At 39.0% G+C, this 72,089-nt stretch overlaps 4 protein-coding genes across 4 annotated transcripts; 2 read left to right on the forward strand and 2 right to left on the reverse strand.

The window, feature by feature from the left end:
• Positions 1–4,096: 4,096 nt before the first annotated feature.
• Positions 4,097–36,432, reverse strand: CAPS2 (calcyphosine 2). Its single transcript, XM_027679737.1, is given in 21 exon segments — positions 4,097–5,365; positions 6,669–6,765; positions 7,788–7,907; positions 8,419–8,573; positions 10,549–10,625; positions 14,075–14,190; positions 16,968–17,061; positions 17,169–17,230; positions 17,232–17,265; positions 18,795–18,869; positions 19,952–20,071; positions 22,390–22,457; positions 26,037–26,159; positions 28,341–28,496; positions 31,126–31,158; positions 32,083–32,193; positions 32,317–32,362; positions 32,854–32,900; positions 35,231–35,337; positions 36,069–36,147; positions 36,330–36,432. Coding segments are annotated over 19 exon segments (1,788 nt in total). The 5' UTR covers positions 35,309–35,337; positions 36,069–36,147; positions 36,330–36,432; the 3' UTR covers positions 4,097–5,189.
• Positions 36,433–37,839: 1,407 nt separating this feature from the next.
• CCDC107 (coiled-coil domain containing 107) lies at positions 37,840–45,380 on the reverse strand. Its single transcript, XM_027679739.1, has 6 exons — positions 45,080–45,380; positions 42,826–43,031; positions 41,585–41,651; positions 40,502–40,592; positions 39,282–39,391; positions 37,840–38,679 (listed from the first exon to the last, which is right to left on the reverse strand). Exons 1-6 carry the CDS (start codon positions 45,348–45,350, stop codon positions 38,390–38,392), a joined length of 1,035 nt encoding a protein of 344 aa, XP_027535540.1. The 5' UTR covers positions 45,351–45,380; the 3' UTR covers positions 37,840–38,389.
• Positions 45,381–51,521: 6,141 nt separating this feature from the next.
• LOC113965833 (glioma pathogenesis-related protein 1-like) lies at positions 51,522–56,220 on the forward strand. Its single transcript, XM_027679740.1, has 6 exons — positions 51,522–51,709; positions 52,909–53,170; positions 53,613–53,725; positions 54,459–54,541; positions 55,829–55,855; positions 55,943–56,220. The coding sequence occupies exons 1-6, from the start codon at positions 51,522–51,524 to the stop codon at positions 56,194–56,196; spliced, it is 927 nt and encodes a 308-aa protein (XP_027535541.1). The 3' UTR covers positions 56,197–56,220.
• Positions 56,221–58,216: 1,996 nt separating this feature from the next.
• LOC113965834 (glioma pathogenesis-related protein 1-like) lies at positions 58,217–69,959 on the forward strand. Its single transcript, XM_027679741.1, has 6 exons — positions 58,217–58,636; positions 63,274–63,519; positions 65,517–65,626; positions 67,687–67,769; positions 68,936–68,962; positions 69,046–69,959. The coding sequence occupies exons 1-6, from the start codon at positions 58,457–58,459 to the stop codon at positions 69,195–69,197; spliced, it is 798 nt and encodes a 265-aa protein (XP_027535542.1). The 5' UTR covers positions 58,217–58,456; the 3' UTR covers positions 69,198–69,959.
• Positions 69,960–72,089: the final 2,130 nt, after the last annotated feature.

Genomic DNA, 72,089 nt, shown 5'->3' on the forward strand with positions numbered 1-72,089 from the left:
CTGGACACACAGAATTCTGCCAGTGGCAAAAAACACAGAAGTTTCTGTGCACAACTTCAATTAATTCCATCCAAAATGTAACACATGAGTGAGAAGGAAAAAAAAAACAGCCAGAAAACAAGTAGTCAGATTCTATAAATTCCAGGTAAACAGAACAGATGCTCTAATAAACATTAAGAAATCTGTGATAAACAGATTTAATTTTTTTTCCCTCAAAGGTACTTTATCATCTTTAAGCCTTGAGTTCCTCACAATCAAAAATGAATGCCAAAAGAGTATAGGAGCCACAAAACAAAATATTTCATAAGGTCATCATGCAGGTAATGTCTTACCACATTCCTTTCCTAAGTACCTTCCAGTTTGCTTAATGTTTAGAAATGTTCCCTGTGGAAAAAATAGCCTAGGTAGACCTGGAAGGAAATACTACTTGTCTCTTTCATCACTGGAAACGTCTTAGCCTTACGAGAGTAGTTCTGACTCAGCTTCTCAAAGACAAGATGGTTAAGAAGATGAAGTACTGAACTATCTCAATCTCTAAATTGCTGAGTATGAAGAAGGATAAATTAGAGTAATATCCAGAAAAAAAATGCATGTGATTTCCACCTTTCCTTTTTCTGCCACAGAAACTTACCTGTTTTGTTCAACGTCAGAAATCAATTCTAGGCTTTCTTTTTTTACTATCTAGTGCTAGCATGCTCAAAACCAAAGCAAACCACAAACCTCCAAAAAAGCCAAAACCAAAAAACCATCCCACAAGTAAAAAAAACCCCACCCAAAACAGAAAACAAAACAAAACAAAACAAACAAACAAACAAAAAAAAACCCACCAAAGCAACCCACATCCAAAAGTAACAGCACCTCCCTACAAACACAGGTCGGTAGGTATATTTTTAACCTTTTTGTTGTTCTGGTCACAAAGATCCACACAATTTGATCAGTTGGCAGTAACTCTTATGGAAGACAAACGAGTTTTTGAGTGTGAATCAGTAAGAACACCTCCTCTCAGCAACAAAGCTATCCCAGGTGAGGACGCTGTACTTCCATTAGCAAACAGAGTGAAGCTACTGAAGGTTCTACTCTGTGTGCCTGTGTTCTGCTTTTTTCAAGTGCTCTTACACATTCCAGCTTACAGTGTCAGTGCATATTCATTTTATGAAGTACTTACAGACATTGAGAATAAGGAGTTATATCACTTCACCTAATTTCTACTTGTCTTCTGGGAGCCTGCACATCTAATAGGACAAAATATGTTCACAGCATAATGCACTTCTGATGTTCTCAGCTGCAGCAAGTTGCTAAAACTTTTTAGCAGAAGTGTAAATCATGGTGGCATGAAGGCTATTAGTTCTATTAAGCAGTGAGTTTCAGGGAAGAAGCCAGCCAGCTTCTTTGAGAACTCCACTTTAACTAAGAACACATTCTAATATGGAAAACGTGGGCAATTCTGAGAAAGGTAGCAAATGTAGAAAAAGTTTTGCTTGAAACATAAAGGCAGTAAACTCCAGCAGATATCTCCAGAAAGTTTTAAAGCTACAAAGTATTGATGAAAGAACAGAATTCACATTCATAACATGTTCAAAAGTAAATAAGAGCAAGTCAGAATGCAATTAATCAGGGCATTGAGACCATTTAATGACAAGTCAGACACCACAGACCCTTGTCTGAATACAGTTCATGTGTTATTTTACTGACTGTAAGCATGGTGGGCAAGCCTTAGGTAGAAACTGGTTTGAATTGTTTACTGCCATCTGAAATTTAGACAATGAAAAGCAGTGGGAGGATAAAAGTGACTTTTGTGAAAGCTGTTAAAAATTCACCATAGTAACCATACCTGATGTTTTGAGGCAGCTGATCATAGAATCATTAAGGTTGGAAAATACCTTCAAGATCACTGAGTCCAACCTTTGATCAAGCATCACCATGCCAACTAAACCACAGCACTAAATGCCATGTCCAGTCATTTCTCAAACACTTCCAGGGGTGGTGACTCCACCATCTCCCTGGGCAGCCCATTCCAATGCTTAATCACCCTTTCAGCGAATATTTTTTTCCTGATGTCAAACCTGAACTTCCCCTGGCACAGCCTGAGGCCTTTTCCACTTGTCTTGTTGCTGATTGCCTGGGAGAACAGACCAACCCTCACCTTGCTACAACCTCCTTTCAGGTAGTTGTAGAAAGGGATAAAGTCTCCTCTGAGCCTCTCTTTCTCCAGGCTAAATGACCCCCATTCCCTGAGCTGCTAATCATATGACTTACTCTACAGACCCTTCATGAGCTTCACTGCCCTCTAGACATGCTCCAGTACCTCAACATCTTTCTTGAAGTGAGGAGCCCAAAACTGAACACAGGATTTGAGACATGGCCTCACCAGCGCCGAGTACAGAGGGACAATCATTTCCATAGTCCTGGTGGCCACACTATTTCTGATACAGGCCAGGATGCCGTTGGCCTTCTTGGCCACCTGGGCACACTGCTGGCTCATGTTCAGCTAGGTGTTGACCAGCACCTCCAGGTCCTTTCCAGCCAGTCTACCCCCAGCCTGTAGCTCTGCATGGGGTTGTTGTGACCCAAGTGCAGGAGCCAGCACTTGGCCTTACTGAACCTCATACCACTGGCCTCGCCCCATGGATCCAGCCTGTCCAGATCCCTCTCCAGAGCCTTCCTACCCTCCAGCAGATCAACACTCCTGCACAGTCTGCAAACTTACTTAGGGGGCATTCAGTCCCTTCATACAGACCATTGATAATCAAAAGATATTAAACAGGACAGGCCCCAATACCGAGCCCAGGGGAACACCACTCATGACTGGCCACCAGCTGGATGTAACTCCAGTCACCACCACTCTCTGGGCCCAGCTATCCAGCTGGTTTTTAACCCAGCAAGGAGTGCACCCATCCAAGCCATAGGCTGCCAGCTTCCCCATGAGCATGCTGTGAGAGGCAGTATTGAAAGCTTTACTGAAGTCCAGGTAGACAGCATCTACAGCCTTTACTGCATAAACCAGGCAGGTTCCTGGTCATAAAAGGAAATCAGGTTGGTCAAGCAGGACCTGCATAACCGACCCTGCAGTTAAAAGAAATTATATACTTAGCAGGTTTCACATAATTACAGAGTACCTGCTTGTATTTCCAGGCAATTTCTGACCTTTAGAATTTATCTTAGATTACCCTGTTAGGGATCTGCCTTCAGATCAAAAAAAATTATGCATGACTACCAAAGCTACATCAACAATATTGTTATAACAGCACCTCATTTCTGTGATAAGAACAAAATAAAAAGCAAGTAATTTGCAGCAGATGTGACCTACACAGCTTTGGCTGATAAGCAGGCCCACTTAGGATACGTCCACTTGTCACGAATTTTTCCATTCCATAGGAAAATGTGGAATAATCTTCCTAAAAGTTTCACAATAAAATTAAGCATTGCAAAAAGAAAATACCTCACTTCACCATCACTTTCATTCATTAAATTGAGCTACAGTTTTATTTGTTGGTACAATTCTTCTAAGTGAGCAAGTCTAAATAGAGCAGGTGATTTTTAAAACAATTAATAAAAATCACTTGGTATTTTTCAGTTATTTGAACTGACACATTAACAAGCAGATCGCTGTACAACGAGATGAAGCTGTCCTTCTCAGAATCACCAGTTCCAGAAACACTAATTAAAAAAATCTTTCCATCAAGAGAAAGTCTGGCAGGAATTGTGAACAAGAAAATTGTAATGAGCCACATCAGAATTCCTGCTTAGAATAACCATTGATAAAATCTGCCTTTCCCTGTAAACCAATACACACAGACTTTTGCAGCCCCAAAAGAACCCTCCACAATCTCTCACTTGAAGATTCAGAGCAGAAACTGAAATTCTTGTTACAACTGAGGGTATGAACAATCAAAAAATAAAAATGCACAAGCTATTAGAACAAGGAAGTACTATATCTAGAATATACCCATCATCGACAGAGGACCAAAGTCCCTCATTTCAGCATCCATTCCAGCACTGCCCTTTAATTCCCATGAAATACAAATTCTGTCTCAGACTATAAATTCAAAACCAGGCAGACAAGTTCTAAGGAAACTAATATATTTTAATTGTATAGGCTTAAGAAATGCAGTTCAACGTACAGTTAATTTTAGTGACAGGTCTATTGAAACCAAAGGCTATCTCTCTCTCTCTCTCACTGTGTAATTAACAATACTTTTTCATTTCTTAACACTAATAATTTTACAGAATTAACAAGATGTATTACATTGAAAAAAGCATCTGTCTGAATATTTGAAGTAGCAAGGAATATTTTATGATTTAATTTTCATGGTGACAGAGGTGGTTGTTTTGGGTTCTTTTTAAATACTTTTCTGTTTTATACTTTCAGAGTAGATATGAAATGCTATACGTCCATTCGACAAAATATATAATTGCTAAGTTTTAGTTAAAAAAATTCTAGGGATATAAAGAAAACAGGTATTTAAATATAAATTATTTGTTTAGAAAACCACTTAGCAAAACATAGGAAAGGAAGATATGCATTATAAAATTCACGTGTGCTTTATAAAACCTTTGAGATTCAATGCTCAGCTTTGGATTCCTGACCAAAATGACAAAGTAAGATCAGTCAAGATGGTCCATAGGCCAAGGGGCTAGTTGCTGTGAACGTCTCTGCACTTTCAGTACTGCAAACACCCTCAAAACTGGAAAAGTATGACCTGCTCCCTTTCAAGCTAAGTGCTACCATAAGAAACAAGAAACAAGACAAAGAATGTTATAAGAAACTTTCTGAAGAAAAGTTACCATTGATACTTTATACAGTCAAACCTAAAACATTTCACAATGCATCATAAAACAAAATCTTCTCTTGCATATACACCTTCATGCATTTTAGTATTCTAATTCCCACTTATTTTAAAATATGCCACTTTATTCTAATATCAAAAAGATGACTTTTGGTATAAGAAACAGCCTTTATTATTTCCAATGAAATGAAAAGCATTCGTATTAGCAGAGTGGCTAGCATAGCTGAACAGACACTCCAAGAAATTTGCCATATATTATTCTTAAAGTATCTGAAGTTTTCAGTTCCTGACATCAGTTTAACACACTAATTATAAAGTAATGCACATCAAGATTAAATCCTCCCTTATTTAGTCACTCCTTGTTTAGAAGATGTTTCTTCTTCATTTTTGTCATCTTCCAGCCTAAATACCCCAAGAGTTCCTTAATATATTAACAAAATCATCATCACACACGATTCCAAAACTTAATCCTTCATAGTAATCTTCAAACTCAGAATAGGACACTTCAATAGGGTTGCTGCAGGTCTCTCCTAACGTTTCTAGAAATGACGATTTAATTTCTTCTTCTGCAGCTTTGCCTATGAAAGCATATTTTTCCATTAAATACATTTTAAAGAACAGTGAATATGTAGTATTTAATAGACTTCAGGCAAGAAACTTTCAAATTTTAGGTTTCAAATATTTTTTTCATGAGCAAAGTCAATATTCTGATTTCAGAATTAAGTCATTGGCTCACTTAATACGAGCTGTAGAAATCACCTTACTTTGATAGCATGACAGCATTAAATATCAACAGAAACATGGTCAGTCAATTGCAACGAATTGATGACATCGGGAAGATTTTTTTCTTCAAGGGAATGCAAACACTGAATAATGCATTTGTAAACTAAAATTTTGGTATTTCAGAAGTTATCTTGTAAGAAAGCATGTGTTTAATGTAACACAAGTTCAAAGTTCTAGGAAAAATTTAGGATGAAAATTAGCATTTGAAAAGTGTTCTGCAATTTATATGTGTCCTAGTGACTTTATAAAGATAATACTCAAGATGATTTTGTGTCATTGAGAAAAAAAATGCAAAAAATATGCCACTATAGCATTGGAAAAATTCACATGTTGTATTCCTATACCACCATACGTCTTCATATGTTATCATTAAAATCACTGGCAATACAAAAAAACATCCTCTTTTCTACAGGTAAAACCAAAAGGGTCACGACACTATGTAGACTTTCTTAATGACTAGTTTGGTACATGAAGATATTATTTTAGAAACTGCCATACAAATACTTAAATTCCTATTTTTTCAATGGTAGATTTTAAACATTTTTGAGAATCCTGAAAAAATAATGAATAATGAATGAATAATGAAGGAACCAGTACTTCCTCTGTAAAGGATGACAAACCTGTCCCAGAAATAAATGAAGTTTCTTCTGAATAAATTATTCAAGTGTAGAGTACACTCTGTGTCAGTTGGAATCCTTGTGTATTTTGATGGAAAACAGTCATGTGAAAATAAGACTATCCTCCTAAGTGAAAATTATTAATATCATATTTGTCACTGATAACTTACAGATGAAAGCTGAGAAATAACTGCTTACATGTAGTCCTACACCAGCAGGGAAAAGAATTACTCTGCATATATGCAGTGTGTGCAGCTTGATAAAGAGCAGTATTAAAATTGTATATATGAACTCCATTACTATTTATAGTCATGTTCTGGATAGACATATTGTAAGTCATCAGACAAAAAAAGTTCTCCCTAACAGTTCAAGTCTAAGTTAGTATGAAAACAGTTTGTATTTCCAACCAGTTCCTGTATCTGGTACTTCTGCTAACGACTTCAGTAGTTACAGATTTTTTTTGTTTGTTCATGTGAATTACCTGCCAATACTAGAGGATGTTTCTTTGCACAGTAACATTTTCTGACATCCACCATAGGCACACTCCCAGTTTTGTTGAAATCTAGTTTCATATAAGCCTATAGGGAAAAAAAGAGTTAAAGCATGAGCTTATAAGGAACAAAAAAGTGGAAAGATGAAAAGATCAAATACACTTAACTACCTGGCTTACACTAACAGATCTTGTGCAGTGGATTATTTCAATTTACCTATTTTATATAAGGCAATAAATACCAGAAAACTATTCTAGATTATGCAGTTTCATGATTATTTTATCGCAACAGCTTTCACATCAAATGTAGTCCCCGCATCAACTCAAAAAATTTTTCTCTCCATAATTTTTAGCTCATCCTCAGAATCAAAAGTGAAGCTGCTTCCCTTCTGCCTCCTTCAATTACTAAGATTCCTGCATCATTCTGACAGAGCCTCTTCAGCACTGCTAGCAGCAGCTTCATTTTCATTTCAGTTTACTCAAATACACATGCTCAATATAAAAGGCTAGAAGAGTCAGATCTCTCCATGATTGAAAGTATGAAAGTATATGTCATTTTTCTTGATCTTGATATCCAGTCACTACCACTTGGCTGGTTTGTAATCAGTGTTTGACACTGCAAACAGCTCCACATTACATTATAGACACATAACAAGTGGTACTTCAAATATAACAAGTCTCACAAATGACTCTAATTGTAGGTCTCAAAGGAGACAAGTATTATTGCCTCCTATTTCAGGCAATGTGGGAAAAAAGTCTACACTGATATAATCATCTGCCAAAATAAGGAAACAGACTTCTGGAAGAGATCGTTTTAGGGTGCCAGATGGTTTATACACTGGACTGAACTATAAGAAAAGCACATATACACGTAAAATCAAAATAATAAAGAAATTAATTCTAGAGTTTAAAATGAACTAATGAAACAATGTAACAGCATGCAATCCTCTAATTTACTTTTATTTTGATAAACTGATCTGAAACTTTAAAAAGTCAATTTCCAGATACACAACTCAGAAAAACAACAAAACAACCAGGACATGATAAGTAACTAACTCCAAAGTTAGACTGCAAAATATTTGCATTTAGAATATCTGCAATAAAACTTACTTTTCTTACAAAGGCTTTCCTATATTCATTCATTTCTCCAAATATGGCACGAGTAAATTCTCCATAGTCGACCTTACCACTCTTGCTATCATCAAGAATAAGCCATAAGGATTCGAAGTCCTGCAATTTAAAAATATTTTGCCAAAGTTCTTCAGTATGTCCTAAAATAAAACATTCGCTATAATGGAAAATTACAGTATTGTCACCACAAACCCCCCAAACTTCTAAATCCAAACTCATTTAAAGATTTGTAAAAACAATGCGTATCAGTCACTGATGACCATAATTCACATTATTTGCAGTTCTGATAGCTGTGGGTTATTTTCAAAACCTAACATATAAAACAAAGAAAAAACATATGAAAATAGCATCACACTTGCTTCTTCATGTCATGATGTAAGAAGATTGCATGCTTTTAAATATATTTTTTTTTAATTTTAAGAATTTCACACAGAACTGAATGCACAAATGCCAATATACCACAAGGAGAAAAAAAAACCAAACCAAAAACACCACCGAAAGAAAATGTGCAAAAATCAGCTATTAAACTACAGATTTAAGCAAAGAAAAGAAAGCAATTCCATAAATTAAGAAAGATAATACCAATTATTACAGTTTCAGCTAGACTTACCCCTTCAGGCATTTCCAAATGGAATACTTTTAGAGCTTCTTTAAAGGCTGCCTGAGAGAGAAAACCATTTCTGCTCTTGTCTACTTGTCGGAAATACTTTCCTAAGCCCGTTATAACCCGAACTCCTCTTTTACTTAGTGTCCCTCTGAATATACCTGAGGATTTAGAGAAATAAGGGACACAACATTTACCCGAAGTTGGCCTCTTGCTATGGAGATAATAGAGAAGTAAAGAACACCACACCTACTTATGATAGTGCTGGTTAAAATGACATATCTATGCATCCAGGCTCCCTGATCTTTGATGAAAGAATATCAGTCCAAAATGAAACTATCAGTTACTTAACATTTGAGTGGAAACCATATAAAGTACCAGCACAAAGAGACCACAGAAGGAAAGGAATAATGGCTATTGCCCTCTATATGCTCAGATTATAAAACTGTTTACTTCTGCTAGAACAGATTACATACCATGATTCAACAACAAAGCAACTTTGGAACAATACAAACACTCCATTATGAAACAGAGTTGGTTCTTTATTGTGCAAACATGTTAAAAACATGTGGAAACAAGGACAAATATGAGTAATTATGCAAAATCGTTCCAGAATTATATGCAGAGAACTATTTCTAGGGTAAAAACAACCGCCTTATCAAAATCTTCAGGTAGGAGGTTTACTTTAGGGATGCCTGAGTTTCTCAGCATATTCTGTTAACAGAAGTCACCTGCTATTACCTTCAAATTACTTGTATCTACAATTATAAAGCAAAATAGGGGCATGGTGTATCAGGATGCTTTGCTCTGGAATGTGGACAAGCAACCTGAACAATTCCCTATTTGCAAAGCTATCAGTGATGGGCTGAGAGAGGATACAGCTTTTGGTGTTGAGTTATGTTAAAACCAGTCTGACACATCAACCCCAAAGTAACATCCTGATAATAAGGCAAAGATTTGGCAGATAAGCTGCTAAGCTGACCTGGAGACATATGACTGGCAGTCAATCACTTTATACTATAAAAGTCCAGTCCATTTGCATACAGTAGGTTCTTCTAAAATGACACTTCTTGGAGTGTGTGTGGAGATTCCTCCCTTGGATAAGGACACCTCTCAAGGTTACCCCTCAAGGCTGAGTGAAAGAGATCTGCCCACGGTCATTTGTATGGGTGAGTTACATCAATCTCAACTTAATAATAGTTTCTTTCTATTTTGCTAGCTTTAATATAATTGCTTTGATATAGTGCACTATCCTATCCTAGTAGTTTTAGTTTCTACACTGTGTAGTAAATAATTCTGATTAAGATCTTTTGTCTAATCGTTTCTCATAATAAATAATTCCTTTTATATAAATATACCCGGTTTGCCATCTTTAATCCTGCAGGACAAAGTTGTACAAAGGTTCAATTACACCTCTGTAATTCCTTAGACTTAGAACCATTGACAAAGTCTGGGGCTGAGATTGGATCCAGCCACACTCAGGCTCCTCTCTGAGAAGCACTTTAGAAAGCAAGAGGTTCCTTTCTGCACCTCCTGACTTTAACGGGAGGGCTTCTCTAACAAACTTTGTCTGAAGCTCCCACTCCCACCTGTGACATAATGTGAAAGAAAGAAGTTTTTTCCAGTGAAGTTGATACTCAGTAGGATGTTAAAAGGTGCCTTAAAGTATACACATGTAACCTTCTTCCAGGTCACACCAGGAAACCTTTGACGCAGTCAGATAATTGAGAAATCAATTTGTGTCTATTATGCAAGGGGAAAAAATGGAATAACTAGAATAACCCTAATTTTTATTCCAGAAATCTTTTGTGAAAGGAAATGTCCAAGCACATTCTAGTGACCAAAGAGTGCCTACATAAAACAGGTTTAGCAAATGACAGCAAACATTCAAAATTATTCTCTACCTTTTCCATAATCTTTACCCAGACTGTTTACTCAAAGAGACAGCAGAAAGCATTCTTATGACTAATTTGTGCTAGTATCAGATTCCAGTAATATTCTGATAAATATTTAACTTTTGTTTAATTTCATTTATACAAATAAAATCGTTATAACATCACTATTGTTCATTGCCCTGAGCTGTAAAGACACAGAGATACAGAAATCAAAATAAAATGGATTCTGGTAGACACAAACCTTGAATCTTCTTGAACACTTTGCTGTCGTTGACCACTTGCTTGGAACATTGTTGCTTGAATTCCACAGAAGAAGTTCTAAAGAAATCAAAACTAATGTTGATTGGTGAAATTACACATAATATTACTATATTCAAAACAGCTGTATTAAAAAACAAAAAAAAAACATATTGAACTTTAATTCATATACTACCCTTATAAATACAGTATTCAATTGCTTGAGTTTGAGAGGGCACCCACAACAGTCCTTGCTGAACAGCTGCAGATGTGCAGAAATTCCTTTCTCACAATATTCCATTATCAGTTCCTCTACTAATTCATTAATTATGGATAATTCCTCCCGTGCACAAAATCTGCAGAAATTTATTTCAAGACAATCCTAATCTTCAGCTCATGCTACTGGAAGGGTTTGTTAAAACAACTACATTTAATCACCAACAGGAAAATAACATGAAGTAGTTACAAATCTCTCTTTAGAAGACAAACAGAAAGGGTGTAAACCAAAAGCTGGATCAGCATATTTAGGAATTCTGGTTAAATTTTGTGGATTTTCTTGGCAGGCTCCCTTCTGAGAAGGGTTTCCTAATAAGCCTTCATCAAAAATTATTATAAAGGTTGATAAAAACATACTGTGGAAGAACCTATGGGAAAAAAAAAACCACAAAACCCAGAAACAACAAAGTCCTATAATTATTTTAATCAGAACAGAAAAGAGAATAGAAAAGGACTACTGTCACATCAGAGCTGCTTGCTCACTAGTGCTTTGCCATGGCATACTCCTGCTTTCTGGGGCCAAAGACTTACCTCTCTGCTCTCTATTCAGACTTGCCTATATCAAATCACCTAAACTGGAAAGTCAACAACAACCTACAGAGGACAATGTATTCTCTAAAAAACATGTGTAAATCAAAAGATTCATGCTTTGTGACAGCAGGGCACAGGTGCTCCTGGAAACCTGCAATAGATCTTTTGGACTGTAGCCGAGCAGGATTCTCTCTCAGTACAGTAATGAAGGTTAGAGGACTCAATTCAAGAGTTTTGCACCAGAGAATAGAGCTGTGGTGGGTTGACTTTGGCTGGACGCCAGGTGCCCACCCAGGCACTCTATCACTTCCCTTTCCAACCGGACAGAGGAGAGAATAAGATGGAAAACAACTTGTGGGTATGGATGAGGCAGTTTATTAAAGCAGAAGCTAGGCAAAAGCTTGCGCGCGCAAAAGTGAAGCGAAAGACAGCAGGGTTTATTCTCTGCTTCCCGTGAGCAGCGATGGCCGGCCACTCCCGAGAAGCAGGGCTTCAGTACACGCGACGGTTTCTCAGCAGGCAGCCATTGGAGACAATGAATACCTGCCTTCCTGCTCCTTGCCTTAGCTTTTATATCTGAGCTGATGTCATATGGTATGGTATGACGTCATATCTGATACGACGTCATATCCTTTTGGTCAGTTTGGGCCAGCCGGCCTGCTTGGGTCCCCTCCAAGCATCTTGCTCTCGATTGAGGACAGAATGTTACAGTGCTGATGCTGTGCTCAGCAGTAGCCAAAACACTGGTGTGTTATCAACACCCTTCTAGCTGCCAATGCAAAGCACAGCACTGTGAGGGCTGCTATGGGGAAATGAACTCCAGCTCAGCCAGACCCAATACAAGAGCGTTCAATAACACCTGCATACAGAAGAAAAAGACAGACTTCACTGTCTGAAATTTAGTCACTAACGGAAAGAACACAGAGAGAGCATAAGAAAAGAAACAAGCTATTCCACCACAGGTAGCAAAAAAGCCAAAATTATAGCCCAGTGAGCAGGTCGTCTTTCGGGAACCTTCAGAGATAACATTGGATCAATTCCGAATTTCACAAGATTAGCAACAAATGAAAGAAAAAGCTGTTTACCTGAATGATAGGCTTCTGAGATGTAAATTTCTTACATAAACTACCTTAAATTAAACTATATAGTGTTTTATTTCATGGAGGGAACAATTAGCACTAAGCATCATACAACTATATATTTCTATAACCAATTGAATTTGAATTTACTGTTCTATGCACTGTTAGCTCACTATGGCTCCTTTGAAAAGCTTTCAGTATAAAGGGAAATTAAAATGAATATTACCGTAACTGAGAATAAGCTTCACATGTCTAAGCACTTACAGAAAAAAATAATAGTCAAGTTGTGCTAACAAAAATAATCTTTAGACACTGAACATATTTAATTGAGATTTTGTCATTGCTCTTCCTAATCAAGCAGGGATCAAAGCATCTGCTATATGAAGAGAGGCTGGGAGAGATGGAACTGGTTAGCCTGGAGAAGAGAAGGCTTGAGGGATCTTACCAGTGTGCATAAACACCTGACAGGAGGGAGTACAGAAGACTGAGACAGCCTCTGCTCAGTGGTGCCCGATGACAGGACAAGAGACAATGGGCACAAACTGAAACACAGGAGGTTCCCTCTGAACAATCAGGAAACACTTTTGTACCGTGAGGGTGACTGAATACTGAATATGTTGCCCACAGAGGCTGCAAAGTCTCCATCCTTGGAAGTATTTAAAAACCCAACTGGATGCAGCCTTGAGCAATCTGCTGCAGTGAACCATGCTCTGAACAGTAGGGATGGACTAGAGACCCTCTTGAGGCCCCTTTCTATGATTCTATGGTTTTATGAAAATTTCTACCGTGTAACATCTGCTATCAGCTGACACTCCTCACCAAAATCTGAGTAATCAAACCCTGACTGTATTTCCAACACTGTTAAATAACTTCCGTGATGAGGCAGGCACAGCAGTGTGATAAATTTTATACCAAGATCTTATTTGTACTAAGAAGCAGTATACTCACAATAAAAGCCAGAAACTGCAGAGAAAGATACTTAATTCTCTAGACAGATGACTTCTGTATAGGTATTGGTATGGACAAATCGTCAAAATTAACCATTTACCTAACCATTTGAAAAAATTCTAAAAAAATTCTCATCTTTCAGACTCTGGGACAACATAATTTAGTAAAAACTATTTTGAAAGAGTAAGCATAGAAAACATACAGTCTTCAACATGATGCCTGGAAGAACGAGGAGAGGAATGAAAAAGAAAATGAAAAACGAGAGATAAACCTCCAATTCTTCTCCTGTGTGTGTTCAAACACATATTATCATGACTGATATAAACTTTTAACATACATGTCACAAAAGATTCAATAATAATGTTGATCATTAAAAAAGCATTTTTGTCCAAATATAGTATTTTAGTTCATCGCATAAGAAAATTTTCAGTATATGATTAGTATATAAAAACATGTAACTTCAAACATGGCAAATAGGACAGATTCAGAATGTAATTAATTCTTTTATCCTTATCATTCTAGAAAGTTACTGAACTATGCAAAGTCCACTAACATCTATTACTTATTTAAACAGCCTAAATACAGATTCTGTTTTTAGCAGTGTAAGTAATAAGGTATTAGAAGCTCTTATTAAAAAAAAAATCCTTTTTGCTTAAGGAATGGAAGGTAATTTGAAAAACAGTTACCAGCACTTACTTCAGAAAATCCATAGCTGCTTCATCAACACTTATCACACGAAGGGTGAAGACAGGGTTCTGCTTAATGCTTTCTGGAAGGTTATGATCAACACTTCGGAAAGTTAGATTAGCTCCCTGTTGGTAAAGCATACAATGATTTAAAAATAGGTCATGTCTTAGGCCTCGTGCACTTCAACATCTTCATAAATTACGTAGACACATGACTGGAAGGGATACTAAGCAAGTTTGCAGACAACACAAAACTGGGAGGAGGTGTTGACTCCCTCAAAGGCAGGGAGGCCCTGCAGAGAGACCTCAACAAATCAGAGGACTGGGCAAACACCAACCGTATGAAGTTCAACAAGGGAAAGTGTCAGATTCTGCATCTGGGAAGAGGTAACCCCGGATGTTTGTACAGACCGGGGAATGAGATGCTGGAAAGCAGTGCCATGGAAAGGGACTGGTCGACAGCAATGCCCTGGCAGCCAGGAGGGCCAACTGTGTCCTGAGGGCATCAGGCAAAGCATTGCCAGCCACTCGAGGGAGGGGACTGTCCCGCTCTGCTCTGCACTGGTGCAGCCTCACCTTGAATACTGTGTGCAGTTTTGGGCACCACAATATAAGAAAGATATTAAGGTATTAGAGAGTGTCCAAAGGAGGGCAATGAAGATGGTGAAGGGCCTTGAGGGGAAGCCATATGAGGAGCAACTGAGGTCACTTTGTTCAGCCTGGAGGAGACTGAGGGGAGACCTCACTGCAGTCTACAGCTTCCTCATGAGGGGAAGAGGAGGGGCAGACACTGATCTCTTCTCTGTGGTGACCAGTGACAGGACCTGTGGGAATGGCCTGAAATTGTGTCAAGGGACGTTTAGGTTGAATATTAGAAAGGCATTCTTCACCCAGAGGGTGGTTGGGCACTGGAATAGGCTCCCCGGGGAAGTGGTCACAGCACCAAGCCTGACAGAGTTCAAGAAGCATTTGGATGATACTCTCAGGCACATGGTGTGACACTTGGGGAAGGTCCTGTGCAGGGCCAGGATTTGGACTTGATGATCCTCGTGGGTCCCTTCCAATTCAGCATATTCTGTGATTCTGTGAATTTCGTAAAGTACATAATCCAAGACTTTGAAGCATTTGTTAAAAGCATTTTGAAATGATGACAAAGTGTAGCTGGGGTGAGTTAACCTTCTAAACAGAGCCCTTCAAATACTAAATAAAACCAGCTGAGCTTCAGGTTCCAAGATGACACATTATCCTCTACATGCAGGTTTGTCTAGTAAGAGGGCATACTGTTGCCTAATCTACAGCTGAAAAATTTGAGGCTACAGATTGTTGTTCCCTCAGACACGCTCTGCTTTTCAATTTTTCTTCTCCCTTCAGCCTTATAAGATCCAAAACTCACTGGACCAGAGAAGAGAGTCACAGAAGGTGCAACACTGATTCCATGAGAGCAAAGTTCTCTCAGACTAGAAGAAACTCTTCAGTTATTTTATTGTTTAACAATAAAGTTATACTTTAAAAATTCTAGATTTCTCTAAGAAATATGGAATAAAAATATGTTATTAGTAGCATAGAGTTCTACTATCCAATATAGTCTCCTCTGAGTATTACTAATTCCCCTTCCCTCCAAGTTGGGGACAGAGGACACACCTGACATATTCTTCAAAGTTAAAGATGCTTTTTGGTTTCCAAGAAGAGGGGAGGGGAGAGAAAGAAAAGTAGCAAACTAAATGCAAAGAATGCTGAGAATAATTAAAAAAAATAGCAGTAGTTTTTACTGTAATAACTGTGCAGGCTTGGGTTACAAAATCTTCAGAACTCAAGAATTCAGAAGGAGGAGACAGAGACACTTATTGTGCAAGTGTTTAAACTATTTGGACTTTGTGAGAGGTCTGTATATCTTTAATATCAGCTCAGAAAGCAAGATTGCAGATATGGAGATTCACAGATACAACATCATTCCAAAGAACTATTGAACTTAATAGCAGTAAATTTTCCAGATGACTTTATGATACATCTTTATTCAGAACCCATTTCCATCTGCAGATTAGAAAAATACAAATGACAATAAAAAAAGAAAATCTCTAACAAGTAGCTTCAATCTCCATATCATAAATTTGTCTATTTCATTTTGGAAATTCTTAGACTGTCACTACATGCAAGCAGTTAGGATAAGTCATATGATGAGACAAAGCATACTAAGAACTAATGTCGTCTTCTTTTACTTCCAATACTTTATACAAGCATGGTTTTTGCTCTGAACTTCACATTTGCAGGAGGATGTGAAGAACTCAATGAAAATAGTCTGTACTTGAAAACTGGCTCCAGTATTTATAAACCACGAACATTTAACTCAGTACAGAAGTACAGCAGTACAGAAGATGCAATATGATTTGTAGTCAGTCATCAGATCAGCTGATGAAGTTTACCATTGTTTAAAATGCTTGTTCTAAACAGCTGGTGGTGTACATTTGAAACTGTAGGTTAAAAACAATTAACCTGCAACTTCTTCATGTATAAAAAATAATTAATCATTGCCTCGAGTTAAAAATGACAGCAGACCTTGCAAAGATTATTTATTTTTAACAAATACTTTAATCTACTTTCTCTTCAGGACTCTCCTTCTCAAGCAGATAATTTTGCCCACAAAAGGTCCAAACTCCCTGCAGTCTTGTGCCCTCTAGGGGGAAAATCAGAAACTACACCTTAATCTGAAGCCTAAATTGGAATCAATAAAACACGGGACAGCAAAATAATCCAGACTCCTGGAAGTCTTTAATTCAAAAATGTTATTGAAGGGAAAGACTTTTGGTCTTCCCAGAAGGCTAGATCACAATTTTCAATTCGAGTATCTAAATACTACTTCCAAGTCACCAACAAAATTGCCTTACATTCAGCAAAAGAATACTTACAACATAGAGGTCACCAAGATCATAAGCTTTTCCCTTCCTTTGCCCACGTTGATGTTGATAAACTCCTTTCTGGATGAAAGGCAAGGCATTTGTTCTGTGAAATAATTCAAAACTGGTATTCAAACAATTAAATTTATTTAGGCTTCTTAGATATAGTGAAAGATGTTTCCTAAAACGTTTTTAAAAAGTAATTTATCCTACCTGTTTCTTCCAAACTGTCGAAATTCATACACAGTCAGGGATCTGTCACATGCAAAAAAAAAATCCAATCAACTCTCTACAAGCATCGCGGCCATTTCTAGAAGGGAAATTAAAAAGCACCTTTATGTTTTTCGTCTATATAAATCCAATTCACCCCAAACATAAATAACACTTATTTTGGAATCAGAATGGTTTGGGTTGGATGGGGCCTTAAAGATCATCTAGTTCCAATCCTCCTGCCTTGGGCAGGGACACCTTCCACTACACCAGGTCGCTCAGAGCCCCATCCAACCTGGCCTTGGACACTTTCAGGGATCAGGCATTCATCACTTCTCTGGGCAACCTGTTCCAGTGCCTCACCACTCTCACGGTAAAGAATTTCTTCCTAATATCTAATCTAAACCTGGCTTCTTTTAGTTTAAAGCCATTTCCCCTTGTCCTACCAATACATGCACTTCTAAAAAGGCCCTCTCCAGCTTTCTTGCAGCCTTCCTTTAGGCACTGGATGGCTGCAATAAGGTCTCCCTGGTGCCTTCCTTTCTCCAGACTGAACAATCCCAACTCTCTCAACCTGTTCTGATAGTAGAGGTGCTCCAGCCCTCCCTCTGCTTATCTTCATGACCTTCCTCTGGACTTGGTCCAACAGGTACACGTCCTTCCTGTGGTGGGGACCCCAGAGGTGCATGCAGTGGGGTCTCACGAAAGAGGAGTAGAGGGGCAGAATCATCTCCCTTGACTTGCTGGCCACAATGCTTTTGATGCAACCCAGGATATGGTTGCCTTTCTGAGCTGCAAGCACACATTGATGAGTCCTGTAGCTTCTCATCCACCAGCACCCCCAAGTTCTTCTCCTCAAGGCTGCTCTCAATACCCATTTTATTTCCAATGCTGAGTATTGCAAAATTTTTTTTTTAAGAGGTATTTGACTATTTTCTCTAACCCATCATGGAATTCAACTTGTGGATTCAATCACATATTTTACTGCAATATTCCATTTATACAATGTTAGAAACACCTTTCAAGGCATCATGTTTTAGTATAAAATATAGTTTTCACTCATTAACTAAAGGATTATGTACACCAGGACTACTGCATTCATTGTGCTATATGAAGCTTTGTAGCTGAATCCTCAGCTATGTCTATCGAGCATACAGCTCACAGCTTCAGAAAAAAGGCATCACTTTCAAAGCTGAAAAATATGTTTATGCCACAGCTACTCGAATCAGAACACTTTCAAAGATGTCCTAAAGTTTAATACATAAGTCACAAAACCACATCTACAATTGTGACATTTACAAAAATAAGTTTTAGTCAACTGAGATGCCACAGCTAAAAGCACTGTTTTAAACAGTCCCTGTGCTAACTGTCTTTAACAGAGCTACAGGCATGATGGTAACATAACGACTTACAGATCTCAACACTACAGTGGGACTGTAAAGTCACTATTCATCAGCTATGTCAAAATTTGTATTATACATGTATGCATATATCTGCAACCACACAGCACATACTTTTTTCCTCTGCATAGGCAACAGAAACATTCAGTGCAAGTAATTAGTTCAAGAGAGTAAATATCATCATTTATAAATTCACAGAATTGAAAAGTTTCACAAAATTTGTGATTACCTCGATATAATCCTACTATCAAAGTGTAGCTTGTTAGAGAGCATGTTTTCAGTTAATCCTGATTTGGTCCTTATTCTGCGAAAATAATGCAGCATGTTAACAATACCTATAGGCTCACAGATAAATGTTACATAAAACTCAACCATTTCAAAACAGCAAAAAACATGAAATACGGTATCCTTGGCAACTGGTCGAGGAGACGATCCCTTGTAGTTGAATTAGAAAGCAACTCAGAGTTGTAATATATTCTGTTATTATATAATATGAGAGTACATTCACAGAAGGCATAAATATGAATGGGATATTTTGTTTACATACACTTTTATAAGAATTAAACCTCTGCCACTCACCATATTTCCATGAATCAATGTTGTCTTGCAAAAATACCCACACTGAGGCTTCTTTACCCACCTAAATGTTTTATATTGGCCCTATTACTAGTTCCAGAAATGAAGATTTGTCCATGTGATGGGTGTAAGAGATTGAGAGACTGGTTTTGTTGTCTTTCTTCTTTTTTTAAGATTACAAAGATGGCATTTGATGAGAAAGACTTTGGAGTACGATGTTAAAATGCACAAAGCAGAGATGCTCACCTGAATGTTGAAAAAAATTAACAGAACAAAACTCAGACCTGCAGATTCATTGCATTTTACAGATCACAGTGTTTTTTTATTTTTTCTTAAGTCCTTGCAGCTACTGTTTCAATGCTCACAGTCCAGGAATGTAATTTAAATGGCAATAAGGTTAATTATTGCAGCAGAAATCAAAACATGAAAGAAAAGTAAGATTATATTGTGACAATCTACATTAGCATTTACAGATGCATATTTATGCAATTTATGCACCTCAGGATATGACAGGATTGCAAGCATCCAACTTGCTTGGAAAAGGCTGGCAAAACCTTGTGATGAATAATACCAATATAAGCTTAAAAATGTTCTCCCAGGTTTTATAAATTCTATGAATCAATCATTATACACAAAGAATCCACATAAAAAGGTCCCACTAGGCAATAATAAGCACAAGAAGGCTATAAAAAAGGCCTCACATGAAGCTGGTGGATCCTAGTCAGAAATAAAACATGTGGAAAGGCAAACAAACTTCACAGAGCCAAAAAAACTACCAAACCAGTAGAAAAGGTATTTCAATAAACTTACTTTGTTTCATGCAGTATTCTTTTTCTAAAACGCACTGGTGCTGTCCCAAGTCCCAGAAGTCCTTGAGCTTCCTTGCAAACATCAGAACGCATAGACTGCTCTGGGTCACTTATAACAGCTCTGACCACAAAAAGCAGGGAGAAGCCCTCTGACTATTAGTATGTTTCAGTTTCAGGTCTTACATATTTTTACTCAGGAAAGAAAACACCAAAGAATAACACAGCAATAAAATCTCGGAGTTATCCATTAAGCTTGCGTAAATTTCTGGGCTTCATTTTTTGTTTGTTTTTACGAATTCTTAAGTTTATTACTTAAAATCAAATATATGCAATAATATTCTGGCAGTGCCTTACTATCTAGTAACTTTACATGTATATATGTATTATTTAAAGTATATTTTATATATTTTGATATAAAATAAATCTTAGTATTATGAAGGTTTGTGGTTTTTTTCATGATTTCCACTGTTTCTGTAAATATTCCACCAGTGATGTTCTTCATACATGGCTCCCACCAAGATCAGTGACAGCAGTTTCTAATAGTGGCCAGTGACATCACCAAAGAATCATAGAATGGCCTGGGTTGGAAGGGACCTTAGAGACCATTTAGTTCCAACTCCCCTGCTGTGGGCAAGGACACCTTTCACTAGACGAGGTTGCTCAGAGCCCCATCCAATGTGTCATCCAACAAAAACATTGGCACTTCCTTCCTCAAAGCACTGACTACAGAGCTGATAGGATCTCCAAGTCCCATCAAGCAGAAAAGAAATAGATGAACTGGTTTTTGAACATTTTGATATTTTCTCTATCTGTTCAGCAAGTAAACAAAAGACCTTTTAAAAATAAATGAGATGCCTGTTATGTTATTGAAATGGTTATCAGAAGGAAAAAAATAATTTTGCACAGCTATTATGGTTTTCTAAACCTGCTCTCTGATCTATACAGATCCATCTTTGCACACATCAGTTACACTGATTTAAGTGCAAAGTTGGCTCTACTAAAAAAAATATTCAAAACACCTTTGTGTTTCCTTAAATAGGTTTTTTTCATTCAACAGTTTTGAACTACTCTTCTCCAATTATCTGATACCAATTTGTTTGGCAGTACTGGCACAGTTATACTTGGAACATAAACAGAGAGATTTTTTAAATTAAAACTTCATCCTGATGCAACTGTAGCACTACTGAATATTGGCTTGACATTATCAGTAGAAGGGTTCAGAGTAGAAAAAATACATGGCAAAAATAAGGCAAAACAGCTGAAGTAGGGTAAACACAGAATGAGCATTCTTGATCTAAGATGCACAAAGCTGTACATTTAATGCTACATCAGTCGTACTGAAACACTTCAACACAACTAGTGTATTTTTAAGATCATCTCTGTAACAATCTTTAAAGAGGTATGACATTTATTTAAAAACTGGAGATTTCTACACTGAATAGTTGCCTAATTTTAATCCTGCTACAATGACACTTGTAATTTATCTTTATGTTTCATGACAATCTTGTTTCCCTCAGGCAACCTTCCTTTTATCTCAGCTTTTAAGTAGCATAAAAGTATTAACAGACTTTTAAACAATACAGGTAATTTAACAGCCATCGTAACAGAAACAAAGAAAAAATAAAATGGTGAGCACGACAACATTTCAACCTCAAAGTCTTAAGATCTGATGGGCTAAAATACCAGCACAGATGACTACAGAGACTGTAAAATAGGCATAGAATGCAACATGTTGTAGATGTACCCACAGATACTTCTTAGCAAGAATAAACTAAAATGAAACTATATTAAACTAGCTTGCATCTTCCTATATTGTCATAACTAGACAGCTTGCATAAAGTCCTGAATTATTAAACCATGCTTAAAATAGGGGGATCTTTCCACACAGAAGCAATGTTTTCTTGTAGCTAAAGGGATAGCAATGAATTTAGGAGAGCCTTACTGTACAATTTTGATCAACTTGATTTATCATTGTGTCTTTTTTTCCTACCTGTCCAACACTGGTATAATACTCCTTTATGCCTGAAAGATGTTGTGTCAGTATTATTAAAGGAGTATTAATAAAGCTAAGATTCTAAGAAAAGACAATACCGAAGAAGTGTAATTCGTAACACCAGGCATCCATATATTTTGTTGCGGTACAGGAGGGTTATTTCTGTGAGCTAGCGCTACTGTAAATCCCTTAAAATAGGTTCAAGTATAAAATTAAAAATTATTCTCAGAAAAAAGATTAACATACACATAGCACTTTATAGTGATCTCTTAAGTTACATTAAAAAGACACTTAATTTAAAGAATTTTTGCAAGCAATACTACTACATACGACTGCATAAGACTTGGAACAAGATGACCAAAATACCTCTTAAGCAAGAAAAGCCACACACAGATCTAAATTCTTGTGTAGGGAAAAATGCAATTTTACATCATAAATTCACTTACCTACATAACTGATCCACCATCACTTGTTCTACTACTGCCTGTTTTCTCCTCTCTGCAGCAACATCCTCCTGCGATGAAACACTGACTGAGAGCAAATGAAACATATAACACCAGACACTTCAAATAATAAATTACTCTTTAACCATCAGAGGTCACAATCTTACCAAAGTCACAATTAATATTTTTTCCATCTTTTTTAAATAGAGTTCTATTAGCATAACAAATATGCATTAATATTCTCTGCTACACACTAAATTTGTATATGCATATTAGTTGTCACTAAATATGAGAATTCTACTATTTCAACTGACAGACAGCATCCTTATTTCTGTATTGTTTCTGAGACATTATGTAAGTACAATAGAGCCTGAGGAAAATCACACTATTCCAGGTCTCATGGTTGACACAGATTCCAACTCTGAGAATGAAACTTTACCTCCAGCAATATTTAGTCAAAAAAATTCTTTTAAGACTTTTAGTCTCAGTGCAAGATTTTTCTCTCCTGCATGCCACAATAATTTTCTGCTGAGACACGCCAATCTGAAAAGCCTTTCAGAAAATATCATCCTAAGGGGGAAGGGGATTTAACATGAACTTATTATTTTTATTAAAGTAACACTGAATCATAACCTTATGCCTCTCACTGTAAAGTGTGCAGATATTGATCAACACCCCTTACACAGAAAGAAATCAAAGCACAAGAGGATGCCCCAGAACAGTATAGAGACCACCAGCAACAACCAGACCTCAGCATCTCTGTTTGTTTTATCTTCCTGATTTCTGAACTTTTTCACTGAACTTAAATTTGCCTTTTTTTTCCAAAAGACAATTTTTATATATAAGAAAACAGAGATTATTGTTACTTAGGGGATTTATGCAACCTTTCTGATATTTTTTTTAGGTATTCTGAAACTAAAGAATTAAGAGGTTTTTCCAATTGGTAATTTTTTCTGCACCATTTTTGTGTGTAAACCAAATTCTAGAGAGATCAAGTCTTTCCACGGATGAAGAAGAACTGAAAGGTGGTTCCCAGACACCAGGTAACCATAACAGATAATTCCCAATTCCACAGAAATGTTACGGGTAAAATTCACATCATTCAAAATAAATACTGCTTGGCACTAGTCAAAAAAAGCCAAATCTAAAAAACCCAAATAACTAATGTAACACCAGACCAACTGTTGGTTATCCCATACTGATTTTAGGTCTTAAAAGATTTTTGAATTATAGGCGATAGGGGGCTTTTTAGTTTGTTTTCATATTTCATTTTTGTACCTATCAGAACTATAGGGTGCTTTATTCTGAGTTATTGATTCTGCTCATTAACTGTCACAACAGATGTATTAAAAGGCATGATGTAAAGGAGGACATAGGGATAATACAGAGCAGTGTTTGTTAAAACAGAACATATTCCATGGACCTTGGCTTATAGGCCCAAACCAGTTAGCATGCTGAAAAGAATGTGATTTTTAAAAAAAGGGGAAAAAAAAGAAAGCTTACATCTTGAATTTCAGTGAATACTAGGTCACTAAATGTACTTTTCCATGGAACGTCCCCCATTCAGCTCTTAGACAAAAGCTCTACTATGAATTTGCAAAAATGTAGAAGGCAAAAACTGAACTTGCAGCAGCTCTCACTGTTTAGAAAGTAGTAACTGTTGTTCCCTAAATATGACAATTCAGAAAAAAACATCCTTTTTCAAAGGTTATTGAATTACCTATTTTCAAAGGTAATTGCCATCTATTGGCAATTACACGTGTACTATAAACTTTCATCTCAAACTATAGAAAAATTAAGAGAAATTCTACTTTAACATTTGACTTTTTGGTAATGATTACAGTAAAAGGACATGTTAACATTGTGTATTCTTAAGCACTTTAAAATCAAATGGTAGCAATTGAAGCAACATTTAAACAATGGAAGTGACATGCAGTCACTTCTGCTGATTTTTTCCATTATTCTTACCACTATCAGAAGCATGAACCTGGGAGAACCTAAGAGACGCTCCTAGAAAAAGTGAGTCAACCTATGTAGCCACGAGTGCTAATCAATAACAAAAGGGCTTCTGAAGGTCCCAGTAACACCTTGCTCAGACACCTCCTGACTTCCTTTTAGAGCATGCCAGCTGCAGAGTACCTGCTATTTTATGGTCCTGCACTGCTCCCTTTCTCAGTATTTTCATCTTATTTGATTTGATACTAAGTAGTTACTCTAGTGAACTTCAAGACTTTTTTCCATTACCTTCAGCCTATAGTACAGATTTTCAAATTTATTTTAAAAATAAGAGCTTCTTCAAGTTCTTCATAAAAGTACTTTCTCAAAAGATTTTCTTATCATGAAAATGAATAGTGACCCCAGTAGTGAAACATCTGCATTCACTTTGACAAGACCAGAAATCAAATAAAGGCTTGCAATGATGCAAATTTCAGTGCTGAGCAAAGAAAATAAATTAAAATTATTATTTACTTTAAAACATCATAAAATTTCTCATGGATTAATATTCCATGAGAAAGTCAGAACGTATAACTCTGCTCAACAATACTTTCAAAAACCAGCTATGATAGCTATCACTTTGCATATGCAAATACTGAATCATGCAAGATCAAATCAAGGTTCTTCATCATTGTAAATGATCCTAAATTCAAGAGCTAACCTTAGATGGGCAAGAAATCCTAATGGCTCAGTCCTAAAAAGAGTAGAATGTACATCTATGTAAGGAATTAAAGAAACATATTGGGTACATCTGTATAAGATAAGTTTTAATTCCCTTCTATGCATGCTAGTGAGGCCATACTTGTTCCATTCCTCAGTTTCCTCCTTCCCAAGATCAACAGGGACAAGAGGAACCTGGAATGGATCTGACAGAGGATCAGAGCCAAAGCAATTGAAAGGAGAGTCTAACAGAGCTTAGGTTTGTTTAGTTCACAAAAACAGCAGCTATGAGGCATTCTGAAAACATCCTGTGACAAAAGAGAAGTTACAAAGAAGACATAACCAAACTTTTTTTGACAGTAGCCAACAGTATAACAGGAAGTGAAGGTTACACACTGAGCCTTGGGAGGCTTGATACGGACAATAGGAAAAACTTCTCAAGGAGAGCAGTGTATGATATGAAGATGAAGATGCTGGCTAGAGATGCTGCAGAAGCTCCATCCCCGGAGCTTGTCAAAGTCATTGCTGACTTAATCTAATACTAGCAGCAGAGCTGATGGAATCATGGAATCCATGGATCATGAAACACAGGCTCAGCTAAAAGCTACAGATCAGAGGAAATCATAGAATATCCTGAGCTGGAAGAGACCCACAAGGATCATCAAGGCACTGAATGTAACACTATGTTCAGGTTCAGTCAAATCACTCAGTTATTCTTAGTTGTATAAACATATCTGTACTTATTATTCATAATTTTCATTTTCAGTTATATACATTACTCCATAAAATAAAAGCATTGCAGATAAGATTTAAAAAATGCTCACTGGGTTGCTCAGTTTAGCTCCCATTGAAAGAATATTTAAACTCACATGATTTCAATGGGTGCAATTACATATTAGAACCAAATCACCAAAGGCATAACTTCTGTTAAATATCTGGGAAGTCATTCTCCATATCCAGATTGTTAACAGCATAATACCAGTCAAAAAACTTACAGCTTCCAATTTCCTTATACTGTGCTGCATATTATAGGGCTTGTTTGTGTAGCATTGTTGCAGGAGAGCTTTCTCATCAAGAGCTACAAGATCATCATTATGTCCATCTTCAAGCTGTTTACTCTACACAAAAAATACAATATTTTCATAAGTCAAATTTAACAAATTATAAGAAAAACAAACCAAAAAACCTTTTCCTCAACAATTAATTTAAAAGTCCTTCTCTTTCTTTTTTAAAGTCTCTACTAGTTGTACTTCATGCTAATTAAAAAAGAATTTTTTAAGCATAGCTTTCAACAGAAACTGAACTTATAAATCTTGCTCTCTAATCTTTCCTTATCTCTTTTGAATACTTACCAGCTTTCATTTACACTGAAATAAATTTAAAAAAAGCTCAAAACTTTTTCCTACAAGTTTTATGAAAAAACAGCAACAAGTCAGAGAACGCAGATTGTAGTACCTCTGAGAAGACAATAGCTCATCCTTTTTCTGTTCTGCTCAAGAATAGCCAAGAGAAAGCAGTGGATTTGCTGTTAGACATATAGTTCAAAGTTCACCACTGCAGTGAGGCTGCTTTGTGACCAGTAAAGAAGTTAAATATAGTCTACACAGGGAAAAGCCAAAGCATGCTGCTGAATGGTTCTAAGAGACTTGTAAATCAGTCCCAGGGTATGACAGAAATATCTCCTACATGAAGGATATGAAGAAAATGGACAAAGGAGATTGTTTACAGAAGTCAGGAAGGAGGTAACAAGGGAATGAAATTGAAAGAGTAGGTTTGTTAGCAGTGCTCCTCAATAAGCGGCTTCCTTCCAGAAAAGAAAAGTTATTACAACTTCCACTAATCAATTAAAATAAGTGTATTGAAATCTAAAGAGGTTTTGATTCATTAATCTAACCAGGTAGTGATAATGTCTAACATAAAAAATTGTTCTGATAGACATTATATTAAAATGTGTGATAAGAACTGGCACACATACTTTTAGTGCTTAGCGAGAATCTTTCTGGAACCCAAAATCACCAGAAAAAGCCAGTCCTGCTTTTTCTCTCCCAGTATACACTTGCCATCCATTTCTTCATTTTCAGATTAACTCGGCTGCTCTCATCTGCCACCAAACATAAAACTAAACCACAAAATAACAGATCCTTTTTTCATTCACTTCTTATTAATGGAATATTTATAGGGTTTTGCAGGTTCTCCAATTTTTTCTGAACACTAGAAGCCTGACTCTGAGAGGATAAAGCTCTTTTAAAGCTATCAGCAACATGTGTAAAATGATAACAATATGTGAAACATAATCTTTGTCTTATGTAAGACCTTCCTTTTTCATTCCTCTGAACGTTAAGCAAATAAAATCAGTAAACTCATTGTTATTCACCACAAACCTTTTCTCTGAAAAGCAATGAGCACAATATGTTCCCTCAACATCTGCATACTTAACTTCTCATTAAGATTCTTAAATGGTCATCTACCCTCACAGCAGAGTTTAGCATTTGGCCAGTTCTCACAGCTGTTGCTTATTTGTTTCCTACTTCCTTACACCTACAGTGATGTATCTTTCCCTGTTCAACCACTCTTCTCTGCTATATCTTCCTGAACAAGAGGAAAGTTGGTTTTTCTCACCCCTTTGTTTTCCAGTTTCTCTCCACTGATCTTCCCTTCTTTGTATCTTAGTTTTAATTTAAAAACACAAAACAAATCTGGCAGAATTAATACAGCTTGCAGTCCAACTGTAGCATACCTTATACAACATCAAAGCAAAAAGTATAGATAATATCTTTCATTATTTTAACCCCATATTCCTTTCCATTTTCAGTGTTAATAGTTCCCTTAGGGACAGATTACATCTTTCATTTCTCCTTTTTAAGTGCTATATACAGTCACAATTTAATAGAATAATAATTATAATATTCCTGTATTTAAAAAATAAAAAAGCTTGAATTAATTTTACCAAGATCTTCCCGCTGTCTCTCATCTTCTTAGGTTGTAAATTCTTCCCTAACAGTCATGCTAATCCTCATGCTCAGGCTAGAGGTGGACTATGAAGGCAACGTGTTACTTTTCTTACCAGAGAATACAAACATACTTAAATTCTCAGAGCACCTCAGTTTCTTGCTCTGGAACAACTGAAACAAGCTTCCTATGTTTTATTTCCTCTGTAATAGAAATTACACATTTCTATTTCTTTACAGTAAAAACATGGAAGAAGTTAATTACGCACACACTCAAACCTCTCCAAAAGTGTAACTAAATACTAATGTGCATTTGCTGTTTAAAAATGCAATTACTACTTTGCCAGCTACCTTTATTGAAGCATCTGAACACCGGAGGTGGTCCCTCCTCTTTTCTGCAATTCTATGAGGATATTGCTTATATTCTTCCTTCATATCTGGTTCACACTGACAATGCTTCAGTTTGTATCCATCTGTTGGGGATGGCAGATTTTCTGGTCTTGTCTTCTGCTCCAAAACAGAATGTCAAAGCAAAGAGTAATCAATATAGAAGTCTCTTATTGATCTATTGAATGAGACCAGCATTATTTTAATTCCTATCCAATATAACTTCAGAAACTTCTTGACACGATGCTTCAAATTAGGAAGAAATGCAAACGTGACTGCGTGACTGCATATCCAAGCTTAATTTTCATTGAGTTTTTCAAATTCTACCATTTTAAAATATAAAAAATACATAGTCAAGTAGTTTTACTTAGTTTTTTTCTTTAAAGAAAGAAGCCAAATTCAGTGGTTCCACCATATAACATGATGCTACAGATCACTGAAATTGAAAGTGAGACATTTGATTCTGGATGGTTGAAAATGGGCAAATGGATGTTTTTCAGTCAGAAGTTCTAATATTCTTGTATGGCAGATGAGTATGAGCACTGGGACTTTGTTCCCTAGAACAAGAGCAGCTGAAAAGGCTAAGTACCTTTACAACCATTTAGGGCTCCACACAATGGAGACTGGGATCAGTAGAAACAGCAGCAGTGTCAGAAGGCCAAGACACCATTTTTTTTCCTCTCCCTCAATAATTAACACCTTCAATGTTTAAGTTATATTCCTTCAGTGCCAACAAAACTAAGGTGACCATATCTAGCATCTCTACTGGACACAATTCATCTTGCAACAGCAGTTTAACAGTCCTGCTTTAGAAAGCCATTTCTTAAAACCCAAAAAGATTTATGTTTTTGGAAGGCCAACTTCCGCTTTTCAAGAGAGGATTCACATCATTTAACTGGTTAATTCCTAAATGATAAGACTACATTTAAATTATTCTTCCAAAAGTGACATATTTTGGGAAGATTTACTTGCACAGTTATTGAGGAAGCTGGAATGTATCTTGCTAAAGGAAACCTCCGTCAGGGCCCCAGAAGCAAGCAATGCAGAAATAAAGGCTGCTCAGAGGAATACATTAAAGTATTCTAGAACAGCTTGAAAATCTTCTCAACAAAACAGAAGTGGGGAGAAAGTTAGGCAAAAAAAGAGAGATAGAGAGCAAAAAAGGGTAAGTGAACAGAAGGTACATTCCAGCACATTGAGCACTCAGTACTTAAGACAAAATGAAGGCAGAAAGAAAGCAAAAAGAGATAAAGGAAAGCAGAGAAGAAAGGGAAAAAGACCCCGAGAAACAGACAAAGCCATGCCAACCTTCCATTAGCACTCCTGCAGCTAGACAGAACTGTATGTATGAATTTTGTTTTTAAAAAAATGGTAAAGCAAGCAGTGAAATTGTAAGTATCCAGACCTAAAAGGTTACAGCAATTCAAGTATGCTTGCACTTCACATTTACAATGCAGTACAGAGAAAAACAATCTACACGTAGTTCCATGTTTACAGTTACATCTTAAGACATGCAAAAATACCTATTTGGGCACACATTCTAAAATGTAACATATTTTTCGTCCCTTATTTAAAAAGGACCAAAAAACACTTAGCCATTTGAGTTTTTATTTAAATGCAATTTTTTTTTTCAAGTTGAGAAACTATTTGGCTTTACAGGGAAACACACAAAATTGTGATCTTGGCAGATTCACATTGAACTCCAGCCAATTTGGAGTCCTGCCCTGCAAGTAACTATATTATTTGTTTGAAGGGTGCAGGTTATGTACAAATTAATTCAAAATCGGTTTTCCCTCTAGTTATACCTTTCGGGGGGGTTTTTTAAACACTCATTAGAATATATCTTAGGTTTACATATGTTAAATATTTTTAAAATAATGGATTTTTAATAGGTTTATTTTTTAATTCTTCCAAAAAGAGAGAAAATTGTTATTTCCTGCATCCTGTGCTGGTTTTGGCTAAGTCAGAGTTAATTGTCTTCACAGTGGCTAGTATGGAACTATGTTTTGGATTTATGCTGAACACTGACAATAATGCAGAGATGTTTCTGTTATTGCTGAGCAGTGCTTACATGGAGCCAAGGCCCTTTCTGCTTCTTGTACCGCCACACCAGTGAGGAGGCTGGGGGTGCATGGGAAATTGGGAGGGGACACAGATGGGACAGCTGACCTTAAATGACCAAAGGGATATTCCATACCATATGACATAATTCCTTGTTGTGCTTTGGTTTTGTGCTTTTGTGTTCCATATTCAGCTGTCTTTATCTCAAACCAGGAGTGTTTTTTCACTTTTACTCTTCCAATCTCTCCTCAGTCCCACTGGTGGGGCAGTGAGTGAGTGGTACTTAGTTGCTGGCTGGGATTAAACCATGACACACTCGAACCAAAAACATATTACTCCTTGTGAGACTTTTGCCATGATTATATATGGTGCATGATTATAACAAAAAATAACCATGTAGGTAGCATTCTTTCTGAATTAAAGTTCTATGTATCAAATCTCTTGAATATACAATAGCAGAAAATATATATAAACAGAATAATGTTTGTAGTACTTCAGCATTTTCCCCTTAATTATCACATATGAAACACTCAAAATACTGATGGACTGACTGCAGATTAAAAAGTTTCTCCAATAAGCTAGTTCCTGTCACATAAAAGACATTAAAACATACTACATTTTCAGAGCATATACCATAGTACTGAACTGCTAATGTTTTCTGTCAGTCTGTATTTTTTCAGCTACTTACCTCCATGTTGTTATGACAAAATTGTCTAGACACCTGTTTAAACAAAAACAAATTAATATGTATCATGATCAAACAAAAACCCGTCATATTCATTTTTTCAAATTTAATTTAAGAGTTCAAATGAAAATTTTTCCTTCATTCAGGGAACTGTAATAACTGAACAACCAGATTAACTCTTCAAATTTTTACAGCAGAGATTGATCCTGAACAATGCTTTACTGTACTATAAACCAAAATGTTAGCATCTGGGCTACTGATTTTCCTTATCAAGAATCTAATATTAGTGGTGATTAAGTTTCTTAGTCATCCAAGGGGAAAAAATGCTAACATATGATCAGGAAATTGTAACAAATAAAAGAGCTATGACAAATTGAACATAATTCCGAAGTTTATGTCACAGTTCTGGTTTAGACAACAGCCTTAAGAAAAATCCTATGAAATGTCTGCAAGTAACTCCAAAAGTTTTCTTTTCACCAGAACTAACAATTCTTCCATAGAAGTAATACTCAGTGCTTGTAAACATGGTGTCTGTCTTCAATCACACCCTTACTGACTGCTACCCATCTTATCTTTTTTTTTTTGAAGTTGCACTTTGTTTGAAGAGACGAACCAAAGTTACCTACTATCTCACAAGTATTATATTTTTCAGTTCCTTTGACAAATTGTTAATAAAACTAGCTATTAATACATTTCTTAAAAATAATTACAACAAAAGGATAAGTGTATCAACCAACGAGGAACAGCTAAGGTATGTAAGAAAACAGTTTTTTGGAATATCCTAGAGGCTTCTCATTAAAAAGTACTCTGCCAAAAATATTTTTGACCAACAGTAGCTGGAGAAATGAGTTTAACCAGAAGGAAAAAAGAGAGAATTTGTATAAAAAAAAAGGTATGTATGCTTTTCTAAATTACTACTAAAGGGACGTATTATAAAGATATTTGTAGTGACAGACTGACATGTTGATGCTGTGCACATGGCGTTTGTAATGACGTTCTCCAATCTGAAGACGAATCTAGCTGGCATGTATGAGGACAGCTTCCACTGTACAGTATGTAAGAATCCCCATCCTAAAATTACAGGAAAAAAACGACAAGCAATCATAATTGTTTTACATTCAGAGTGGTATTTTTACGAACTCCTGCAATACATAATTCTAAAAACTATTCAACACAGAATTAATTTATAATTACCTCTTCATCACAATCTCCCAGCTTCCCTAGATCTAGGCATGGTACCCTGCAGGAAGTTAAAACAATTTTAATAGCAATACGATCTCTTATTTTTAATAACGAGGAAGAACATCTTTACTGTGCAGGTGACCACACACTGGAATAGATTGTCCAGAGAGGTTGTGGAGTCTCCCTCACTGGAGATATTCCAGAACCATCTGGACATAATCCTGTGCCATGTGCTCCAGGATGACCCTGCTTGAGCAGCGAGGCTGGACTAGATGGACCAGTGGGTTGGATCCACTGTGGTCCCTTCCAACCTTAACCGTTCTGTGATTCTGTGATTACAACTCCACTGTTAAGCTCAACCAAATGTAAATCAACTTAATTCCAATGTAAAGAATGCATCAAATATTCTACTCCAAAAACGAATCACAGAAAACAAACCTATGATAACAAATTTCATGGAACAGTGAGTTGCACATCAATACAAATGCAAATGCATTGTGTTAATAATGCACAATTAAATAAAAGGATCAGAAATAGAAGCAGACTTACTCTGGTGGGCGGGGACTGTGACTAGCCCGTGTATCTGGTCTCCAGCCCTAGAAGAATGACACATGATTACATACCTAGGGGATAAGGATTAAAATATATAGTTCTCTCTTTCAATTTCCCCTTAAATATTTAAAACCAATGGCTCTATCTGTCCAACATACTTGATGAAGTTGCTATGAACAGGAAGAAAAGAACTCACTGAAAGCTGATTCTTACAGATCATCAGACTGAATGACTGAGTATTCATCATCATGACAGAAAGATTCCCAGCCATTAAGAATCCAGATAGCATCCACATCAGCTATTAATAATACATTAAAAATAATCCATGTTCCTGAGGCTTTGTACCATCACTGCTCACAGGGCTTTAGGTCACATTGTCCTTGTTGCCTGGGAACCTACCCTTAAACCAAAACCACAATACCAACAACCAGCTGGCTCACAAGGAGCTAGCTCAGACACCAAAGAACCCCTGACATTTGTTGTAACTTTCATCTCAGCTTTAGTATAGAAGTACATGATGATGACTAGGCAGCTCACACTGTTTATTTTGCTGTGTGCCTCACAGATCTCCAAACTCAACTGAGCAAGAACACGGCAAGAAAAAAAGACTCAAGCCAAAGCTTCATCTACCTACCCCCCTATGACTTTCTGAAAACAGCTCAGAGCAAATCCCCAGGGAAGGCTGCTTGACAGTGGCAAGCACACAGTAACAACTCCCCAAACTGGCCTCCCAGTCTGAAAAAAAAAAAGTGAGTTGGGAATGTTCAGAACCAGGGCCAAGATTTCTGTTCACACCTTTGAGCTCAGAGGTCTCAGCATCACAGCCTGAACTGACCAGACATGCTATTTCCAGCAGTGCCCAAACGTCTTTCCCGATTTGAGAGCAACCACGTAACTCACAAAACTGTAACTCCATTCTTCCCATACACCCTTGTGGCCTGCTCCCGAAAAAGAAGTTCAGCAACACTACTCTAGTGGCTTCAAAACATTATTCAGTGTATTCAGGTTTAAAAGACAGTTTCTCTGCAGTAAAGTCGCACGAAATGACACCGCCACCGTGTGGTCACGTACATAAAACCGTTAAGGGGTCAAACACAATCTTCATCCTTATGACTAAATACAATGCACTAAATCTCAAGTTTGTATTTTTCCTGTACCATCACAACTGTGATGAGTTAAGGAACAGACCACATTCTAGATGTTACAGCCTTAATGTAATTCCTTTTCCAGAAGTCATCAAATCAGGAAAAAGGAAACAAAAATCATCCTGAAGACTGGGGTGAAGCACATGGTTTCAATCTAACTTTAATTTAAGATTTATTTTTTCAAACTACCAGGAATCACATGGATTAGGGAGTCTAAATTTGGAAACTTAGATGCACAAGAAAGAAAAAAGAAAGGGATGAGAAATTTAGAGAAAAATTGACATTTCTTTTCTTTTACAACCTACACTAAATGCCTCAAATGTTCTTGTTGTACACAGGCATTTAGATTTCAAAAACCTGGTTAAAAGTTAACATTATAAAATTGATAACATTTACAAAAGGTCCTTTTTCATTCCAAATGAAAGTGAAAAGAAAAAATAGCAACTTGGCAGTCCAACTCCAAGAATTCCTGATGGGGTCATCCAAAAAATAAGGAAGTTAAATGGGTGCTTGGGGGCTGAGGGAGGATTAGCAATTAACTTTAGTTCACAGACATAAAGTGCACGGTATCTGTGAGAAAAATCAACTGTTAATAACAATATTAATATTTACCTTAGCTATAAGAAAAGTAATAGCCTTCAGAATCCAAGATCCTACTTGTACTGACTTTCAAAAGTTAGCCTGAAAGTTTCTGCTATAGTGATCTTGCAGGGGTTGCACACCTGCCTTATCTCAAAGCATATTAGGAATACCAGGAAAACAAAATGCCCCTTCATTCTGAATGCAGAGCACTCATTCATTTTACCCGTCAACCTAAAATCATGCCTTTTCAAATTATATTTTTCGGGTTCCTTTACTTTACTGATGTCTTGCAAATCAAAAACAGACACACCTGTTACCAATTTCACCAATAGCCTGAGAGAGTACAGATTCAAGCCTCTGTTGCTCTTAATTGCAAGTACTAGTTCATTCTTAAAATCTCCACATCCCAATTAAGTACTTAGAGTATCAATTATTTTAGGACAATTGTTTTTATTGGAATTTCTCACCTTCATTTGAGAAGTTGTCATACTAAACTATCCCTTTCTGACAAAAATGTCTTTAAAAGTTTTCTTTTCTATAGAATAGATTATAACCTCAAACTAAGAATCTTCTGAGGTATGATTAAAATATTTGTTAAAATGTCAAAGTCAGGAAAGAAAACAACCACAAGCCTTCCATTAACATACCTGACATTTCTTTCCCCTCAATGACAGCTCAGCCTGCCTTCGAGGGGATGCAGCAATTCCTTTCACTTCCAAATCCATGCAAGTTCAATGACAGCTTTCAGAACAAACTGAAAACCAGAAAAGGCTACTGAGAAAAGCATATTTTTTATATAAATACTTCTGGAAAAAAACCCCACGTTATTGCATTAGAAAGAATTTGGGTATTGTCTTCAGCAAGCTATGAAATGTTGCTGGCTTCCCTTTTTCACCACTTAATTTCAGTCTTTCCTTACTAATGCTTAACCAGATTCCTGTTCAAGTGTACGTCTTTGTCTCAATCTTAACTCCCTCTTTCCCTTACACTTCTTGATATCCTCTCATATGAGCATTACTAATTTGCTACCACTTCGCAACATCAAACCTTCACTTACAACTGCTGGCTCTCCTTCGCACCGTGCCCTGGGAACAGGTAATTTCAGAAAGACAAAAGGGCCCTCCCGACGCACAGCCAGCCTCCGAGAGCTCCAGAAAGCCACTTCATCTGCATGCCATCTCCTGCTCTGCTAGCTTCTCCTTCCACCCAGCCCGTTTTGAACCTAAAGCCCACCATTTAGTTCCCAGCAATCGGACGCTCCATTTCCAAACCATCCCCCACCGAAGGTGACCGCATCTCTAACTACATACAGTGTTTCAATCCCCAAGCGCCCACTCCTTCACCGAGCGGCGGCACGGCTGCAAGGCCTCCTTGCATGGACACAGCCGCTCGCTCCCCGCACAGCCTTCCAGCCATTCCCCCTCAGGGCATGCGGAACGCCCTCGCACGGCCTCCAGCCTCTCCTGAAATGGAGTATCCTCCCACCTGAAGGCACAGAGGGGAGAGAGCACTGTCGTACTTAATGGTTCACACGCCGAAATAACTTTTATCACAAACAAGAACGCTGTAAGAGGCGAAATAAACACCATGGGTTCAGCAGCTCCAAGGAAACGATGCGTTTTCCCAGGAGAGGCGCGGGGCACCAGGCGGCTCCCGCCGGGCTGTGTCTCACCGGAGCGGTCCCACCGCGCACAGCCGGCGGAGCGGGCCCGGCCCCCGCGCGTCTCCAGGGTGCCCGCGCCCCACCTGCCGCCGGGGGCGGGGGCCGATCCCAGCCACGCTTCGGGGGCACGTCGCCGGAATGGGGAAGCGGAATTCCCGATTGCTCCTGCGGAAATGCCCTGCCCGGGGCACGGCTGCGTGCCCGGCTCTCCCTGCCCGCCCTACCCCAGCGGCCCCCGCAGCCCTGCCGGGAAAGCCTGGCGCGTACACAGCGCACGGAGTCGTGTCCTTCACAAACCCCGGCAGCCGGAATCGGAGACTTCAAAATTGCAGCGAAAGGGCTCACGGTGCCCTGAGTCCGAAATACAGCGATTACCCCAAAGTAGTCCAAACCTTTTCGGATAAGGGCTCCAAGCACCAGCAGCACCCGAAGACTAGGGGAGATGAAAGCCACCACAGCGATGATTCAGTCACTGCCGCGGGCAGGGAAATCCTGCGGGAAAGGACACCAGCACAGTGCCTGGAAGGCAGCAGGACTGACCTGCATTCTGCAAACACTTCGGCAGCACAGCACGCCTGGCTCCCATTCCCTCATTCCCCTTGATCAATGGCTTTGAAATTAGTTTCAGTTCACTTTATTAGACATCTCAGAGAAAAAGCCTGTATGCAACTATGACTTTTTCAAACAGTTCCAGTTGTCCTGAATGACCAGACCAACATCAGGTAATTTAAAAAATTCAGTTGTGTCCAGGTACTACTTCTGATTCATCCGTTCTGTCTTGGGGAAAAAATCTGTGCCCCCTGGCTTTGTACTCCATCAGTTTTCCAAAGTTAGGCAAAATCTCACTGCAAAACTATTAGTACACTGACGCTAAGGATGTATTTCTGGCTGCTGCTACTTCCAAGCCTGTGTGATTCTGTTTTAGGACCAAAGACATACCATGTTTATACACCAGAATGAACAATTAATTCCATTCCAGTGAGTGACACAGTAAGGGATTTAGTTCCTTTAAGTACAGTACATTTCCTCCAGAAAAACAAATCCACATGCTATTTTCTTGTAAGAATAAGGATGGCAAAAGAGTTCAGGCATTATAACTGGCCTACTTAAAAGCTACGCAATTATAACACAGAAAATTTAATAGCTTTGTACTGTCAAACGTACCTCTAAGGCAATGCCTGTCATTAAAGGCTGGCAGTACCACAGGCATGTGTGTTAAGTGAACAAAAAAATAGTAAAAAATGAAGGTATGGACAAAAATTATTCTGGCAAAGGAAAACAAACGTTTTTCTTAACAATTACCTAAAAAGGCCACTATTGAGCTGGCATAATGTATTGAAAAAAGAACCCCCCATACCCACAGTTCTTGAATGATATGTAGCAATACCTCTGTTAATTCTGATGTAAGAAAAACTGTATTGCAATGAATCAAAAGGCGAGATTCTATTGTGTTAAAATAAACATGAAACGGTGACTAATGGGTTAATCAGTTACTAGACAGCTGCTGAGTTTAACCAGTGACAGGTATGGAAGGAATTAAGTGATCCAGGGTAATTCATTAGGGTTTAAATTGACATACAAAACTACACATAATTACCTAGGAGACTGCAAACTCAGATATAATTATTTTTACATAGTGTCCATAGCTAAATTTCTCTCTCCAAATAAACTTAACTATGAATTGATCTCAAAGACTTAACCCACAGTGCTTTCCGTACCACCCCAGAGAAATGTTTTCCACAAAGAGCTAAATTCACCACTGCATGCTCTTTAATGAACTCAAGAAAGTCACAGTTCAAGTGGCATCATGCTTACTAGTTATAAAACATTTATGAAACATCTCTACTTTATAGTCTCAATTAGAAGACATTCTAATATTTCAGTGAAGCATCAGATGTAATTACAGTGCATTATATACAGATTACAGAAATATTCTGATAGGGAAAAATAAATAGAAAAAAGTATGTAAACATCCTGAGTAAAATTCTGCTGCCACTGAAGTCAGTTACAGAATTGTCATAGATATGAGCACAGGCAGTATTTCACCGCTCTTTTTAAAGCATATAGCAGTGCATGTTAAGTTGATTTAAAATAGTTTAAAGTGCATACAACGTTATAAAAAAATGCAAAAGCTTTTAAAGTTTTACATATGCAGATTCCATTCATATATATTGCGTCTCCTCATTCCCATCACTTCTGATTCAGTGGCATCTTTGTTTATCATTTCTTGGTCTTCTACGATATCTGGCTCCAACTGATGTATTTCACATTCATCATGTAATTCATGCTCTTCTATTTTGTAATCATTACTATAATCTTCAAGCAAATCTTCATAACAATCATCTTCTCCGTTGTCTATTTCTTTCTCTTGAGAATGTTCAGCAAATGACTGAATGAGATCTTCAAGTTTCTCATTACAGATGTGGCCAAGATCTTGGAATACACAAAAAATAAGCAAAATGAATCTTTACTGGAAAGGCTCTAAACTTCAGGGTCAGTTTAGAAGTAGAATATTTTTTCTGTTTGTTTTTTTCTCTTTTATTAAGACTCAAATAACGCAAAAATTCCCCAAATTTCTAGTGAACCATTCTTAACATTTTTTTACTTGGGCTACTATGCAGCTCTTGGAAGTCTTCAATTGAAACTAATATACAATTTGCTGTTTAGTGTTTTATGCAAGCATTACCCACAGCCTCAGAGGTCCTCATTTGGGAATCCTCAGATTGAAGTTAGTCCAATACTAGCAGACTGCTTAGGAACTGACATTCAAAAAGCCTGTTTTAAAAAAGGAGAATGCGACTGTACGGTCCATTCCAGTTCAACGTCTTTTAGCACCTATTCTTAAAAAAATCATAATGTATCAAAAATTTAAAATTGGATATACCTCAAACAGGAAGAATGGTACTCCTCCAGAATAAAACTAATTCCACACAAACTACCTAAGGTGCAGGAGCTGAATATTATTATAGTAAGATCTATTTATTCTTTTAAAATATAAAATACTTAGTTATCTACCCATCTGACAATAAAAGTACCTTTCATCTTGTTTTCTGATTTATCCAATCCACTTTCTTTCATCAGTCGTCTAATTGATTGGAGCTGTGTCATTATTTCATCTTTCTGCTCACAAGCTAAGGCATTAACACTAGAAAAAAAGACAAATGTTAACAGCTGAAAGATTATCTTGGAAGTGAGTGCTTGATAAAAATGCACAAGACTGAAATACGTCCTTCCATGGATAAATACCATAGTTAACTTCGTGACACATTTAGGTCAAGCTTTCCTTGAAGAACTGTCTCTTGAGAAGTGGGGAGCCCATCACGTACACCTACTGAATAATCTAGTCACTGAATTCTAACATTGGAGCCCCAATGGCCAAGGCTGAGTAATGGACTACTGAAAGAAACAATTAACCAAAGTACAACAATGCCTAATACAGAACTTTTCAGTTTAGAGGCTCTTCTCATTTAATTCAGGCTTTCTTTGCTCTCCTGGCCATCACTACTAGGAATTTGTTAGGCAAATTGGTCAGTGGATTTGCTGTTTAACAGTTTCAGCACATATTAAGTTCGGAAGTACACTAAAGGAACAATCATGAAATTCTGCATGTTTTAACCTGAGTTTCATGAAGGATGTCAGTCCACAAAATGGACTGCATGGATATTTTTATTTCTAGTAGATGAGTAAGGCTCTAGCTTCTTAAGAAAAGAACTTCTCTAAAACTACAAGGAGTATATATTACTGATTCCCTTGTCACACTACAACAGAGAAGTTATATTTCACTGAAATACACACGCACTTTACAGGTTCATTTCAAAACACAAAAATAAGCAGCTATACCTTGGTAACTAATTTTTTCTTCTATTTGCATCTAAAGGAAGAAACTCTTTCTGCTACCAGAAATGTAATTCTCACAATGGCTTTCAAATGCTACTGAGATTAAGTATATTTTCAGTATTAGTCTCCTTGGTCAATATTAAAGTTTAACTCATTAAGCCACAGTAACACAATCGTAAGTCTGAACTTTTGCATTAATGTTTGGTGAACAAGAGATGGGAGGTGTCTGTAGGAAAGATCACAAACTGCAGAAGAGGTATTACCTGCAAAAGGCTACAGAAGCAGTAATTAATTAAAGAAGGTTCCTAAAAACTGTTCCTTACCATATATATATATGGATCATTTTAAGAATTTTGTTAACATTTTGGCAAATTTCAATTTACAGAAAACTACACTGAGAAGTTTCAGAAACACTCACCAGTTTGAAAGTGGATCCAACTGAGTCAATAAAGAATTTAACATTTTCTCTGTCTGTGCTAGATGCTGCTCCAGTTCTAAAAGCTGATGCTCTAATAAAAAAAAAAAGGAAAAAAATTTTTTAAAAAAGAAGGGAGGTGGGGAGAGGAGAAAAAAGGGAAAGAGGGGGGCAGGAGAGAGAACTTTGTTAGAAATGTCTTTACAATAGCAGAAGGATATTAATTTACATTTTGGTTGGGCAGATTCAAAAACAGGAAGTTTCTTTTATCTGTAAAATTATAGAATGTGAAAAGGGAGTGGTAGGGGTAAAAACAGAAGCCTTACTATGTGTGAGCAAAATCCTTCCCACCCAATAACCTATCTCCAATAGTCCCCAAACAGAGGACACCTTTATAGAAACTGAATGAGAATGTGAAGCTCACCTTCCCAGTCACAAAAATTATGTAGTTCCAAGACTTCCTGAGGTGTAAGTACTGTATTTATACTTAATATACAGTCATGAATTTCTCCACTCACACCTCACAAATATATTTAATGCTGAATGCACTAGAATCAAGAGGAGCAATTCTTCCTAAAGCTGTACTGAACTCTGAAGAAAGAAGAATCCAACACACAAGGGTGGTGAGTAGGCAGTGTAACAAATCACTGCTGAACCTGATTACAGACCTGGTGGACGGAGACACGGAAAGAGGCTGATAGTTGTTTAATTCACTAAAAATGGGTCTGTACAAGGGGGGCAAACATATGAAAACAGCTCAACTTTGATGTGCCATCAAATAATTATAACTTATTTAAACTGAAGAAAACCCAACAGATCTTAAGTGAGAAAAACATCAAACATTAAAAGACATAGAATCATACTATATTACTATAGCTGTTTTAAAGAGTATTACCATCTGCAGCATTTAAACAAACCTCAAACAAGTGTTTCAAATATATAGAATAACAAAGCGTTTTTTTGTAGGTTGCTAACTGCTCTTAAGTAACTTAAAAGATTGTTCTTATTCAGCTGGACAAAAACATGTAGCTTTGGTCCAGCAGGAAATAAGTGTATGAAAATATGTTTTCTGAAAGGGTATCTTACCCGTTTCCTTTGCCTTGTCTTCTGTACTTTTTTCCTTTTTGGAGTGACTTTCTTCATGTGACTTCATCTTAAATAAATACAGTGTTAAAAGTCTTCATCATTATTTGTGTATTAAGAACAAAAATGCATTTAAAAATTTACTGAAAGTAAACAGCGACCACAAAAACGTACTACAGTAATGAAACTTTTCTTCTGTGATGCCTGCTCCCTGTCTTAAACTAACGCTTCTGATTTTATGCAATGACAACATGACTGACAAAAGCTTCAAAAAAAAGCACTTGCTATTCCAACTTCGGTTTTCCCAAAGGAACAGAAGAAATCTTCTAGGTTACTGCATCCGTTCTCCTACCGTTAACTAGGAGATAAACTTCTTTCTTACAGTATAAACACGTTATTATAAAAATATTTATGTTTTAATCCGACAAGCCCAAGTGTAAAGAGTTGTAACCACCCAAAATAAGATTTTCATAATTTTTAAATATTAAACTGGGCATCCTCTACACTCATTTTGCTAAGCTGTGGTATTTTTCTCATATGTGAAATAAGAAACTGACTATGGAAATGAAGATGCCATCTCCAGTCCTATTCCTGTTCATTTTTATTTCCCCGGAAGGCAAGCAACAATATTCCAGGTGCACTCTCAGTATTGCAAGTGCTGTAGTATCTCTTCCTATAAATAATACATATCAAGACTGATTTTTTTTAAAAACAACTCATCACGTGTTCTCCTTTTTTAATTTACAAATGGTAGAAAAGGCATCCCATTACATAAAACGTATGTTGCAGATGCACGATCAAATGAGAAGTCCAAATAGAAGGTTGAGTCTAGTCGCTATTCTATCTAACTGCTAATCAAAGACAGTTGCTCTGCAGGAATTGTCCACTTCCTTCTCATACTCAATCTCATTATGAAGAATGAAAAAGAAGTGAAGTACTGATGAGGCTTAAGTTACAGCCTCAGGTAGCAGCACTGTTTAGGTTCTCAGATTCTTATTTGCGGCTGCAGGGTGGGTAAGATTCTCACTTCTTCAAGTGTCTAAAAATAGGTAAGTCAGAAGCCTTCATAAGTAAGAATGAGATACACTAAAATTTTAACTTTGGACTTCACATTCAAAGTCAAAGAGAGCAAGAAATGGCTTTCTGACACCCACATACATGGTCTCAGAATTGGAAAAACAAGCAAGCCAAGCAGTTACATTTCCTTCTAATTTCAATAATTTAATGCTTTTCCCATGGCTTACCTTAAGAAGTTTGTATGCTGCAAACATTCCCACTCCAAGAGCATACAACGGCATGAGGGTGAATGCTAACTCTCTACCATTTCCTCTTGTTGTCTCACTTTTTATCTCTTTTTCCATTGCATTTCTCATCTGTTGAATACTCTGGTAAATATTACTGTCAGAATTTCCTGGATTCCGATGAACTTGATAAACTGTCTGAGGACTACCTTAAAAATTAAATTGAGAGAAAAACAACAAAGTAAGAAAGGAAATTAAGAGTCCACAAATGCAATTAAATTGTCTTCTTCTTGTGTAATCATCTTTGTTCATCACTCTTTTAAGATAGTGTGGACAGCCCTGCATCCAAATAAAAAAATTAAAAATCACTCTTACATTAACAGGATGCACAGTTGAATCTAGGTAGCAAAGACTCTCAAACCAAGCTTGGTTTCTATGATATACAAGTTTTAAGTTTTTTCCTTCACAGCAACATTGGCAAACCTTCAGCAAACCACAGAAAGGTAGATGTAAAAAAGAAACTATTTAAGTCTTGAAAGTAAAGCAAATTCAGAGAAACTACTGATAATGCTGAAAACAGTTAGAAATTAGTATTTTTCCTCTAACAAAAGAAAGGAGTTATTTACAAACTGAATTGTCTGGTTGCAGAAAAAAAAAAGTTTTGTTGAAATACACATGGTGTGTTGCTGCCTTCACTATTTTGACAGTAAATTCAGTGTTACGTGGATATTCCCGCAGGCTTAGAAGTACTGTACCTCTGCAAATCAAATATTTAGCATGAAAAGATTACACAATAATAAAAACATGCAACCTTGGAAGCCTGCAGTATTTTTGCATGTAATTTGCCTGCCAGAACAAGGAGCAGATGAAAGCACAGCTAGCGTCATTGTTCAACTTAGGCATTAGGTTATTTGGTAGTTAAATCAGGGGTTCATAGGACAGTGCACATAAGAAACAGTACTATCAGCTGAAGAATGCAGATGCTTGCAGAGGCAGACAGCAGGTGTTTGAGAGATTGTGAAGTTTTACACTAATGTCTCAACTGACTGCCTAGACTTACACTTTCAAATTTAACTGAATATGGGTTTAACAAGATTCACATTCTATAAAAACCCCCAAACTAAAGACCATCATACAAATCACTTGCCAATTAATATTGTAACAGTGGCATTTAAAGAACTCACAGTAACAGAATTCAAGTGTGCAAGATACAGCCACAATCAGGTAGAGAAAAAAATTAAGTTACACCTACCAGTGAAACAGCTATTTGGCTACAGCTTCTGCTAGCTACAAGAGAAAAAAAATTAATCTAATTCTGATAACCTAAGCTGGTACTTTGTGATGAGAACTCGAACAGTGTTTATACTTGCCTAAAATTAGTTAGCCAGGAAAGTTATACATTTCCACTCATTTTTTTTCCCCTAAGTTCTGTTTGTTTTTAATGTAAAGGAGAAGTGTTACTAAAATACCTAATGTAACAGATGAAAAAAATTTCTGTAAGTTATACAAATGAATGTGGCAAGGGAAACACCTTGTGGGCACCAAGGAAGAATGTTGAATCCTAACGGAGTCCAGTGCCTTGCACCAAGTTTATTCCACAGAAGAAACAGCAAAGTGAGTTACTAGCCAAACAGGAGAAAAGAAGAGCCCAGACAGGTGAGAATAGGAGATCTGTCTCAAATTTATTTTACTCAGTGCTGGGCCAGTACATCAGCAGAATCGCAGGCATGTGAAGTGTTGCATTATTTTAAGGATTGTATTCAATCAGAGCTGGACAGATTTTATATGACTGTGCATATATTTTACTAACAGTAACACCTGGCTTCCTTACTGCACCTCTAACACGGGCAGGGAGTTTTTCCCTGTGACACCTCCCAGCTCCCCATCGGTCCGACTGTGCCCCTGTGGGCGCTTCTCGTCATACTGCCCCCATACGACACACTTCCCATTACTGGGTGTTTCCTGCATTTAAAAACAGTTTTCTTAAGACAGCACAGACGAAAATCAAAGCGTTGATGTACCAGAAAAGCAGACCACAGGAGGGGGTGGGGGATGTTCAAGGTGCACACAGGCCAGCTCGGAGCTGTCTGACCAGGCCTCCCCCTCCACAGGCCGTGTACAACCCCCGGCGCCTCCCGCCGGACGAGGGCACAGCCCCCTCGGTTCCCCGAGTTCCTTTCCAGCCGCCCGAGACCGGGGCGGCTCCTGCACGGAGCCCCGACGGCGGCGCGGCCCCGGGCACGGCCGCGGCTCCTACCTCTGCCGTGCTGCCGGGGATCGTAGTGGCCCGGAGCGGCCCTGCCGCCCCGCTGAGACCGGCCCGGCCGCCCGCCGCCTCCTCCCCCGAATATCCTGGGCATGACGACGAAGACGCAGAGCACCAGCACGGCCGAGACCACCACCTGCTGCACGGCCGACAGCACCATGGCCGCCTCCTGCCGCCTTCCTGCAGCCGAGCCGCTCCCGGCGCCCGGGACAGCCGCGCACAGCGACCCCCGGCGGCTCCCCGAGGCGCTCCAGCCGAACATGTCCACTTTCACCCCAAGGAATTTCTCCTTCGGGACAAGCCGACGTCCAGCAGCAGGACTGCTCCAGAAGAGTCAGGCTCTCCAACTAAAGCAAGGATATGAACTGCAGTATTGAGACTGAAGGGATTTCTGGTGGCGAGGATGAATCTTTTCTTGTGGTAGCTGAAACAAATTGCACTAGAAGGAGGAGGCAGCAGAATGAGTTACTGCCCAAGTATTGGCATGTTTACCTCATGAAGCATCTTTGTAAAATGTTGTGATGTGTATTTAAAGCTTTACCATAGGAGGACCAAATATTTATTCGTTTCCAGAGCCTCACTTAAAAATACTGAAAATATTTATACAGTCAAATCTATAGTATCTGTGTATTTTTATTTTGAATTAATTTCTAATAATCAAATAGAAATCCTTAATGACCTGTTCAGCAACAAAAAAAAAAAACCACACAAAACCAAAGTTTCATGTTTAATTAACATGACAGTAATTCCTTACCTGAAGGTAAAAGTGCATTTCAAACATATTTTCAGTTGCTAGCAAGTGCTCGTATGAAGTTAATTTTCAACAGTGAAAGGAGGAAAAACTTGTCCAATGAAATTAGTTCATATTTTTGTGCTGCAACAAGAAAAGTCAATTAAAATAAAACAGGTACTTTCCTAAATAAGGGAAAGCATTTCTTTATGAAATTCCAGTGTATGTGCTTTACTGCTGACTGGTTTTATCAGATTGTTTAAGACCTGGCTGTAACTTAACATTGCACAACTATTTCACCTTTCATGTTTTGCAGACTTGGGATGCAGCTTTGGCACATTCTGCAAGGGCACAGACAAATAAATGCATTTTTGAACATAACATATGCTTAAGTAAGAAACATCAATGCCATCCTAATTTCACACCTGTTGGAGAGAATATTTGGTTTAGAAGTCATGAAGCATAAAATGTTGCTGATGCCATTAAAATGTGGTATGATGAGGTCAGATTCTAAATTTTCACAGTGGAGAACTGTACTAAGGTTTGTGGTCATTACATTCGGGTAAGAGTTACCTTTAGTAAAATGTCCTGTATAGTGCCTGCCAGATACTATTTACAGCAGCGGCTGTAAATAATACAGAGTTGCACATGTGATCAGCAGCAACTGACAGCTTACTGTCTTTTTTAAGCTCAAAAAATTACTGTACTGCGTTACCCCAGCACTGGTTCACCTCAGTATCTTGTATAATAATGTGCTCTTCTTGTCCACAATAACTGACCTCAATGAAAGCCTCATTCCTCATTTTATTGTATCAGTACTACATGAACTTTATAAAATAATATTTTCCAGTTCGCTCACCAAGCCACACAGTTCAGAATTCTTTAAGTCTGGAGATGCTGTTGAAAGTAATCACAGTCATTGCAGAATGCCTGTGGGTATTCCTCAGTAGAAATGTTGGCAGAACAGAAAAATCCAGCCAAAGTAAATTGTATTCTTTACAAATCTCATAATAAAGAAAAAGAAAAAAAAGTTCATCAGCAACAAAATTTATTATTTGTGATTTTTCAGTGGTAATTCTGAGACACTTAATTCTGCTGAGACTTTAAAGCTTTCCTTTGAACACTTAATATTTTAAATTTAAGTATTCATTCCTGTGCTCAAAAAATAAGCTTTGCAGTAGAATTAGTTTCATCTATGAGCAAACACATAATATTTCACTGATCTAAAACAGATGATAATTTCAATGTCAAGTAGATCTTGTCTAGTAAAAGCAACTCCTAAATTTCTTATCTCAGTGTTCAAAGATGCTTAGACTGCCCTCTGTGTAAATGACAGATGAAAATACTGCACAGTGTAGTTAGAGAGAAACTGTTACCAGACACAATGGTAGCTGTGAGATTCTTTTTTAGTAGACTTTGGATTGTGAAATAAAAATACTTAAAGTTACCAGAATAATTTACAGAGCATTTTCTTTGCAGCTCTTTTTATATCTTTTCTCACTTTTTTCTCTTCAAGTGTTAATTCTTGTTTCCTGCCCCTGGTTCTGCCTGTAACAAACTCAAAAGCAAGACTGAAGGGTTTAAGTTTTGCTGTTTATTGGGCAATTAATCTTTAGAAGACTAGAACTAGAAAGTATCTTAGGACAGTATTTCTCTTTTTTTTTCTGTGACTCAATAACCTATAAAAATTACTTAGCAAGGTATTTTTTAAATTTTAATAATTGCAATTCAACCTTGTCTATATAGAATTCTGGAGGGTTTTGCACATCTCTCTTGGAGTAATGTTCACTTCTAAAGTTTCTTTCCTCTTTTTAATATTGCTTGCTCCTTTCTTGTTATATGTAGTTAAGTCATATCAAAAAGTTCATGCATTTCAGGCAATATTTCAGGGAAAATTACAAAGGAAACTAATCACTGAAAAAACAAGCAGAGTACATGAGTTAAACAATGAAAGTTTAAAAGTACCCATGTCATCAGAATTGATAAAGATTCAGGAGCTATTATGTTCTTGAAGGCTCAGACACAAAATTGAAAAGAGGTAACATTTATGAATCAAATGGATAGGCTGTGTAGACTTGTTAAAAGGGCCACAACACTGTCATCTCAAAATGGTGGAAATCTCAAAAATGTATGTGAAGGCCCTGGAAACGCTTAGTCCTTAATCCAGGAGTCAGATAACATCACATGAAACATTAAGATCCTTTCCAAAAAAAAAGGTTATGTTTGAAGAACACAACCGCTTCTTGCGGTTATAGTTGAAGAAGTGGAACTTGGGGGATGTTCGAGTCAGTTTGTGCATCTGAGGCCTGTACCCTTTGTATTGGAGAGATACTGAGACACTGAGTAAAGACACTATATCTGTATGTTTTCTAGAAGTGGAATGTATGATTATCCAGATCTTCTAGTATATAATTAAACACTTTTTACCTGAATTCAGTACAGTTTGGTTAGTCACGTGCAGAAGGTACAAGAAGAATCTCTCAAGAAAAAGCAGATGCCCAAACTGTAAGTAATAATAAACCATCTTCTCTTAAGTCTGGCACATAACACTTGTTAGTCTAAAAATATGCAGTGCCAAAGCTTTCAGACTTGAGTTTACAGGAGTACTCAACCAGATCACTTCAAAGTTACAGTGAAAGTATCTCCAGTCCAGTCACATACCTCCTCTGTTAACTGAGGCTGTTTACAGCCTCGTTATTACAAAATAATGGTAAAATTTTTTAGCTTTTAATAATTACAAAGTAGTTTATTACTAAATAATTTTTGTGGAAATCCAATGCCACCACCATCCTTTCACATAATCTGTCTTCTGCCCTGAGGTGACATTGACCTGAGGTGAATAGAAGCAGCAATGCATGCCAGAGTATTAGTTTATTCACAGGTCTGGAAGGCCAAGTGATCTTGCAGCTGCCTAATCCTGTGGACAGAATAAAAAAAAACAGCAGATCCACTCTATTTGTTCAGCTGAACCTAGTATAAATCGAGGTCAAACATTCTCTCCCCAGCACAAGTAACAATACTCTGTGGGGAAGTTGATGATTTGAGGACAAAATTAAGTGTAATTTTACAGATTCCCAAACATCTTGGATATATGTAATAGACTGTAATCCACCAGCTTTTAGTCCTCTGCCTGAATAGAACATTAGGGAAAAATTAATAATCTGACATTTTATTTTTCCAGGCATTTTAAACTGAAAGCAGGTGAGAGGTGAGAAAGTGGGATGTAAACATGGGGCATTTTTCAAAATCATGGGGCTGTACACCTTCCTGTCCATACCCAGCTCATTGTGCTAAATTTCACTTGAAATCTATGCAAGGACAAGAGATGCTTGTATTGTCCAGACAAATGTATTGTGATATCCAAATCCCAAAACCTAATTTTCAAGATCCACTGCTTAATGCTGGCAAAAGATAATTACTCTCTTTTGGAAAACATCATAGATGCTCAAGGGCAGGCTGGACTTCTGCTTTAATTACACATAGAATCACTAGATGGAGCCAGAGTCAGCCCTGCAGGAAGGCATTTTATAACCTAGAATACCCTGGACACGCCAAAATTTCCTACTGCATGAAGATCTCAGTTCATTTTTCAAGCACAAATTTTCAACCACATGTATATGTAACTACAAGATCACTGAACTGTTAAATTAATAGTTCAGTTTTAGTGTGATATTTTTTGTGTAAATTGCATGTAGTTGTAATATAGTAATGGTTTTAGATTAAGTCTAGCTGACCAAAGGCTTTAGATTCTCACAGACTGCATGGGTATTATTAGAAAAGAGAAAAGAGAGAAGAGAGGAGGGAAGGGGAGGGGGAGAGAGAGAAAATGTAATTTCTGGTTTCAAGGTAATTTTCAGTAGGAGAAATACTCACAAGCAGTTTCTGGTACAGAGAAACAGGTCAAGTGATTAGAGCTCTCTGTGCTGCAAGTGTGATGACCACCTTGGACTGGGGTTGTGACAGGGTGTGTGCTTCACCTCCTGCTTCTCTTTAATTGCCAAGGGAGATGAGTTTGAGGTGCTTCTTAAGGTCTCATGCATCTTTTCATCAAGGACATGACAGGACCAAAAGCACCTTGCACATAGCTTGCTGTGCCCGTGGAGAAAGGTAGAGTGGCCAGTCTACTCCCACTGACCACTTTGCCTTGCCCTTTTTAAAGCAGTTTAGAAAATTACGGTGATCTTATTGGAAGAATTTTAAAGCACAGGAAAGTATTGTAAATGAAAAGCAGATGCTAGTACATGTTCAGTTTCCTCTCTGTCCATCTCTCTTGTGCCTCTGAGGGCTGTTTATAAGTAAGGGCTGTGTTAAGCCTGTCCAGCAAGAATAATTGTAGGCAACCTTTTTATTTCTCCCTCAGAGGATCCAAAAACACCAGAAGCCCAAACACACACTTTTTTGCCTCCTATCGTAATGAAATAGGTCAACAAATCATGACAGGCCTAAGAGGAGAGTGTGGAGAGTTAGTAATGCATGGACATCCATAAACACATCCACACAGAGAAATATTTAATTATATGCCTGCTATTAATAGCCTAAATAGGTATAGCTGTGATGGTGATTGAGGACTACAGCTCCCTCAGCCTATCTGAATTAGGTGTACGGACTGTGACAAGACTCTCTGAAGCAAATCAAGGGTATTACTTAAGAGGGAAAAGCCATCATACAAATAGGGAAGGCAAGACCAGAATTATACTTTCCACAAGTGTTCAACAGGATAAGGCTTGACCTACAAAACTGAGCAGGGAATGAGACCCATTAACATATTTTACAATCCATTTGCAAGAAATTTTCTCCGTAAACCTACCTAAAACCATGTTACAAGACCTTAACCTATGCTCTTGCATGTTTGTACAATTTGGTTTAGGTTTGAAATAAAAAAAAAATCAACCAGCTCGTAGAACAGTTGGTGAGACAATACAAATTCCAACACATACCATCCTACAGCCCCAATAAGAGATCAGTCTTAGAATGTTATACTGGGAATGTTAACTGCTCTCCAGGAGCACAGAAAGCTCCTCTAGTGATTTCAGGCTAGCAGGTAACGGCAAATAGCTAAGGAAGGCCAGTATCAACACATACTCAAGCTTGGGATTTCCAAATTGTACTTTTGTTACACACCAAACCAGGTCAGGAGGTCTGTTTTGCAGCAAGCTGCTGTTCAGGAACCTTCTTTTTTCTCCTGCTGGAGCGCAGATTTTCTAATTCTGCTTATTCCTTGAGTAATTTTGACATGGAAGCAACGTCCTGCAACATAATTTTAACTAGGCTGATATGACTAAGCAATACTATTGGAAAATCAGCTGAACAGCAGATTTGTATTTTGTCAAAGCTACAATTTTATGGTTGATGCAGGTTTTAAGAAAGCTGTTCTGCAGCATCTCTTCAGATAAGACCTACAATCACACAATGGTTTGGCAGTCAACCAGGATGGAGCACACAAAGAAAAGGCAGAAGTATACTTGGAGTGTTGCTCCATGCTAATATGCATGGCAGATGCCTGTTTCATGCTTTACCCTTTGACAGCCAGCTATGATGTCAGATAGAGCTGTACTTGATGAAGCAATTTATATTCACTTCCTGCAATTTTGACACTTTCAAGTGCTTCCACAGCCAGAGGACAACCTCTGAAGAACTGCTTGCTGGTATCATCTCCACCTAAGATATTTTCCATATAAAAACTTATTAAAAAATTGAAGAATTATGACAATAACATTTTTATTTGCAGCATTGTTTTTATTGGATTTCTTCACTTGCTTTCATGCTTATCTACAATATCCCTTGCCTGACACAGAGGACGCAAAGTTCATTAGAGACTGTGTGAGAGCTCACAACGCATTTCAATCGAAAGTGAATCCAGCAGCCAGCAATATGTTTCACATGATGAGATGGTGCTTGTGATCTGCTTGAAGTTACTATAGATTGGGCTGCTGATTTAGCCCATCTTATTCTTCATTTGCATTGTGCTATTCTTTCCTTTCAGTTAATGATTTCTGTACTATATGTGTTCATTCTTTGCAAGAAATAGAAAAGACATTTTCACAGTATTGTTCAGTTTTAATAATGTGAAGGCAATTTCTTATTTAGCAAAAGATTGCTACTCTCAACTTCAGCCAGAGCAAAGGGCTGTATTGCAAAAAACAGTGTTCAGTTCAGTTCAGCTTTATCTACCTCTTTGTAAGAGAGATAGTAATCTGTTTTATGTCAGGTCAGGTTTCATACAGGGAAGCTGTTTGGTATTAAAAAGTGCCAGAGCAGGCAATCTGCAGAACAGGATTTGTTGGAAATCTATCATCTCCTGTTGTTTCTTCCAATCTAGAACATGTGTTGAATAAAGGGATTTGCCAAGACATCCATTTAGATACCTGATCTTCATTTGCTGTAGCAGGGTTTGAAGAGTAGGAATAGTAGTATCTGGGCTGGAAAGCAGAGCTTCCTGCAAATACAAAGGATATCAGAACAAGCTATGGGTCGGTCTCAGCTTGTTCAGTGGAATACATAAGGAAAAAGGTGTATAGCTAGCTGAGGGATGTAACCCCAGTCAGTTCATGTCATTTCTCCACGCCCTTCAGCAGTGCTGCATAGCTGGAAAGGACTGCGTGCGCAATATGAATCATTTCTATGAATGGAAGTTCACAGTAAAGGGGTAAAATTCAGAGTACCAGTGTTTTAATGTCTTGCCATTTTAAAAACAATGTTTAATTTAAAAAGCTACTGCACAAGAACAAACTTACTTGCTTAGACCAAAGATCCAGCACACCTGGAATAACAGCAGAACAAATATAGAGAAACCCCTTGAATCAAAGGTGTTCCATGATAGTTAAAAGCTCTTAATGGATTTTTTTGGACTGCAGTCCAGCTCTAAATATTTTAACAAGTCAGATACAATAGGACAGTGGATAGATACTGCGTGTCCTGCAATAACTAAGGCAGAAATAAGAAAAAAAATTGCTATGAGAGTAGGAATTTCAAGTCGGAGAAAGAAACCGAATGCAGGGAGGAAAGCAGAAAAGGGGAAAACAATCCTTACAAGTTTCTGTTTAAAAATGTTTGAATTCAGCTAAGTCACTGCAGCACAGGTTATAGTAAGTCTTCTCCCTTTTCTACAGTCCTGGGATGCTGCTTTAGCTAAGACTGCCAAAGCATGGGCAAAGAAGTGCAAGTTTAAACACAATACCAACTTTGAAATGCCAGGGAAGATTGACCCCTTCCCACTTGTTGGAGAAAACATCTGGACTGGCATAACCACCACCTTCTCTGTGGGTACAGCTCTCAGTGACTGGTTTAACGAAGTTAGCAGCTATGATTTCAGCACCAATAGCTGTACTGGCGTACGTGGTCACCACACTCAGGTGAGCCTTACGTGGCCAAGGGTTTATAATCTAATAGTTTCACTGAAAATCTGAATACAGGCTTGGAACAGAGTGCTTTGGAACAGGAATTACAGGAGGCCTTTTACCCCCCAGTTTATTGTTGCATGAGATTGGAAATAAATATTACAAATGCCAGGGTTTGTAATAAAAATTAATATTTGTAATTAAAAGAAATATTACGAAGCCCAAGTTCTATTTCCACTAACGGTGGAAAGGGGTTATCCCCTGACAATTTAATGTTTATAGGGGCACCAGATAGTAAATGCAAAAATGCCTGTCAGCTGCCCTTTGGGTTGTTGACGTTGGTCCTGTGTCAGATGTTTTACATTTCTATGAGATACTGCCCTTTTCCTTCCTCACTTAATGCTGTTGCTTTGTCAGTCTTCAAAAAGCGCATTATGTGCTTCCCTTTGTCCTGCAGGTCGTTTGGGCAGAGAGTTACAAAGTTGGCTGCGCAGTTCACTTCTGCAATACAGTTGAACATTTTTCACAAGTGTCTGAAGCAGCACACTTCATTTGTAATTATGGGCCAGCGTAAGTTAATTATTGCATTTGGGTTTTTTTTTAATTTTTTAAATATCCTATACATAAAAATATATATGAAGATTATAAATATTCTATAGCTGACCTATATCAGATGCCAGCAATGATGGGAGCAGCTGTAACAGATTTCAGAATAAGCTACAGCCTCATGTCACTGGTCTAAGGGAAACTTCCCCTAAGTTGCTAAGAATAGAAGCTGCTGGACTTAGCTGGACCTGCAGAATCCCTTTCTAGAAGAGCAGGAAAGCAGATCATAACTAATAGCACTCACCATAATGCAAATGGTGGAATAAAATCTGTTTTGACTTCAGTCTCTGCAGGAAAAGTGGTAAAGGTGCAAGCTTTCCGCTTGAGAAAGATTATTCATATGGCCCCATCCGAACTTCAAACAACACATTTTAGTTGAGGAAATAAAAGGAAGACAGTCCTCTAGTTTATCTTGTACCTTGCAATATTTTGATTTACCTTTTACAGGTTTTTTATAATCCAGGGACTAGAGGCAGAGTCTTGTATGTTTACACTGAATAAAACAGTATTGCCTGAGAAGTCTCATTAATTTCCAGTGGCGAGAGTCACCAGGTAACTGCTCCCCATGCTACTGAGAACTTTAATCTGATCTAAAAGGAATTTCAAACAATTGCAATGACCAGTTTTTTGATAAAGGGATTCCCTCACCCAAATACCTTTACAGTAACAGCTAATAAAATACCGTTCTGCTTTGCAGGGAGAATTACCCAAGAAAACCATACAACGCAGGACAACCATGCAGCGGATGTGGTAATGAGAAGTGTGTAGACAAGCTCTGTGGTAAGACCAAAGTGATCAACTACGAAAATTGCACAGAAATAAAAGTGGCATAATTAGTAGTGAAAATATAACAATGAGTCAATTTGCACTAAGTGCATAATGGGTCTGTAGCCCACTACACAGCAAAAATACCAAACCCTGGTAAGAATAGTATAAGAAGGAATTAATTGCAACACTTTGCTGTTGAAGGCTCTCAGAAGTAGAAGCCAGAGTTTCTGATGCAGGGAAGTATCAATTAGACTACTTTCTCTCTTTTGTCTGATCAGGAAGTCAAAGCTAAAACTTCAGCCCCAACAAATATTCACTGTCTGGTTCTTCTCTCCCAGCAGAAATAGGAAATGTAACTTCTGCTTTCTTGCTTATTTAGCATGTCCTAACACATTTTCCCAACAACTATACTTCTGAACCAATAATAAGATGATACTGAAAAGCATACATATTTCTAACTTCCACAATTTTCTAAAAAACAGAGCTTGTTTTTCCACAGCAGTCTGCAGCTGTAGACCGCTACGTCATTAAACCTAGTCCCAAATTAGTCAATGTTTTAAATAAACTGAGATGAAAGGACATGCAACAATGTCTTAAATCAAATACAAATTTTATACAGAGGTTTAATGGGGATGGATGGTCTTTACTAGACAGCTCTAGACAACTTCAGCTGTAGAAATTACTGAGCATTTGGTACTCTTATTTCCTTCCATGATATTCTGGCAGATTCAGCTTAAAGTCTCAGAGTGATGCATCACAGGGAAACTAGAAATATTTCAAAGACTAGAAGGAGGGAGAGGAGGAACAGAGCATTTAAAAATTAAGTGCTAGATCCTACAACCCATTTTACCATACTCTCCTATAGATCAAATGAGCAATTTCAATAGCATGCATGTAGGCAATCCACCAAATGCGTCAAAACTTCGGTAAAAATGTACTTCTGTGATAAATTTAGTAGTTATATTTCTCTGTCCATAACTACCTAAATTTGGTATGTGTAACAATTTTAAATAAATTCCTGATTTTGTTGTTATTTGATATTCCTTCATGCCCATGACACAAATTCTTCCTGATACAGCTGAGTTTTCTTTGCTTCTCATTCAATTCAATAAAAAATATGAGCTCCACACCAGTTGGGAACCTGCTCTTGTTGGCCTGCTTCCCCCTTGCAGGATGTTTTAGGCACTGACTGGCATCATCAGGGCAATCAGCCAGGCACCAGCAAAGGCTTACCTCTTTACATTACGAACTACCACTGAATGATACTCACATTTCTTTCCTCTTCTGATCTCTTTCCAGAAAATACAGACCAGGAGAAGCTGATAGGTATGTATAAAATTGTTCTTAATTGCTTTTCTATAAGTATGCCTAAGTTTGATGGGTCTTAACACCTGTTTCTTCACTGACTTTTAGATTATGCCAACTGGTATCTAGACTGGGATACACAGCCCCAGCTCCAGCCACTGCGGCCCTGCATCCCCAGTCCTCCTGTGCCAAAATACTTTCCACCTGCGGAGCATCCATGTTCCTCTTGTGACCAATTCTGTCTTAGTGTTTTAATTTTAAGGCCACTGTTTCTGGTACTGAGTGCTAGTGCTGCTCTTTTAGTACAACAGCGATTTCCACACACATTTTTTTTTGTTAGTAATAGTCAATTAAGATACTGATAGCGATCCTACCACTGTATTACTGTTAGACAATCGCACACATTTAAAAAAACCACTTGGTCATCTCTCCATTATCCCTGTGATGTTTATCCAGCATAGGAAAGGCTGCTTCCTTACTCAAGGCAAGATATAAGTGGCCATGCATAAAGTTAATATTATTAATTTATTGGCAATAGCTGCAACATGTTCCCATGTCTGTACAAGCCTCTTAGCTCTGACTCCAGGCTAGCTCACTGCTAGAGGGACCACATACACTATCTATTACTATATGTGCTAACAAGCCTCATGGAAACCTGGCCATCACAAAGGCATGTAATAACTCATCTCCATTAACCTTCAGTTATCCCAGACACAATTTTCCCCAGATAACAGAGATTTAACTGTATGTATTACTCTTTATGAACAGAAGTAAAGCTTGTCCTTTACTATACTTAGCCTACATGTGTCAGTGTCCATTAAAGTTACTGTAGTGTCAGTTGTACTGTTCTGTTCTTCTCTCCGAGTTAAGCTTTGTTCTCCATAGCTAGAAGAATACTAGGGGAAGTTGATGGAGCAAGGATTAAGGTGGGGTGTCAGTGGGGAGAGCTTAATTTTAGGATGTGAGATGGTGACAAAATCCTGACCTTTCAGGAAGGATTTGGGAAGATGGGGGGAGCAGGGAGGAAAACCTGAAACAGAAGATGAAATGGGTCCAGGGCAGATTCTGATTTAGAAATGGAAGATCTCAGCCTATTTTAAAAGCCCAAACCTTTGATGAATTCAGTTTAAGAGATATTTAGCCCTCGAACCCTATTGTTCCAATATGCATTTGTTAGTAAGGGAAACAAACCCATCTTTCAATCTAAGAGATACTAACCAATATTAGCAATGCATAATTGTGCTATCAATATTTAAAGCTGTTTCTCCTCCTTTATCTTTGTCCTAATGTTTTAAGAACACAGTGACTGAAATTCTAAGCCACATTGCAGCTCTGAACACTCATGGCATCCCGCAATAAAAATGAGCCCCAGCCAAGGTTCTTGTTAATATGTCCCTTGGGATGTGTTAGAATGAAACGACACTGAATGACTGATGTAAAGAAGGGTGGAAAGAAAGAAGGAAAGAGGAAGAAAGGGAGGAGGAAGGAAGGAAGTAAAGGGGAGGAAGGGAAAGGAAGAAAAAGAAAGAAAAGGAAGCGGCAGCTTTATTTTAGAACAATTTGATTGCAATGGAAAGGAGGTAGGTAGCTGTTTGGGTTATCTATAGAAATAAAACAATATAAAAGTATAAAAACATCACCAAGAAAATATGTAAGAAAAAGAAAGAAAGAAACAGCAACAGCCTTAACAGCATCTATTTTCATCAAAAGCAGAAAATTTAACCAAAACTCTTATGCAATCCGTAGTTATTGCTATGAAAAGGATGACTGGGGCCAAACAAACCATAACAAGAAAGCCCAAAGGACATGAGGGAAGCTTGCCCACCACAATTAAAGAAGAAAACAAGACAGAGGCATGGCTGCCACAACTTTGATGTGAACTTGTAGCTTAATTTCCTTATTCTCATAGCAACGTTCTCGAAATGATTCGTTTCCTCTGACTAATGCCATATTCAATTACCATGCCTAAGATAAGTCCAGCCCACAAGCCTCCAAAGCAAAACGCTGCTGGTGGAGCTAAAACCACCTCGTACAGCTGCAACACTCTGCCTCAAAGCTGGAAGACCAGATGCTGAAACGCATGACTGTAAGGAAAGGGTTAATCACATTTGCAGTATATGCCTTAGTAAGCGCTCGGTGGTGGAGCTTGCAAGAAACTTCACGGGCGCCTGAGCCCAAACCGCAAAAAGGAACTAAGTCTCAGTTCTGGCCCTGCGGGGGCAGGCTCGACACAGATACTCCTCACTGCAACGTTCCATTGTGATGTGTTACACAGCGAAGTGAATGACTGCACAAGCACAAGCAGTGGGGTCACACACAGGACACTTGGTTTAGGGGGTACTTGCCTCGTACGACTCCCACAGCAGACTCTCGACAACCTCCGCATTAGGACCCGACCGTGCGCGCTGCCCAAACCCCGGCAACCCTCGCAGCTCGTGCTACTGAGGCACTGAAACCACGCCCCCCCTCCCCTCCCATGCTAATGAGGGACTGGATAAAAGATACTTAGGGAGAGAACGGGCTGTAACTTTGCCACCGCTTAGAAGGCCGAGGTAGAAGGGCGGTGCTGGATCCACGGCAGTGACTTACTGCTTGCACCATCTATCTTCTCCCTCTCTCTCAATGACAAGCAGATTTTCTGCCTGTGTTCTGGCTTTACTGCTCTTCTGTCATTTCTCTGACTCCTATGAACCATCGACGTTGCCTGATATTGAAGATCCAAAGTTTATTGAGGAATGTGTGCAAACCCATAACAGATTCCGGTCTGGAGTGGATCCACCAGCCAGCAACATGCTCTACATGGTAAGGGGATCTTCATAACTTATGTCCAAGTGTGTAGCATTGTGATGGTGATTATTTTCTGATCAAATGCAAAAAATAAGAAAAAAAAAGGGAAAAAGGGAAAAAGCCAACCTCCTGGGGACATATGAGTGACTACTTTTTAAAGCAGAAGAAAAAAGCTCTGATTATCAGGTGGCTTTATGTGATCGGGTGTGTGTATGGTTTTGCCATGACTTAAATTCCTCATTCAAAACCCAGGATTTCAGCTCTCAACCTAACGCTGTTTTGTACTGTGAAATGCCTCCTCGTTCTGACACCTCACACAGCTCAACAGCCCAAGGTGTGATTTATGTACAGACCTAAGCACACCCTTTCATGCTTCAGTCGGCAAGGACAGAGACTGTGTTGCCAAACAACGCTTTCTCTGCAAGGCTCTCACCTGCTGAGCCAACAGAGCTGTTCCTTGGTGCTGGGGCTGCAGGGAAAGCCCAAAAGCAACAGGAGCAAGCGCTAGAGGCATCAGGTTCCAGGCTGCTCTGCCCCCTTCTTGCTCCCTGGACACATAAGGGAGTGATATCTGCAGCTACCATGCAAAAGACAGTCTTTCTTCTTGGGATAAGCTCCAGAGATCTCTCAAGTGGACCATAGCCATTATCCTAATTCTGATCTTTTGTTTTGCTCCTTTTCCATACCATCTCACATGATCATCACCAGAATAGGACATAACCACAACTGTAATTAGCAACACCCCAACTGACATTAAGAAAAAAAAGTTCATTTTCCATTTCTGGTTGTCAAACACTAAAAGACAAGTGACCACTAGGGAGGGGTAAGTGAGCAGTGGCCAAGCTTGGATTTCATACCTGCCAGGAAATAATTTAGTTTCTCTTCTAGATGCATCTTTTACTTCAGCTTTCTTCAGCTGGGCATGCTGAACTTCCAGTACATGTTGCTTTGGACTCTTATTTTCTGCGTTTCTTCACTGGCCCTACACCAACAAAACATTGTTAGATGTGTTAGAAGAGCAATATTCATCTTTTTAAATTGGACTTACTTTCTCCTTTTGAAAAAGTAAAGAACTGAAATCTGGGGGGAAAAAAAGCAGCTTAAGAAACAAATAAATAAATTACATCTAAAACAAAAACTAAATCATGGTAAGTTTCTTTTAAAACGTGGCAAAACCACTAGTCTTTAATATGACCTCTCCCAGGAACAATTTAATGTGAAGAAAGCAGTACAAGACATGATAAAATCTGTAATGAAAGTAAAAGCATTGGAATAGAAAACAGCATATTTCTTCACTTTTAGTGGCCTTTAGCACTTCAAAAAGGAGGAAAAGGAGATGGCTCCTTTATGTCACAGGGAGCTTCTGTTTGCTGTAGATAACTGCCCCCCTAGATATGTAAAAAGTAAGACCGTGAATTCAGGGCATTTCCATGTTTTGGAAAACTAGTTTCTAAAAGAAAATACAAGACAGAAATTCCTTTAACTGCAAGTAACAAAGCCCAACCATCAATATTTGTAATACATGTATTATAAAATGAGAATGTTGATCTGAAAATTTTTTACCTGACAAATGTGAGTCCTTTTTCACGTACCCAAAGCACGGCTTAGGTCTGTTCTGAGGCTCCTCAAAATCAGTACAAAGAGTCTCACCAGTTTCATCAGGACTTGACGACAGTCTCCTTTGACTTACTGCTGCTTTGCACCACTTTTCATATGTTATACATTTAATTTTTCCTCCCTAAATCAGCAAGCAACTCATTACGAAAACAAAACTGAGAAGTAGTTTGTGAGTGAAAATAACTGTAAGTACCGCTTCCTTAGACAGCAATGAGACATTCTTGTCCTGTGCATTTTTCCCTATGCTGTTTAGTCCAATCTTTTTGCATAAGTGCAGTATTATAAGCAAATAAGGAGTATAACTACAGTTAAACTGAAGATCATTCTGAACTGTCAGTTTCTGTACACTGCATTTCAACTGTCAGCCAAGTTAAGCATTCACACAAAAATGGAAAGTATATTTAAGCTTATTAACTTACCTTTATATATGTATACCTTTATGGAACTTTAAACTTTTTATAGGATGAAGGGGAAAAGAGATGTGTAGGCTCAACAGAATGTGAAAAAAAAGACCATGAAGCACTAAGGTGCATCCAAGACTATCATACATCTTTCATCATGATCTTGAAAGTTATCATCTAAGGAAACACCAACTGCTCACTTGAAATAAAAGCCCCTGCCCCAAGTTTACTTTTAATATTTGATATACTGATTTCCTAGGCAAATTATTTATGTGTTAGTTTTGTGGTTAGTATTTGGTTTGCACAGCGAGGTTTTGGTAGCAAGGAGGCTACAGGGTGGCTTCTGTGAAAAGCTGCCGGAAGCTTCACCCTTGTCCAACAGAGCCAATACCAGCCAGCTCCAAGAGTGACGTGCCACTGGCCAAGGCCAAGCCCATCAGCCACTGTGGTTGTGCCTCTGGGATAATACATTTAAGAAGGGAAAAAGCTGTTGTGCACAAGCAATTGCAGCCAGAGAAGAGAGGAATGAGAATATGTGAGGAGAACAACAACCCTACAGACACTAAGATCAGTGGAGAAGGAGAGCAAGGAAATCCTCCAGGTGCGAGAGCAGAGATTCCCCTGCAGTCCATGGTGCAGTCCATGGTGAGACAGCTGTGCCCCTGCAGCCCATGGAGGTCCACAGTGGAGCACAGATCCACCTGCAGCCCCTGGAGGACCTCACACTGGAGCAGGTGGATGTCTGGAGTCCGTGACCCAGTGGGAAGCCCACGCTAGAACAGGGTCCTGGCAAGACCTGTGGCCCTATGGAGACAAGAGCCCGCACTGGAGCAGCTTTGCTGGCAGGACTTGTGACCCCACAGGGGACCTACACTGGAACAGTCTGTTTCTGAAGGACTGCAACTGTGGGAGGGACCAACACTGGGGCAGTTGATGAAGAATTGCAGCCCTTGGGAAGGATTCACATTGGAGAAGTTTGTGAAGAGCTGTTTTCTGTGGGAGAGACCCCATGCTGTAGCAGGGAAAGAGTGTGAGGAGTCCTTTCACCGAGGAGGAAGGAGTGGGAGAGACAACATGCAATGAGCAGATTGCAATGCCCATTCCCTGTCCCCCTGTGCTGCTGGGGGGGAGGAGGTAGAGGAAAATTAGAAGTGAAGTGAAGCCCTGGAAGAAGGGAGGGGTAGGGAGAAGGTGTTTCAAGATTTGGTTTTATTTCTCATTACCCTACTCTGATTTGGTTTGTAATAAGTCCAGTTCATTTCCCCAAGTTGGATCTGTTTTGCCCATGATGGTAACTGGTGAGTGATCTCTCTCTGTTCGTACTTTGACCCATGAGCCTTTTGTTGTATTTTCTCTCCCCTGCCCAGCTGAGGAGGGCATTGACAGAGTGACATTGGTGGGCACTTGACATCCAGCCAGGGTCAACCCAACACAGTGGGAAAATATACCCCCCCCCAAATGTTAGCCATTGGAAGAAGTGGAAGACATAGGTTACAGAATATTTTCAAATCTCTGTAGATGCATTTTGTTGTGATCCTGTGATTTTTAAATACTGATTGGTAGCACAAACAATACACGTTGCTTCAGACTTATCTATGGTACAAAGAAAGTTATTTATGTAAAACATAGCCATAAAATCTAACAACCTACCTTTGTTAGATTTCTAAAAAAAAAAAATCTACCAATTACAAATTTACAATCTACCTTTTCCCTTGTCATGGCTACTGATCAATTCAAAACAATTACAATTCCATCATTTGCAGAAGCAAGTGAGATTTTAATTAATTCAGAAAAGGACAAATAAAAAGAATGTTATTTAAAAAAAACTTCAAAATAGTTCAGCAGTGCTCGACAACTTTATTTATGAAACACAAAGTATAACTAGAACTACAGGTTTGTGGTACTGTATCTTCCAGGAGGTACAATGCTGTAATCACTTAACCAAGTTGTGTGCACAGGAAAACCCAGCAAGAGCAGACACCACCTCCAGTGCAAACAAAAGACATTTATATAACTCAATTGCCTAAATAATCACTTTCTGTAGGATTGAATAGCAAGTGAATGAGTCATTCCACAAATATGAATTCAGCACTAACATTTGAAGCTGCCAAACACAAAGATGCTAACCAAGGGGTTGAGTTTAAACTATCCCCAAAATCCCAGTGTGCTTGTGAAGTGACCTGCAAGCAGTGGCCTTAATACATGAGGCTGCACAAGACTCCTGCCTGATTGGTATGGTAAGCATAACCCTCACTCTCCAGATTTCATATAAATTCACTCTTTAATTTACAATAATGTTGTCTCATGGCTGGCACAGCCCTGAAATGCACATTGTGCCACTAACACTGTATTTGACTGACATGCAGCTCTTGGTGTCCAACAAACCAGTCAGCCAAGATCACACACCACCCCAAAAACTTCCTCAAGTTTAATGAGTAACTAAGTGCAAATCCAAAATGAACCTACAAGCCCAATTACCATGTAGCTCTGTAAGTCTCAGCAGAAGCAAAGAACAAATGAACCAAAAGCACATATGCTACTAAGACATAGCTTTTCCTGGAAGTTGCTCTGAATTACTGCATTGCTAATAAAATGCTAATATAACCAAGATTTTTAAATCTCTTTATTTTGCAGAGTTGGGATCCAGATTTGGCAAAGACTGCGAAAGGTTGGGCAAAGAAATGCTTATTTAAACATAATATATACCTCAAAGAGCCAGGGAAAGTTCACCCCAGATTTCCCCGTGTTGGAGAAAACCTCTGGACTGGCTCACTTCCTGCCTTTACTGTGAAAGGAGCCATCACCTCATGGTACAACGAGGTCAGATTCTACACTTATAACACCAATAAGTGCAGAAACGTATGCGGCCACTATACACAGGTAGGCGTTGCACTTCTCCATCTAAACCACGAACCAGCTTTGCCATTTTAACACAGAAACTCTGCATTTCTGTTCAAGATTCAATGAACTTCTTCAAGCTGTAGTCTTACTTTGTGTTTGTGTGCACGAGATGTTCTTATGTTCCCATTTATGGGAGGAGAAGAGTCACTGTATTATTATTTTAAATATGGAAGTTGTTGGGTTTTTTTCAGGAAGAAAACAATACAGCCATCAAGCAGTCAGATTTAGCCAAGTAGTGGCCAAAAACCAGGCAGTGGCTGTGGACTTCAGTGCTTGGTGGGATGAGGTCCCAGCTCTGGCAGGCAGCCTCCACACGCCAAGGGCTGGGGAAATACCATCACAGAAAGAGATGTCTGCAGTTCTGCAAGTATATGCACATTTTTCTCAACCACTATTACCAAAGAAAGAAGGCAGAGTGAGGGAAAGGAGTGCCACTGCGTGCAACCCCGCAATCACTACCCACAGCTATGTGAGAACAGGACAGCAGCAGCTCTAGGGTTAGATTTTCACCTGAGGCTATTTAATATTTTCTACAAGGATACACATCTGCATTTAGACTTGAATAGATGAGGTGAAGCTGGTGGGCTGTCTGAACGATACACCCAGGTACTTATATGCAGAGAAGATATTTAAATGCAGAACCTGTGAGAGGTGACAGCACGTTGCTTTTTGACCTTGCTCACAAGGGCATGGCAAGAGTCAGCATCTGGGAACTGCAGTGAAATGCACTTTATCTGGCAGTAAGGCACAGTGTTTGTAGAGGAGCAGTCCAGGCAGTTTCATGGGAGAGAATGAAAAAAAAAGATTATTCCCACTTGAAGTCAGTGGTGATAGTGACTGTAGCTAGAAGATGTGTGTGTCAACCAGCTTTGGGAGGTATCCTTGGGTCTTTACTTTTAGGGAACTCCTCATTCCTCTTCCTCCTTCCCAGTTATGGAGAAGAGAATTTTCCCTGGGCACAATTACTGCAGTTACCACAACTACATCTCCAGCATATGCCTCAGCCAGTAGCTGCCTGGGATGGGGAAGGTTGTGTGATTCAGTCCTTCACAGTTCTTGGGGATGCAGTTGTCTGTGGCTGGTGTCAGGAGCAGCCTCTGGTCTGCCACTGCACTGAGAACATCCTCAAGAGCCTGAGCATTGTCCCTACCAAAGAGGCAAAAGCAGAAAGAGCCATGCCTCCTCTTCGAGGCAGGGGCACGAATGTGTTTATCTCCTATGCTTTTAGGGTCTCTGACATCGTCAGTCATCGCTGCTGTTGTATCACCCTCAGGTACCACTGCACCCTTGTCTCCCCTCCGCTGCTGTCATGGGATTTATTTTTCCAGGACTGCAGCCTTTGACTGTACTCTAATCTTGGAGCTGGGTGTAGGATGGTGGATTGCACAAAAGGGCTTCTGATAGACAGAGGATCACTAAATAATGTAATGCCCTTGCCTCTATGTTATCTCAGTCATGGCTGTGATGCTAAAAGGCAGGACTGCAGTCTGGACACAATCCTTTTCCCTGCTCCTCCTGTAACACCAGTGCCTTCTGGCAATTTGCCTATATGTCCTTGCAGGATTTAGTACAGCAGCAATCAGCCCTCATAGAAGCTGTAGCAGATCATGCAGCCTTTTCTGCACAGGTTTGAACTGATCTCCCTCGGCAGAAAGCTAATGGATTAGCTTGAAGCCAGTGAGGTGAACTTCACCTTCTCCTTTGCAAAAAAGGAAAACAACCTGTTACAGCCAGTTATTCCTGTTTTCAGCATTGTTTTAACAAATATGTGGCAAACTGAGTGTAAAAACAATCAGTCATTTTTCAGACCAAACCACGGGTTTGAGATCCATCACTGCTGCTTTTCCCCATGAAGCCTGCCCAAGGAGTGCTCCTCGGCCCGTTTGGATGTTCTAAAGTGGAGGGCAGGTCTTCTCCTAATGCTTCAGATGCTGAATCAAAGCCTTTGTCACCAGTGTACCTGTGTATCTTTGCAGGTTGTTTGGGCTACAAGCTACAAGGTTGGCTGTGCCGTCCACTTCTGTCCCAGGGTGGCATACTCCTCCATAACCAACGCTGGACACTTCATCTGCAACTATGGGCCGCCGTAAGGTTTTTCGCTATGAATATTTCACAGAGTCCTACCCCTTCTATCCCACAACATGCAACTTTATTAGATTAGTCTATCTATTCTTGTCTTTCGTGGAAGGAAATGGTTCCCAAAATGGAGAGAGCTAAACCTCTGTCCTACCATTTTTTTTATTTGCTGGATGTATTGAAGCCAGAAAAGCAGTGGAACTGGTAAAAAGGGTAAAACATTAGCTGCTGGCATGAAAATACTGAAGTGATCATCTGAAAATCAGTCCCTTTCTCCTGAGTCCCAAGATAGCCACAGATGGTTGCCAAGGTGCAAGCCCGAAGTCTGAAGATACTCCCACACATGCCTGCATAATTAAGCCTCTAGGTTGATGGTTTGATAAATTTTGAAGTTTTCAATGCTTGCAGCTGCGATCTTAGAGGGCTGCTCATGAGGCTGGGGCTGCTCAAAATTTGATTGAGGTCCTTCATACACATTCAGTAGGATATCTAGCTAGGATGGATGTATTTTACCCTTCTCCAGCTAATTAATGCCACCACAGTCTGATGCCTGCTCAGCTGGTGCTACGAAAAAAATTCAGGAGCCGTAAGCTGGGGTGAGATAAGAAAGGGTTTAATTATGCCAAGGCAATAGATGTTACGACGCGCGCGCCGGGCTGTGCCCAAGATGTCACATTTATAGCAATATCTGCCCAATCCCAAGTGTGTCCATCCTCTAACTTTTGGCCTGGTCCACCCTCTGGCCCGCCTCTCGAAATTGGGTCTGGGGTGCCTTTTGGGACCCCCTCTTCATCATCTTCTTCATCTTCAGCGTACAGAGAGCAGGGTGACCCAGTTCTTGGACTCTGTCCTGCGGTTTAGGCCAAGATACAAGCGTTCTCCAAACAAGACAGGCCTGCCTTGACTAAAAGACTAAACATTTTCTACTAGATATGGGGATAGGGTGATATAGGGAGTATGGAATGGGGTGAAAGGATTAAAGAATGTATAAACTAAGGGATACTACGGGGAGGAGGGAGAAAGGGTTTCTAAAATCTACTTCTATTACTTATAAAACTTATAAGGTAGAAAAATAAAAAATCATTATGGGCTTAAGGCATCAGTCTAAATACAACTGTGCCTGCAAAGCAGGCAGGGTGCTCTCTGAGAAGACAAGGGGCTCTAGAGAGGGCTTTAAAGCTGGGCCCTTCGCTGCTGAGTGAGGACACTGCAAATGGGCCGTTACATGCTAACAAGTGGAGTAATGTCACATCCAGCTTTTGAGAAGCAGCAGCTTTAATTCTTTCTTTATGTAATCCTGAACTCTTTTCAACTCTGCCAAGGGCCCAAGCAAGACGCATACACAATTTCAGTTCCTAAAATGCAACGAAAGCCTCACCTTGCTGAAAGTAATTGAGGTCTTACCATGAAGTTTAGCACTGCTGAGATTGCATGCTTAAAAAATCCTTCTATCTGTGTTTATGGGAAGTTTGAGGCATGCTGTAAATCTTGTTTTGGCCATGCTCCAAGCAAAGTGAAGCATTGAGCTGTGTTTGGTGCAGTATCAGACATATGGGCAAGTAAAATCGAGCCAAGGGCCTGGGCAGAGGTTGTTGGTGCCACTCATGCCAGTGGCAGAGGGAGGGAGCAGGAGGGAGACCCATATCACTCCTGAAGTATTTACAAACAAGTGGAGGAAATCACTACTTATGGGAGATTCTCTGACACCAGAGATTTCCTCTTCAACATGGAATACACATGTACACACACAGTAACTGAACATGCTCTTGTTTCTATAGCTAGAGCCAGCTTTGAGACCCCACAGTTTCCATGCACACTAGTTACCCATGTTTGAGCCTGCTTAATTCCCAGGCTTGCAATACTGTCTCCAGGTTCCTGAGCAACAGGGTGCCCCATTACATTTAACCTCTTCTGCTTCACTGCCTGTCTTAGGCACAGGGCACTCAGACAGGACTGTCCTAAAACCATCACTCTATCAACACAAGTGAAAGAAAAATCAGGTTAAAATCTAATTAGCGGTAGGTTCTGCTCCCAAGGGCTGTTTGAGAGCAGTGTTACTTTGCTTCACAGTGGGAATTACCCAACACAGCCATACAAGACCGGAGCAGCGTGCAGTGACTGCGGTGGTGAGCAGTGTACCAACCATCTCTGTCGTAAGTAGAGGACAACCAGTCCTTCTCCCTAAGCAGAAAGAGTACACAAAAGATACCAACAGGAAGCAGGCACAGCACTCTCCTGTTCTTAAATATAGACTGAAAAACTGCAGTCAGAAGCCAAGTGGGCAATGATGCTCAGAGAGGAGGGAGGAGGGTGGAAAGAGCCTGTTTTCTACCCTGGGGAAGGACAGGGTGGGGTCTGCTTTCTATGTGCTACAGACTATAATACAGAAGATATGGGGGCTGCAGTTTAAGGTGTTATCACCTCCACTCACACCAAAGTTACTGCTTACAGAAATGGGAAGCAGATAATGGGACACGTGTCCTGTCCTGGGGGCTCCGGGTTATTATCTGATGCATGAGCTGTGGCTTGAGCTGGTGCAGGTCCAAGCAAGCCTTTCCCCTGCCATGCTGCTGCAGGTGGGGAGAGCATCCACAGCACTGCCAAAGCTGCTCGCTCCAGTGAACATCAGCCAGGCCATCTACTTTCCCCTAAGCACCGGGACAGAACAAGGCTGACATGCAGGAGCCTTTCATGGGGATGTCATGCTTAGCCTGAGTCTGACAGCCCACCTGATTCACCTGCACTTGGCTTTTTAACGGCTGCATGGTGTCAGGTGGGAAGGAGACCACCTGAAATTCCTGTGAGGACAAGGCACTGTTCTATGGACATCTGCCTGGGGGGAGCTGAGGGTATGGTCACACTTTTCCCCATCACTCGATCTTTGATGAACTAAAGGAGTGGGGAGGTGGTGTTAAAACACCAGCACTGCAGGAACATGAGGGAGTCCCGGATTCACAGGGCTGTTTAATGTTAGCTGCAGGCTGAGGATCTTAAACATAAAGTATGGGGCAGCAACCAAAGTAATCTTGGGAAGCACACCTGGGGGAGTGAGTTGTCTCTGCATCAACCACTGGTAGGAGAAGTCGACACAATGTGATCAAGCACTCCTCAGCAAAGTCTCTGTAGGGACTCTCTCCAGAGAGTCACTGCAGGGCTCTCCCATAGTCAGTGGGTCTTTGCTTCTTCCTGGAAAGCAATGCATCTCCCATACCTGTATTTGTGAGGCCATTGTGAGGCTCACGCTTCATTCCCTTTTGGTTAGAGTCAAATGGTTTCTAACTTAAAATTCTGCTTACATTCACTTGTTTTCTCTCTCCAGAAAATGCAGAGCGTGACAAAGTCATTGGTAAGTACCGCCAGAATTACTGCTTCCATTTGTTGCCCTTGGTGCAGTAATACTTGAAAACAAGTGAATTGTATTGTTCACAGGTGATCCCACGTGGCGTCCAGACTGGGACAGACCTGTATGTGACGAGTTCTGCATCTCTGTTATTGCTCTAAGGTCATTATTCCTTATACTGACAATTCTGGCCACCTGGCTCATACCCAAATACTGGTCTCTAGCACCTGGTAGTGGGTAACACACATGTAGAAGATCACACGAGCGCTTGGCTTGGCTCAACTTATCCCTTCCCTTCACATAAGTTACTGGTAGCATAAAGATTGGTAGAGACACTGTTTGCATCCACGACTGATTTAGAAATACCATCTTCATTGCAGGCAGCAGCTAAGAGAGCTGATAAACAGCTTTCTCATTGCTCAGAACCAGTTAAAAAGTTAAAATGGCTTTAGATGTTAAAATGGCTTTAAAAGTTAAAAAGTTAAAAGTTTTTTGAAGTGGAGCAGTGTGTGTGGGATTTGGTGGGTAAGGGAGCATGCTGTCCAGGCAGCACACTAAGGTGCAGGCAGCAGCCCAACACACTTTCTTTAGGAAGGGCTGGACAGTGTCTAGCCCAGGAGCCTGGCCCCAACCCCTAGCCAAGGTCCAGGGAGAGCACTCACCTCTCTCGTGCCTATTGCACTCTTTCCTTGGATGCTCCTACAGCAAGGTGCAGAGTATCCTGTATCATTTAAATCTTTTTTTAAAGAATTTTTGGATCCCTGTGAGCTCTGGCATTTGTATCCTGTGGCAGGCAGTGTGTTTCCCAGTCTCTCAGTGCACTTGAGCCATTGGTACTTCTCTTTGCTTAGAATTTGTTTTTAAACACACGTCATCTATGCCAAGACAGTTTCAGCTGTGTTTACGTGTTTATGTATCACTGCAATCTTACCTGGTTGGTTTTTTTTTTCTGAGAGCCTAGGGGTTTTAATGCTGTTTCAAACAATAAATTGTTATTTCCTGCTTCCCGTGTATGGCAATTGTGTATTTGGAACATGAGCTAAAGTTTAACTGCTGGTGCACAAAATAACCCCCCAATCATCTCCACCTTACACAACACTGAGAAACAAAATGCTGGGAAAGATAGAACTCCAGATAAAATCACACTGTACCCATAGTTAAGACTTTGGTTCAACAGCTACCAAAGAATGAGTCTCCTGGAACTTGCACATCTGAAGCAGGCACAAAGCTGTGGGAACAACTGCTATGTTCAGCTGGGTGTGACCTCTGCCACCTGCAGTTGCTCGGCTCAAGCAAAGCCTTGAAGGAGCAGAGCTGCACAAACTCACAGCTAGACTGCAGTGATTTGTATCTATACATTTGGAAGCCTCTGCACCATGTCCCTCTGCAGGGCACTGACTCACACTGCTGTAAAGGAAGTTCCCTTTCACCTCTTTATTTCTGGGATACTGTCACCACAGTACCTTTCAGTGTTTCTGCATACCTCCTCCTGATCCCACTACTGGCATGAAAACACTGGAATTGGAACTCAACATTTCTCATGCTACTCCTTCAGCATCGCAGCATTCCCTGAATAAATCACTCATGCAGTCTGTGCACTCTTGTGTAAAACCCAAGCCTCAAGCTCCATATACTGCAATGTCCCATCAAAAACGGGCCAGCAAGTGGCACATGGGCAGCTGGATTTACTCTCTGTACGCTATCTTGCACAGGGTTCCTACAGCAGCATGGAGCCCACCACAGTGTCTGCTCCTATGAAGCCCTGTGCGGTTAGATTCTACTATCAGGAATGCAGGAAAGGGAAGCGCATACACTGCTGTGTCCAAGGAGCTTAAAATGAGGTCAGCAGGAATTCCCCCCTGCTTAGTTTAATCTATGCTCAGTCTCCAGGAGAAGAAACAAGGCAGAGACCTTACAGTTCAAAACATTCACAGGACTGACATTTAACTATATACTTCAGCAGCTCTTAGGAAATACTGTAGAAAAAGCTTCCTTAAAAAAACTGTAAATCACAGGGGCTTAGGGGAATTAAAACCCCAAACTTTACAATGTGGCATCTTTCATTCAAAAAAAAGCCTGAAGGTCAAGAAGTCAAAGGTAAACAAGTAGCTTTGTCATCTTAAGGACATCCAAAAATCCAGGTATTTAGCTCTGGATGATCAAACCACTTTGAACTGTCCACACTTATGGCATATGCCCATGAATTCCATATGATAAATGCAAAACACTGATATATAAATCAGTTTATGGAGATAATTCGCAATAGTTTAAGCTGTTCTGAAAATACAAAAAAACCTTTTTTACCATTCCAAATCCACTATATTTTCTGTTGTTTGCTTTTTATACAAGTTTTACAACTGTATACCCATACACTCAGAAAACAGGTGGAAAAAGCACCAACAGTGACACCATGTAGCCAGTTACTATTCAGATGTGGACTCTTGGGCAGACAAATCCTTTGGTTTAACTTTCCTACAGGAATGAGTAAACTTTCTTGATTTTCCAGTCTAACTAAAGAAATGTCCAACCAACAATCCTTGAAATCCACAATAAACAAAAAATATGAAACAAAATCTTATGCCCTTCCACCCCAGAACAACAGGTCGAGACTGCCTGAAGACTGCTAAGAATTCTACTACAGATAGGGATTTGATGTAAAAGCTACATTTGATGTAAAAGCTAAAAATTTAGGACTCAGTTGTGAGTCCTAAATTTAAAAAGCACACTTCCACAGAAAGTATAATTTAAATCCAGGCTGCCACCAAGGTGGGCTATGTTTTCCTGCACTGCAACTCAGGCAACCAAGCATTTAGCTGATACATTTGGAAAACACTTTTTCGTAGGATACTTTCACAGCCAGATCAGGTTCCTGAAATGATATGCCAGCCTGCAAGACCACTATGGGACAACCAGCCCTACAAATTGTTTTTAACTTTTTAAACAACAAACAGGAACACTCGTGCCACTCCATCATGAGAAGGGCCTCATGCAGTTCGGATTAGAGGCAAGGACTCTCCCTTCCCTGAGACACTCATGGTCCTTCCCTGGGTACAGTCAGCCTCCCCCTTACTGGGTTCTCTGCAGTCCTCTGCTGAAGCACATTCGTGGGGGCACACTCTCAGAACTGGCATTT

This window comes from Neopelma chrysocephalum, unplaced genomic scaffold (genome assembly GCF_003984885.1).
Source record: "Neopelma chrysocephalum unplaced genomic scaffold, ASM398488v2 Primary Assembly neopelma1_59, whole genome shotgun sequence".
Lineage (NCBI taxonomy): Eukaryota > Metazoa > Chordata > Aves > Passeriformes > Pipridae > Neopelma > Neopelma chrysocephalum.

Bases quoted from the DNA above. Each gene is read 5' to 3' on its own strand.
- CCDC107 (XM_027679739.1), bottom strand. From the start codon at position 45,350: ATGTTCGGCTGGAGCGCCTCGGGGAGCCGCCGGGGGTCGCTGTGCGCG. The intron at 43,032-45,079 runs GTAGGAGCCGCG...TTAATTTTTAAG, and splicing joins TCCCCGGCAGCACGGCAGAG to GTAGTCCTCAGACAGTTTAT. The intron at 41,652-42,825 runs GTAAGCCATGGG...TATTTATTTAAG, and splicing joins CAGCATACAAACTTCTTAAG to ATGAAGTCACATGAAGAAAG.
- LOC113965833 (XM_027679740.1), top strand. From the start codon at position 51,522: ATGACAATAACATTTTTATTTGCAGCATTGTTTTTATTGGATTTCTTC. The intron at 53,171-53,612 runs GTGAGCCTTACG...TTTGTCCTGCAG, and splicing joins TACGTGGTCACCACACTCAG to GTCGTTTGGGCAGAGAGTTA. The intron at 55,856-55,942 runs GTATGTATAAAA...ACTGACTTTTAG, and splicing joins AGACCAGGAGAAGCTGATAG to ATTATGCCAACTGGTATCTA.
- LOC113965834 (XM_027679741.1), top strand. From the start codon at position 58,457: ATGACAAGCAGATTTTCTGCCTGTGTTCTGGCTTTACTGCTCTTCTGT. The intron at 63,520-65,516 runs GTAGGCGTTGCA...GTATCTTTGCAG, and splicing joins TATGCGGCCACTATACACAG to GTTGTTTGGGCTACAAGCTA. The intron at 68,963-69,045 runs GTAAGTACCGCC...TATTGTTCACAG, and splicing joins AGAGCGTGACAAAGTCATTG to GTGATCCCACGTGGCGTCCA.